This window comes from Arachis hypogaea, chromosome 20 (assembly GCF_003086295.3).
Source record: "Arachis hypogaea cultivar Tifrunner chromosome 20, arahy.Tifrunner.gnm2.J5K5, whole genome shotgun sequence".
Classification (NCBI taxonomy): domain Eukaryota; kingdom Viridiplantae; phylum Streptophyta; class Magnoliopsida; order Fabales; family Fabaceae; genus Arachis; species Arachis hypogaea.
Genome location: NC_092055.1, coordinates 108,195,267 through 108,267,355, shown reverse-complemented (window position 1 = coordinate 108,267,355; position 72,089 = coordinate 108,195,267). Strand labels below are relative to the sequence as shown.

At 37.4% G+C, this 72,089-nt stretch overlaps 3 protein-coding genes and 1 pseudogene across 3 annotated transcripts; 2 read left to right on the top strand and 2 right to left on the bottom strand.

The window, feature by feature from the left end:
- Positions 1-5,593: 5,593 nt before the first annotated feature.
- Positions 5,594-6,793, bottom strand: LOC112786121 (uncharacterized). Its single transcript, XM_025829537.1, has one exon. The coding sequence runs from the start codon at positions 6,791-6,793 to the stop codon at positions 5,594-5,596; it is 1,200 nt and encodes a 399-aa protein (XP_025685322.1).
- A 7,437-nt stretch (positions 6,794-14,230) lies between these two features.
- On the top strand, positions 14,231-14,901 carry LOC140183142 (uncharacterized). The gene is made up of 2 exons (XM_072231163.1): positions 14,231-14,578; positions 14,782-14,901. The coding sequence occupies exons 1-2, from the start codon at positions 14,231-14,233 to the stop codon at positions 14,899-14,901; spliced, it is 468 nt and encodes a 155-aa protein (XP_072087264.1).
- Positions 14,902-51,668: 36,767 nt separating this feature from the next.
- LOC112786120 (G-box-binding factor 1-like) lies at positions 51,669-53,055 on the bottom strand (annotated as a pseudogene).
- A 1,566-nt stretch (positions 53,056-54,621) lies between these two features.
- Positions 54,622-58,211, top strand: LOC112786119 (uncharacterized). The gene is made up of 4 exons (XM_025829535.1): positions 54,622-56,876; positions 56,965-57,273; positions 57,365-57,470; positions 57,558-58,211. The coding sequence occupies exons 1-4, from the start codon at positions 54,622-54,624 to the stop codon at positions 58,209-58,211; spliced, it is 3,324 nt and encodes a 1,107-aa protein (XP_025685320.1).
- The last annotated feature ends 13,878 nt before the right edge of the window (positions 58,212-72,089 follow it).

Genomic DNA, 72,089 nt, shown 5'->3' with positions numbered 1-72,089 from the left:
AAAAAAATGTCTGAAAAGTTTTTCCTAGACCGCAATCATGAAAGCAGTTACCTACGCGGTATAAATGATCATCCCGTTCCAAGCATAGGTTCATTAAGTCTATGCTGAACCGATCAGATACTTTATACAGAACTAGGACTCAATATACCAATCACGGCCTCAAGCCCATCCAATCCAACACGGCCCCCAGCCCAAACAACTAGATCAGCAACCAACTCTTCACAAACCAATCAATTCAAACACAATCACAATTAATGTGGTTCAAGCACAATCAAGAGCAATTACAACAAGTATAACAGTTAGCAGTTAACATAAGTATTCACATAGGCAAACCAAATACAATATGCACACCCAAAAAATATCACATAGATGCAAATGATGAATGCCTGTCCTACTGGCTGTGATATCACATTGTCGGTTCAATTGCCAACCCGACACATTCCCATGGGAATGTTGCCTTTCGATCATGTATAAATGGGAACTCTCTGGGATAACGTGCCCGCCACACGGTCCAGGATGTCAGTGCCTGCACACTCTTGTGATCCGAAAAGATGTGAGCGGGATACTTTGCCTCCGACCTCACATCTACACGTAAGCGGGATTAACCACCGTCCTTACGCGGGCGCCGCAACCTCGACAAGCGGGATTAACCACCGTCCTTGCCAGGCGCAAACGACTTATCAACAATCTCGTCAATTATCAAATCTCTCAGCATAAGCGGGATGAACCCGGCCCTTACGCCTACCAAACAATAACTCATCAATCTTGATGATATCTACAATCAATCAGGCTCAAAATCTTAATTCAAAATCATTCTTGGCCCATTTACTTTTAAGTAACAAACATAGTCAATTCACAGCTAGCCAAGAATCACTTTTCAAAATGGAGCCACTTTCCACATCTTTCCAATACTTCCAAAGATCTCAAAACCATGCCAAGTTCAAAATCTCTTTGAAAGACTCAAAATCATTCTTTTTTAAATCAAGATTTGGTCGTAAGATTTCTCAGCGGACTCTCAAGACTTCAGGGGAGAATAACTTAACTCATTTCTTAAATTCCTTGAAAACCTCCGAAACTTTAACTTCTTGAGTTGAATAGATAGAATAGGGTTTAAACCCAAAACCAAATCGTGTTTCCAATTATTCCGCACCAATTTCAAAACCAACCAAACTTAAGCCAAAACCAAATCATTTTTAAACCAAAAACCAATTTTAGTTTCATTCTTAAATCTGTTTCCAAGGGCTCGGGAAGTATTTCAATTTTAATAAATCAAGATTCCAGAAAATACTTCAAGCTCTTCCTAAATGTCGTAAAGTAAAATAGATTAATTGAAAACCACGTTTATTTTAAACCCATTAAAACCCCCTCCAAAATCTGTTTACGTAAATCAATTTCCAAAACATAAAAATTTCATATTTAAATTGATTTTTAAGGCATAATTCCTTTCTTAATAATTACATCCAAGATATAGAGATTTTCCTACTAAGGCAAATTCAAACATAATTTATTTCTCAAATATTTAAGTCAAATCATAATTCATTCTTTTCCAAAATAACAATTCCAATCAAAATCTCAGGTTTTCTAGAAATTTCGGCAGCATCTCCCCTAAAACTTGGACTTTGCCACCCTTTTTGGGTCCCAACAAAACTAATCATCAATCGTTTCTGACAGGTTCAAGACTAAATCAGTTTCCAATAAAACAAAACTCAACTTTCAAATTATCAAAAATCATTCAAATCAACCAATCCAGAAATCTCCAATTTATCAAAATCAGACATTGTTACAATCAAACAAGCACCCATATTCATTCAAGATAAAACCAGACAATTCATAAGACTCACATAACCACCAGAAATACATTATGTACAGCATATCTATTTATAACAACTTCCACTTTAAAATGAATCAGTTTGTATAAAAAGCCCCTACCTCGATACGTTGAAATCACAACCCAAACTCGCTAACTAACTCCTTTCGTATTGACCCGAATCGACTGCAGTCAAAACCTCAGCTCCAACCCGCTTTCTCAGCGACCACAACCACTCTAATCGCCACATATAATAGCCGAGATTAACTCTCATAACAACGAATGCTACAACACCTCAACGTATAATGGAGCAGTAACTAAAGGGCTTTCAGATCGAGACGCTTACCGAACGAAGAAGGAACGACTGAACCGAAATAGCGGCGGTCTCCGAACCGGCTTGGCAGCAGCCCCAGCAGCCACCTCAAGCAGTAGCAGCTACTGGATTCCAACAACAACAACGATAGTGGCGTTCCCGGCGGCAGCAGCGGCGGCATGGAGCTCCGGTGACGCAGCAGTAGCGCGAGCATGACGACGGCAAGGCCAGTAGCTCTGCGGCGGTTCTCCCTCTTGCGTCCTCTGTTTATGACTCCAACGACGAATCTGATGGCGGACCTGAAGGCAAGGTGAGCTCCCTCTCTTCTTCGCGAACGGCGACTTACAGCAGGGATGGTGGATGGCGGCGGTGCGAGCAGCGGGACGCGGCGACGACCTCCTTCCCGCGGTGGCTCCCTCACGAGTTCTCTCTCTCTCTCTCTCTCTGCCCGATCTCCCTCTCTCGTTGGTGTTGGGTGGCAACGGCGGAACAGGTTCCACGGCAAGGACGGCGGCAACGCCAAGGACGTCGCGAAGACGACGACGGACGCGCGCCATTGGCGACTTCTTCTCCTCTCCTTCCTCGGCTTTTTCTCTCTCTTCCCTCCTGGTGGTGACATGACGGCGTGGGGACGGCGGCAGCTGAGCGTGGCGCAATGGTGGTGCGAGCTGGACGCGGCTGGGGTGGTGCGACTCTCTCCACCGGCGCCCTCCCTCTTCTCGGATCCCCCTCTCTTCTCTCCTCCTCCCTGCTTCCGTCTCCCCTTTCTTCTTTTCTTTTCTTCTTTCTTTCTGTTAACCGTGGGTAATGGGGCTAGGGTTTGGTTGGGGAGTGTGTGTGAGAGAGTGTTGTGTTGTGGTAGAATTAGGGTTTCAATTTGGGGATTTTGGGTTTAATTAGAGTAAGGTAATTTTAATAAAATTTGAACATAGAGTATTAATTTGAAAAACCAATTTAATCTCTAAAATTACTTTAAAATATTATTTGTGGTATAAAAATACTAATTGATTCTCATTCAATTTCTCTAATTGAAAATGCATAGTAATATAATTAATTTTCTTTGTCCTTAAAACTTATAGTATTGAATTATGAAAATATAAAGTATTTAAATTAAGTCGTATATAAAACTCTTATTATTTAACAACTACTAAATTTATAATTTAAATATAGATAATAAATCCATAATTATAGAGTTTGGATAAAAATCCTTAATTTATTTCAAATCCAATTAATCAAAACAGCCTTAATTATTTTCAATAAAATAATTTCTAAAATTAAAACTATAAATAAATATATAATTTGAAATTAGTTTCAAAATAAGACTTTTCAAAAGTCTTGGGTCTTACATCCTGCCCGGAGGATTTTGGAGGCCAAACTTCGAGCTCCTGTGTGGGTTCCGCATATTCCCTCATGAGCTTCGGATAATGCTATTTCGGCCTCATTTTTGTTGAGGCATTTCAGAAGTGGTCGGGGGTATCCTCGGCGATATAGAGAGCCATTTATTATAGTGAAAAAGGATGCTTGTCATCGAAACCGTTTTGTATTCTCGATATTGTCCGGCGTGTTCCCTTTTTGCAAGTAATGTATAAATGGGGTTTGCCAATCTGGTTCCTATGTAACACTCACAACATCGGTTAGAGTAACACTTGGAGTTGTTATTGTGGACTGGTGTAATATAGATAAGTCGGCTTGTGTGCTGCCGAGCTTAGACAAAATGTCTGTCCTGTGATTCTGTTCTCGTGGTATATGATTTATTTCGAATTCAGTAAATTTTGAACATAAATTCTTTACGAGCTTTAGGTATTTAGAAAGTAAGGGATCTTTTACCTGGAATGAATCATTTACCTGTTGTACTACCAGAAGTGAATCGCAATATACCTTGATGTTGGTAATTTGGAGATTTAAACAAAGTCGGAGTCCAGCGATAAGGGCTTCGTATTCTGATTGGTTGTTGCTGGCTTTGAAAGATAGATGTATTGAATGTTCTAGGATAAAGCCATCGCTGCCTTCAAGTCGAATGCCTGCGCCACACCCTTGAATGTTAGAGGAACCATCGACGTATAATGTCCATTTTATTTTGTGGTCGTCTTTTGTAGGCATTGTTAATTCTGCTACAAAGTTGGCAAGGAATTGGGACTTGATCGGTCCTCTGGCTTGGTATCTGATATCAAACTCGGACAATTCGATCGACCACTTTACAAGCCTGCCAGCAATTTCTGGTTTGTGTAACACCTGGCGTAATGGGTGGTCTGTTCGAACATAGATGACATGGCTCTGAAAATAAAGTCGGAGTCATCTAGCCGAGAATAGCAGTGCTAAGGCCAACTTTTCAATCCTCGGATAGTTGACTTCAGTGTTTTGTAGTGTTTTTTTGACGAAGTATATTGGATGTTGAGCTTTGTCCTTTTTTGTAATAAGAACAGAGCTTATCGCCCAGTCAGTAACTGATAAGTATAAGTATAAATCTTCCCCTTGTAATGGTTTTTGTAAAATCGGCGGTTGTGAGAGAGTTGTTTTTAGGTTAGCAAAAGCTCGCTCACAATCATCGTTCCAGTGAAAAACATTTTTCTTTTTAAGGGTTTGGAAAAAAGGAATAGATTTTAGGGCCAAGCATGGGACAAATCTGGATAGGGCAGCAAGTCTGCTTGTTAATCGTTGGACTTCTTTTAATATCCTCGGGCTTGACATTTCTAATACAGCTCGACATTTGTCAGGGTTGGCTTCAATACCCTTACTTGTTAATAAAAAGCCTCGGAACTTGCCACCTTGAATAGCGAAGGCGCACTTTTCTGGATTCAAACGCATGTTGTATGATCGTATCTGGCCGAAGATCTCAGTTAGCTCATCGATGTGGTTGTGTCCGACCTTGGTTTTGGCGACCATATCATCAACGTAAACTTCTATGTTGCAGCCGATCTGTTTAGTAAAGACTTTATCCATAAGACGCTGATAAGACGCTGATATGTCGCTCATGCATTCTTTAGTCCAAAAGGCATAACTTTATAACAATAGTTACTAAATTCAGTGATAAATGCCGTTTTATTTTGGTCAGAAGGGTGCATAAGGATCTAATTATAGCCCGAATATGCATCCATGAAACTTAAGGTGGCATAACCAGAGGCGTTGTCCACCAGAGAATCAATGGATGGTAGGGGATAAGAATCCTTCGGGAATGCCTTGTTTAAGTCAGTAAAGTCAACGCACATGCGCCACTTACCATTCTGCTTCCTTACCATGACGACATTGGCGAGCCAAGTAGTAAATCTGATCTCTAGGATGAAGTCGGCATTAATCAGTTTTTGAGTTTCTTCTAATGAAGCTCGTTTCTTTTCTTTGCCGAGGTTTCTTTTCTTCTGTTGAATTGGTCGAACGGAAGGGTTGATGGCCAGTTTGTGGCTGATAATTTGCGGGTTGATGCCAGGCATATCGGAAGGCATCCAGGCAAATAAATCAGCATTTGCTTGTAGGAATTCTTATATCGTAGCTAGTTCTTCTTTGTTTATTGCTGTTCCTACAAAGGTGTATTTGTTAGGGTCTTTATTGAAATGTAATTTTTGTAACTCGCCTGTTGGTGTAGGTCGTTCTAGGAAGTCAGCTCTAGGATCCAGATCGGCAAACTCCGCGCTATTGTCTACGACGAGGACATTGTTGATTTGAGGTTGTGTTGTCCCATTTTTGAACTTCATTCCGATGTTGTAGCACTGCCGTGCTTTTTTATGATCACCATGGATGGTAACAATGTGTTCATCCTGTACAGGAAACTTGACACAGAGGTGAACTGTGGATACGATTGCGCCGAACTTGTTTAAGAAAGGTCGGCCAAGTATAAGGTTGTATGGGCTAAAGCAATTAACTACTAAATATTGAATATCACATGTTTTGAATAGAGTATTCTCACTCAGTGTGGTTTTCAACCACACAGATCCGAGTATTGGGACTCGCTCGCCCGAGAAACCGACAAGGTCTCCCCCGGTTGGTTGCAGCCTGTTATCGCTTAGCTTCATTTTCTGAAATGTAGAGTAAAACAGGACGTCAGTGTTGCTTCCCGGATCTAAGAGTACCTTCTTTACTAATAGGTATCCCAGTTGAATTGTGTTAACCACGGGGTCATCCAAATTTTGAATATTAGAGTTGAAATCCTCCCACGTGAACGTCATCTTGAAGAATTGAGGTGTTAGTTGGTGCTCGTGCTGTGCTCCTTCGACCGAGTATACTGCTCGAAAAGATCTTTTCCTAGCTGAACTTGATGAGCCCCCACTGGCACCTCCACTTGAAATACAATTAATGATACCTCGTGGTTGTTCATATTGAGTCGAGGATGGCTTGTCTTTTCCTCGGTTTGGTTGTTCGGATGAAGCATTGCCCCCAGAGGTTGGAGTACGTCTCTGAATGTGTCCTCCAATATATTTGTTAAGGTGACCTTGCCGAGCCAAACGTTCCAGAAGGTCTTTGGCGACCACACATTTGTCAGTTGTGTGGCCGTGCTTTTGATGGAAGGCGCAGTACTTGGATTTGTCGACATTTTTTGTATCTTGATACGTGCCTGCCTTTCTTGGTGGTCTGATCAACTTTGAGTTCAGAATCTCTTTAATTATGTCCTCCCGCTTGGCGTTAAACTGTGTGTAAGAGTCAAAGCGAGGGGTTAGTTTAAAATTTTTCTTACTATTAGGCATTTTTTCTTCGTCTCTCTAGTTCGTCTTGTCGGACTTCCGAGCTTGTCTAAGCTCCTCAATATCAATTTGGCCCTTGGCTTTCTCTCGGAATTTGGCCAATGTTCTTGGCTTGGATACTGCGATCGTCTCTTGGAACTTCCCAGGTTGGAGTCCGCTTTTGATTGCATGAAGGTGGAGTTCAGGGTGGAGGTCAGGTATGCTTATGGCGACCTTCGTGAAACGAGTCATATAGTCTTTCAAGCTCTCATTTTGTCCCTGCTTAATTGTATTCAGATAATCTAAGTCATGCAGATAAATTGCAGATCCAGCGAAGTGATCCTCGAATAGCTTGGCCAGCTGTTGGAATCGTGAAATTGAACCTACAGGCAAAGCACAAAGCCAATCAAGTGCAGAACCGTCTAAATAATTAGAAAAACAACGACACAAAACGGTATCAGATGCACTGTTGACGATCATTATTGATCGGAACTTCTTGATGAACTTTTTTGGGTCTCCGACTCCGTCGTAAGGCGTGAGGGTCAGTGGCAAAGTGAATCTTCGTGGTAATTCGAAATTCATCACTTCTGGTGTAAAGGGTCCCACAAGCTCATCCAGTTCCTCATCCTCGTCCTCAGGCCGGGCGTGCTCGACTCGAACGGTTTTAGACACATGAGTGGGGTCAGAATGATGTTCGGCATCCTCTGGTTGAAGCGGATTAGCATTGTTATTTTCAATCCGGCCATTGTTCAATTCGGTGATCTGGTCGGCGATTCTCTGATTTTCTTCTGCCATTCGTTGATTGGCCTGTTGTAGCTCAGCCACCATCCGGAGGAGCTCGGACAAGGTAGGAGGTAATACGTCAGCCATAGGTACAGGCGGGGGGATTGAGACCAAAAGAGGAAAAAATTTATCTCTTCGGCCCCACGGTGGGCGCCAATTGTTCTTGCCTGTAGAATAGATTGGCTCCTTGTGATGGATATCTGCCGAGCTATCTCCTTAAGAGGCCGAGCTGTTTACTCGCTGACTCCGAGCTTTTCCTTTGGACTTGTGAATACGTGGACGGTGAAAAAAGAGGGGGGGGGGGAGTGTACCTGCAAAGGCACTCCAATGCTTAAGTCAGTACAATGTGTAATTCGGATCTGTTTGAAAAGATACTCTTACCTTGCTTTTATATGGTCGGTGCTTTTATCGGTTACGATTTTCCTTCAACGTCGGTTTTGGAGAGGATTAATAACGTATATTGTTATAATGCCATATTAATCGGCGGTTTTGATCCATAACGTTAGTTTGCCGAGTTATAATTCATAAAGGCCGTGTTTGTAACGCAGATTACCGAGTTATTATCGTGTGATGCCGAGTTATATATGTGTAACGGCCATATCAGTTATTATTATTGTTATAATAATAATAATAATAATATATTTTTTCTATAGATCTAGATTCAACTCATCAATCGAAGTCTAATCGTATCACTTAGTTTTTTGAGAATTCCTAACATATAGAGTCTAAAAAGTTAGTTTACTAAAAGTCTTGATTATTGCAAAAACAAAAACAAAATAGAGATTGAAAATGGCAAACAGTTTTAAACAGTGATAGATCCATAAATTTTAATATGTAAGGACCAAATTCAAATGAATTTTTTAATAATCTTTTTTATTATATTTTTGTCATTACATACAAGTTATTGAGATATAATATGTATTTTAAAAAGAAATATCTAAAATATACAATATCATATACCAAAAAATATAATAATATAAATCATAATTAATATTCTATATAATAACACAATATTAAAAATGTTAATATTACTAAAAAAGCAAACAAATTTTTTAAAAATGGATATAGAGATGCGTATATAGAAATTAAATTGGTTAAATAAAAAATATTAGTGAATTAAACAAATTAAACAAATTAACACATAAACATAATAAAAAATAATACTTATGAAGTCACTAAATTACATAATATTTTTTATTCCCTTAAATACATGTCTCAATGTCTCATACATAGGTTTAATTTTTTAAAATTTTAGGAGGAGGTCGATGCTACTTTTTACCCCCTTTATGTTCGTCCCTGACTTTTAAAGATGGAAATGCATATAATTTGAATTACATATATATTGAATTACTTACTATCAATATCTCTAAAATGTCCACCCTTAATTCCTTTGTACGTATTTTTTATTTTTACTTTTGATTTTGTTTTGTTTTATTTTTTTCTTTTCAGTTTTTGATTTAGTTTTATTTATTTATTTATTGTTTTGGGTTATAACATCTTAGGAAAATTGGATGGATTCAAAAATTGAAAAATTATAAAATGAGACTTTTTTAAAAATTAATGTAACTTGAAAAAATGGGTTTATCATGATTCAAGAATTTGGTTTAATTAATTAAGGTTAGAGAAATAGTTAGTAATATGACCAGTAAACATCGGTTACGAGTTATAGCTCGGAAACGCATAATCCTCAATTATAACCGACTTTTCTTAAAGGACAACATTAATCTCTAATTGATAACGTCAAATATGAAATTAATCCTCTCCTCAGGCGTTACAACCTCGTCCACACAGGTATAAAGGGACAAGGAAACAACCAAAGGTAGGATCATCTTTTCATGAAAGAAGAATATTCATATACATATATCCCTTTGCTAACTTAAGCATCGGAGTGCCTTTACAGGTACTCAACCCCGCCGTTCCGGTCAACCGACGTATACTACATTTTGCTGGGAAGGATCGCCGACCTTCGTCAAGAGCTGAGTTATACCTCAACTCACTCAGGCAAGAACAGATTGGCGCTAGAGGAAGGGCCTCGTTTGAGATATTTCCTTTCGCGAGCCTTTGATTTCCTAACACTTGACGATGGCCGATGCCCCTCCCCCCACCCCGTCCGAGCTTCTTCGGATGGTAACTGAGCTCCAGCAAGCAAATCAACGTATGGCTGAAGCAAATCAGCACATGACAGAAGAAAACCAAAGAATGCAACAACAAATTCAACAATTGGTTAATGCTCTCCTGGAACATAACAATGATCGTCGCGAGCGACAAGAGAATGATGAACGACAGTCCCAACCGACTCATGTCTCGGAGACGCCTCAGGAGGACGATGCCGATCATCAGAACGAGGAGGCTACACCCAAGGATGAGAATGATGAGCGCGACAATTCAGCAGGACCTTTTACGGCTAACATCATGAATTTCCAACTGCCCAGATAATTCACATTCTATTTCCCGCTTCCAGGAGCTAGCAAAGCAGTTTGAAGACCATTTCACAGCGTCAGCAATTTACCTGCATGATTCCGATTATCTGACTACCATTAAGCAGGATCCGCAAGAAAGTTTGAAGGATTATATTACCCGTTTCACAAAGATCGCCATGCGAATTCCTGATCTACATCCAGAGGTACACTTGCATGCCATTAAAAGCGGCCTCCGACCTGGCAAATTCCAGGAAGCTATTGCAGTAGCCAAGCCAAAGACTCTGGCTGAGTTTAGGGAGAAGGCCAAGGGACAGATAGACATCGAAGAGCTCCGTCAAGCACGACGAGCAGAAAAGTCAGCCTTCGCGAAAGATGATGATAAAACTCGGGAGAGCAAGAAAAGTTTCAAGCCCGTGCCATGCTATGAGTCCTACACACATTTCAACACCAAAAGAGACGACACTATCAAGGAAATATTAAATTCCAAGTTAATCAAGCCACCCCGTAAGGCCGGCAGTTACCCTGAGCCAAAAAATGTTGATAAATCGAAATACTGCACCTTTCACCAAAAGCATGGCCATACTACAGATAAATGTGTGATTGCTAAGGATCTCCTGGAGCGCTTAGCACGGCAAGGACACCTTGATAAATTCATTGCAGGACACATGCAGAAACGCCAAATTCCAAACTCCGACCAACCTGCAACCGCTTCATCATCCAAAGAAAAAGACAAAACCCTGGCTCAACCCAGAGGGGTGATTAACTATATTTCAGGAGGTTACGCCAGTGGAGGAGAGACAAACTCGGGGAGAAAGCGCACATACAGAGCTATGTTGGCAGTTGGACATTCTTCCAGCAATCCTCAACCAACCCCGGACGTTCCCGAGATGACTTTCGGCTGTGCTGATTTCAAATCCAACCACGTCAACTATGACAATCCCGTGGTGATCTCGATTCAATTAGGAGACCTTATAGTTCAGAAAGTATTACTTGATCCAGGAAGCAGCGCCGACGTACTATTCTTCGCCACATTCCAGAAAATGAAGCTCAGCACTCATATCCTACAAACTTACTCGGGAGATCTAGTCGGATTTTCAGGAGAACGAGTCCCTGTGCTAGGATCAGTGTGGTTACAAACCACACTCGGTGAGCAACCCCTAACTAAGACCCAAGATATACAATATCTTGTGGTCGATTGCTTTAGTCCTTATAATCTTATATTGGAAAGACCTTTTTTAAATAGATTTGCTGCTATTGTTTCAACTTTTCATCTTTGTATCAAGTTTCCTGTACAAGACAATATAGTTGCAACTGTTCATGGTGATCTACATGAAGCTCAGCAATGCTACAATACCAGCCTAAAGCCGATTAAAAGAAGCACTCAGGCGCGTGTCGATTCAATACAATCTGGACGACCAATGCTAAACGAGCTTGATCCACGAGCCGACTTTGAAGATTGCCCTATGCCAAATGAAGATTTGACAAAGGTCATCCTCAATGAGGATCCAACCAAGTTCACATTCATCGGAACATCCATCAACAATGAGGAAAAACAAAAGCTGATCAATTGCTTGTGCCAGAACGCTGACCTATTTGCTTGGACTTCGGGGGATATGCCAGGAATAGACCCATCAGTGATCACACACAAGTTAGCAATCAATCCAACAGCTCGGGCGGTCTCCCAAAAGAAAAGAAACCTCGGAACCGAGAAACAATTAACATCCGTGGCCAAGGTTAAAAAGCTCATCGACGCCGACTTTATCAGAGAACTCCGCTTCACAACGTGGTTGGCCAACATCGTAATGGTAAAAAAGAATAACGATAAATGGCGCATGTGCGTCGACTTCACTGATTTAAATAAGGCCTCCCCTAAAGATGCTTATCCTTTGCCGAGTATTGATACTTTAGTTGACAATTCTTGTGGCTATGGCACCTTGAGTTTCATGGATACATACTCTGGTTACAATCAGATCCTTATGCATCCATCAGACCAAGAAAAAATAGCATTTATAACTGAATATGGTAGCTACTGTTATAATGTTATGCCTTTCGGATTAAAGAATGCAGGTGCAACTTACCAACGACTCATGAACAAGATCTTCGCGGAACAAATCGGCCGAAACATCGAGCTATATGTCGACGACATGGTCGTCAAAACGAAGCTCGGCCACCCTCATGTACAAGACCTCGATGAGATATTTGCACAAATCAGGAAATATAACATGAGGCTGAACCCCGAGAAGTGTGCTTTCGGCGTCCACGGCGGAAAATTCCTTGGATTCATCCTGACAAGCCGAGGTATTGAGGCAAATCTAGAGAAGTGCCAAGCAATACTTAGCATGCAAAGTCCGACGACTATAAAAGAAGTGCAACGTTTAACAGGCAGATTGGCCGCTTTGTCCAGATTCCTCCCATGCTTAGCATCTAAATCACACAGCTTTTTTCAATGTCTGAAGAAAGACAAAAAAGTCTTTACTTGGAATGAAGATTGTGAAATAGCATTCGCCGATTTAAAGCAACTCCTTTCAAAACCACCTATTTTACAGAAACCCAAGCTCGGCCAACCACTATATTTGTATTTATCTATCACTGATGTAGCGATTAGCTCTGTTCTCACTACAGAAGAAGACAAGCAGCAACGGCCTGTCTATTTCGTGAGCAAGTCATTACAGAATGCGGAACTTTGTTATCCAAGGCTCGAAAAGCTCGCCTTGGCCCTAGTCTTCTCTGCAAGATGACTCCGACCTTATTTTCAAAGCCACACAATCATCGTCAGAACCGATCACCCACTTCGTCAGATACTCAGTAAACCTGAACTGGCAGGCTAACTAATTAAGTGGTCCATCAAACTTTCCGAATTTGACATCTTATATCAACCACGAGGTCCCATCAAACCACAATGGTTAGCCGATTTCGTAGCTGAATTAGCAAGCTCACATCCAGAACGGGAAATCCAGACGTGGACCTTGTTTGTTGATGGTGCCTCAAACCCTCAAGGGTCCGGAGCTGGCATGCTACTGGAAAGCTCGGACGGCATAGCTCTGGAACACTCCCTCCGTTTCTCCTTCAAAGCCAGTAATAACCAAGCGGAGTACGAAGCCCTCATAGCCGGGCTCAGGTTAGCAGCCGATTTATATATTACCAATTTAACAATATATTGTGACTCTTTATTAGTTGTTCAACAAGTGAATAAAAGTTTCCAAACAAAAGATCAGATTTTACTAAAATATCTAGATGTTGTTCAACAACTACTAGCAGACTTCCCAGAAGTTAAAATCCACCACATACCTAGAGAACAAAACCATAGAGCAGATGTTTTGTCAAAATTAGCAACCACGCAAGCACACACTGCCACACTGTTGCAATCAACTCTAGATAAACCAAGCATTGATTTCTGAATAAAGACAGTTGGCAAAATTCTTATATTCAGTACCTCCGCCATGGATCTATTCCCGATGAAATTCAATATAAGAAAAAATTTAAAAGACAAGCATCTTTCTTTACATTGCTAAATAATGTTTTATATAGGCGAGGTTATTCTCGACCTCTCTTAAAGTGTTTGGACAGGGCTGAAGCCGACCTTGTTGTATCCGAAGCCCATTAAGGCATATGTGGAATACACTCTGGAGCTCGAAGCTTAGCACAGAAGGTTCTACGAGCCGGGTTTTACTGGCCCACGTTGTGGGAAGACAGCAGAAAAAAGGTCAAGACCTGCGACAAGTGCCAGAAGCACGCACCGATCATTAACCTACCTGCCGAGCACCTTCACCATTCAGTGGTAAGCTGGCCTTTTGATAGGTGGGGCATTGACATCCTCGGCCCTTTCGCCACTGCCTCAAGACAGGTAAAATATTTGGTAGTTGCCATCGACTACTTTTCTAAGTGGATCGAGGTACAACCTTTGGCAAAAATAACATCATCACAAATGATTAATTTCGTGTGGAAACATATCATCTGTAGATTTGGCATACCACAGCACATTATTACTGACAATGGTCGACAATTTACCGACCATAATTTCAAAGAATTTTTGCAGAATTTAAAAATCAGGTAACACTTCTCTTCAGTAGAACACCCACAATCAAACGGGTTGGCAGAGGCAGCAAACAAGGTCCTCTTACAAGCGTTAAGAAAAAAACTCGATAACGCAAAAAGGGCGTGGGCCGAGCTCATTCCTGAAGTGCTATGGGCATATAATACTACAGCACATTCAACAACAAAGGAAACTCCATTTCGTCTAGTATATGGCTCGGAGGCGATGATCCCCATAGAAGTCTCACAAAGCTCCCTGCGAACGCAAGCTACAAATCACGACCAAGCTTGGTCGGCCGAGCTTGACCTGGCTGAAGAAATACGAGATATAGCAGCTGTTCGACACCGAGCATTACAGCATCAACTTGCCCGACGACACGCAAGAAAAGTAGTTCCTAGAGGATTCCACATCGGCGACTTAGTACTAAGGAAAACAGAACAAGCTCGCCGACCTTCCACCCACGGAAAGCTCGCAGCAACTTGGGATGGTCCATACCGAATATGTGAAGTTGTAGGGAAAGGCGCCTACAAGTTAGAGCGTTTAGATGGAAACAAAATCTCCAGCACATGGAATGTACACTCACTAAAACAATATTACAGTTAAGGACAACAGCACGCTAGTACTCTTTTTCCTATCTTGAGATTTTTCCCAAAAGAGGTTTTTGCTCAAGAAGGTTTTAACGAGGCTAGCTTACCGACATATAAAATGTCAAGGTACTATTTATAAGTAATACCCAATATTTTTTACGAATTTTTATTCTTTTTTTCATGTTAAAGGTTGTTACCGAACTATCAGACCACAACGACCTTTTACGAAAGGGTTGCCAACCACATAACCAAGTCGCATTATTCAATCACGAATGCACAACATTTAAGCACTACCGAATGCTTAAATAACAGTATAATCAAGATATCCTCATAAGGATAAGACAGAATCATAACAACCATTCAGCAATAACAACCAAAGTTTCCAGTACATAACATACAGAAATAACAGTTTCTATTCCAAAAAGTCAGAACCCTCTGCAAAACACAGCCCAAAATGATGAACAGACCAACAAAAAAAAACTAATCAGGTAAGTTGTCATCGCCTTCCTCGGCAGCTTCCTCATCATCAACAAGCTCGCCATTACGAAATATTTTTCCAGGATCCATAGCAGAGAAATCCCCCTCAGGTACAAGAAATTTTGCCTGGTTAACAGCTCACTGAAACCCCTCTGCAAACGCATCCAGAATGTCACCTTCTTTCGCATTCTCCATTTCTTTCATTTTAGAGGTCAATTCAATAACTCGGTTACTTAAACTGACGAGTTCATCTTCCTTCTTCGCCAACAATTCCACTATCTTTTCCCGACCTTCTTTTTCAACCTTTAATTCACTTTCAACTTCAGCAAATTTCTCTTCCAGATCAGATAAGGCCTTTTCCTTCAATAGAAGCTCCTCTTTTAGAGCAACAGCTGCAGAAGCATCATGTGAGAACTTTTTGTGTTTCTTCTCTTGACTACGACCAATACTGGCAAGCCGAAAACCCAGTACCTGCCATTTAAAAGGCAATGCGTGAGTCACTATATTATTTTTTGTATAAATCAACAAGACTGGAAAACAAAACTCACCTGCAGAAATTGATCGACTCCTATGTCCCCGACCTCCTCCACCAAAGAAACATCGGTGGATGATTGAACAACTTCATCAGCAACGACATTAAACGGAAACTTCAGACACCAAACAGAAGAGCTCTCTCCTTCATTATCAAAAGCATGCAATTTTTCTTGTTTCAAGGTAAAACTCGACAAATCTTCTAGTAGTAACATTTCTTCCTTACTTCCTCCACCATCCAATTCAACCAAATCTGTTTTCCTCTTCTTAAACACAATTCTCTTTTTCTTCGGAGGTTGGTTAACCTCGGCCCCACCATCAACCTTTTCGAGGTTCGAAGAGGAACCTTCAAAATTCTTCGCCTTAAACTGAGATCTTAAGCTTGAAGCCGATACTCCAGGATACTTCCCAGCTACAAAAAAAAAAAAAAAACAAAACATAAGTAGCACATATAGTTAGCAGAACAAACATATCTCATATGAATAAGCCTACATTCACAAAATTCCTCACCTAGATAGTCCAACACAGCCGATCTGTTATCCTCCCACGGGAGTAAGTCAGATACAGACACTAAACCACCCTTATCAACCATTTCAATCAGGAAAGACATTATGCATTCATTTCGACCAGTGATAAGCTCGGGGCCTAGTATATGATTTGGTTGACAACACCAATACATGGGAAATTTCTCCCCCAAGTTTTCATCAAGATAAAACGGAAACTCCTCATCTACAGATTTTACCTTTAAAAACATTTCTTTAAAATCTTTAAATGATGACTTATAGAGTTTAAAACAGAAAAACCTGGAGTGCTATTCAGATTTATCCACAACCCTTTCCAGACCCCTTGGCTTGAAATAGTGAAAAGAATAACTCTAAGTCTGTTTCAACTTCAAGAAACTCCATCAAAATTTCAAAGCATTTGATAAATGCCCAACTGTTAGGATGGATTTGGGAAGGGGCACAGTTCATCTGTGTCATCACATCGCACTCAAAACTGGAAAATGGAAGCTTAACACGCAACTCCTCCAACACACAACTATACATATAAAAACTCTCAAAATCTTTCCTCCTATGGTAGACTCGATCGGACCGGTTGCATGGCAACAATTCCAGACGAAACCCTGGTTTCACTATTCTGGATAGAACCATTCTGCTCACACTATCTACATCTAAGAATAGCGAAGCCCGTATCTGAACATCACTGTCCACCCAGTCATAAGACTCACTATCTTCAACCTTGGGTAATGATTTTTTCTTTCTCTCACTCATTTTTGTAAACAAAATCAAGAAAAGTAGTTCTGATAGTAAGAAAGGAAGGAAAATTCACTAACCTCTAGTACTCATTCTCCTTAAAAGCTTCTGTTGATATCTCCTACTGCAACGAAAGAAAAATACCAAGTTTCCTTCCCATCCATTTAATCAAACCTTTCAGTTCCGTAAGTAAATATCCACCGTTAACATCCACCCACTCTCAATGGTAGATGCAATGCCTTGGAAATAGTGCACTGTTATTAACACAATAAATAAACCGTGCCATGAAAAACCACAAACATTAATTCCCACTAACTTTCCATCTCCTATACCCTTTCATATAAAACAGATATACTTAAATGAACCACGTTAAGCTGGGGGCTCCATATGCCGAACTATAACTCGTTAATGACCATTTAAAAGCTTAACCTGTCTCTTTTAAGTCAGGACAAGCTTGGAGGCTGTGATATGACCAGTAAACATCGGTTACGAGTTATAGCTCGGAAACACATAATCCTCAATTATAACCGACCTTTCTTAAAGGACAGCATTAATCTCTAATTGATAACGTCAGATATGAAATTAATCCTCTCCTCAGGCGTTACAACCTCGTCCACACAGGTATAAAGGGACAAGGAAACAACCAAAGGTAGGATCATCTTTTCATGAAAGAAGAATATTCATATACATATATCCCTTTGCTAACTTAAGCATCGGAGTGCCTTTGCAGGTACTTAACCCCCCGTTCCGGTCAACTGACGTATACTACATTTTGCTGGGAAGGATCACCGACCTTCGTCAAGAGCCGAGTTATACCTCAACTCACTCAGGCAAGAACAGTTAGTATTAACCATAATAACACAATTTCTCTAATAATAATTGAGCAAGTCATAAAAGATATCCAACCCTCTACTTATAAAAAAATTATTAAAATTCACCTAATTTTAATTATACTTTTAGATATAGTAAAAATTGTATAACCACAATAATCATATATAGTCAAAATAGAATGCACCTAATAGAGATATTAGTGAAAGAAAACCTAGAATTGATGAGGTTAGTTAGGATGTTAGTTAAACCTTTCCTAATCAGCTAAGTAGTTGCAACAGAAACGTAGACAGCAAAGAATTCAATAGGCATAATGGATGGGATATATGTATAGAAATACATAGTAGTGTAGAAATAACCAAGTTAGATCAATAATACTTGGTCCGGGGCTAAAACTCAGTCGAACTACTAATTAATTCGGACACGTCGGACCTTAGTCACAAGGTCACTTATCTAAAGTAAAAGAATCTCGGAAGCTCACCAGTAAAACAAGAGAAGCTCTCCAAGATAACCGCAACGTATGTTCAAAGGTGGTCTGATATATGCTCGGGCGTGCATAACATGACAGAAGCCGAGATCTATATAATGCGAAGAGCATTCATGATCAAAGCACGGTGGAAGAAAACAAGAGATCCATTTTTTATTTAATTTAAGTTAATTTTTGTGTTTAGAATATTGTATTGACTTGAGTGTTGGAATGCCTTTTGCTGGTATCCACCGCGGGTGACCGAAAAAGATATACCTGGATTGAGTTCTTAAAAGGACAGATCTAGCGTCGTCTGTGAGAAAGAGATATTCTAACCCACTAAATTTAGCTCTCTTAATTTTACGCTTTCTTTTTACAGGGCGGCTGTTGGTATGACTGACAACAGAACCTCGCAGCTTTTAGTCCAGAACGCAAAGCTCCAGGCCTAAGTTCAAAGAATGGCCGACCTGTTAGTCCAAAGCCAAAATAGGAGGCACAATGTATAGGATCCCAAGAATGCTAGCTCAAATGATGTACGATCTCAAGATACAGACCCTCAAGAGGTCACCCTTTCGAAGGAAAAGCTGACAATATCCAATCCCTTTTCAAAGGACATTGTGAAATTCCAGATGCCAAAGAACTTTGTGTTACCTACAACACTCAAGTCGTATAAAGGGTTTGGAGACCCTCGCATCTATATCACCAAGTTTTAGTCAATGATGTTTTTTAACGTGCTTCTAACCCTATACTTTGCCGATCTTTTCCGACTTTTTTAGATGGTGCTACCTTACTTTGGTTTTTCAAGTTGTCTGCAGGTTTAATCTCTTACTTTAAGGAATTGGTGAGATCGTTCATTGATTAATTTGCCGCCTCTAAAATATACGTACATGGATTGGACTACCTTAGCACTATTAAACAAGGGCAACATGAGAGCCTCAAGGACTACATGACATGATTCGCTAAGGTAACTATGGAGATCTTAGACCTTAGCCCTGACGTACACCTACACGCGCTCAAAAGCGGCCTCCGTCCCAAGAAAGTTTCAAGAGACTATAGCCGTGACCAAGCCAAAAACATTGGCAAAATTTCGAGAAAAGGCATCGGGGCAAAATGGAGATTGAAAATGGAGATTGAAGAACTTCGTGAAGTTTGGCATATGGAAAAATAACAGCCTTGTCGAGATGAAAAAAGGCAGCCGAGATCTCAGAACAATACGGACCTCAAAAAGCCTTTCAAGCCAACTCCAAAATTCGATGCATACACCTAATTCAATACCAAAAGGGAGGATATCATCAAGGAGATACTCAATGCCAAGATCATCAAACCTCCGAGCAAAGCCGAAACATATCAAGACCAGAAGTATGTAGACAAGTCCAAACATTGCGCTTTCCACTAGAAGTTCGGCGGGAGTGGATCTTCTCCAGTGGAAAAAAAACTGGATGATATCCAGTGGAAGATCTCACCCTTCATTGCATTCTCTCTCTCATTTATTGCTGGTCCCACTTGTAGAATTGAAGGTGGGAGATTACACTTTATTCTCTCCAGTGACAAAAAAAATGGAGAGGATCCATTTCCAAGTTCGGCCACACCACCGATGAGTGCATCATCGCGAAGGACCTTTTGGAAAGGCTAGCTCGCCAGGGACTCTTAGATAAGTACGTCAGTGGTCGTCTCCACAAAGAGATGATCCCATCACAACAATTGTCCAATGATCATCCAGCTACAATAGGTAGGGACAAGGAAAAGTGAAAAAGTCCTAATCATCCCACACAAACACGTGGGGTCATAAACTACATATCAGGAGGGTTTGCCAGAGGAGGGACGTCAAGCTCGGCCAGAAAAAAGAGTTACAGAGTAATGTTGGCAGTGGATGGAACTATACCCGCACAGTCGATGTATCAAGAAACTCCTGCAATAACCTTCACCAAATCTGACTTTCAACCCGAAAATACCAATTTGGATGATCCATTAGTTATATCTATGCAGGTTAGAGAACTTGTAGTAAAAAAAAGTGTTGCTTGACCCAGGAAGCAGTGCAGATGTACTATTTTATTCCACGTTCCAGAAGATGAACCTCAATGAGAAGGTAATGCAGTCCTCTTTAGAAAAACTGGTAGCATTCTTTGGAGAGTGGGTGCCTGTCCTCAATTATGTACGGCTGAGAACAACTATGGGAGACCATCCAAATTAAAAAATGGTAGACATTTAATATCTCGTTGTTAACTATTTTAGTCCTTATAATATTATTCTTGGTAGACCATCTTTGAACTCATTTGGAGCCATAGTCTCTACTATGCATTTGTGTGTTAAGTTCCATGTGTAGGATAACCTCATTGCGACAGTATACAGTGACCATAAAGAGGCCTGCCAGTGTTACAATGCGAGTTTGAAGCAACAATCGGAGAAGCCCATCAAACAAGAACACATTCAAGCAGTCTACAATGCAGAAGACTTACCATTACTATCAAATATGGAATCTTCAAGCCGATTTCCATGAACGACCACTTCTAATGGATGATCTAGAGAGGGTATCTTTAATTGACAATGTTAATCGTTTCACATACATTGGTCATGCTTTGTCTGCAGATGAATGATGCTAGTTGATCAACTTACTATGAGACAATGCTGACCTATTCGCATGGACCCCTGCGGAGATGCCCGGAATTAATCTGAATATCATTTGCCATAAGTTAGCAATCAACCCTTCTACCTGACCAGTTACCCAAAAGAAGCATAACTTAGGAACTGAGAAAAGGTTGGCATCCCTGGAGGAAACCAGAAAACTGCTCACAACCGGGTTCATCCGAGAGATACGATTCACAACTTGGCTATCTAATGTGGTAATGGTAAGAAAACATTCAGGTAAATGACGCATGTGCGTTGATTTTACTAATCTTAATAAAGCATGCCCCAAGGATGCATAGCCTCTTCCCTGCATTGATAACTTAGTAGATAATGCATCTGGCTTTGGTAGTATGAGCTTCATAGATGCATACTCTGGTTATAACCAAATCTAAATACATCCAAAAGATCAAGATAAAATAGCCTTTATCACCGAGTTTAGTAATTTTTGTTACAAGGTAATGCCATTTGGACTTAAGAATGCAGGTGCAACTTATCAACGGTTGATGAATAAAATCATCCAACAACAGCTCTACAGAAACATAAAAGTTTACATAGATAACATGGTAGAAAAGACTCCACAAGAGGGTTCTCACTGTTTAGAATTAACCGAGATCTTTGATCAACTTAGAATATACAATATGCGCCTCAACCCAGAAAAGTGTGCTTTCGGGGTATAGGGCAAAAAATTCCTAGGGTTTATGTTAACTTCCCGAGGAATTGAAGCCAATCCAAAAAAATATCAAGCTATATTGCAAATGAAAAGGCCCAAAAATATCAAAGAAGTATAGAAGTTGACTGGTTGTTTAGCCGTGTTATCACGATTTTTACTGACCATTGCACATTGTTTATATCACTTCTTCCGAACCTTAGAAAAGAAAAGGAAGTTCAAGTGGAATCCAGATTGTGAGGTTGCATTCCAAGAATTAAAGGAGATCATATCCAAACCACCCATTTTGCACAAGCCAGAGGCCAGTAAACCTCTATATGTATATCTTTCTGTTTCTAATTATGCAATTAGCTATGTTCTTGTCATTGAAACAGGAAGAGCACAATTCCCAGTGTACTTTGTGAGCAAAATACTGCAGCTAGCCAAGTTGCGATATCCAAAGCTTGAACAATTAGCTTTATCACTCATAACAATAGCAGGCATGCTTCAACATTACTTTCAGAGCCATCTTATCATTGTTCGCACTGAGCAACAATTACGACATATACTAACCAGACTAGAGGTGGCTAGAAGGCTCATTAAGTGGTCTATCGAGTTGTCCAAATTTGACATTCAATACCAACCAAGGACTGCTTTAAAATCTCAGATGTTCGCCAACTTCATTGCAGAGTTCACCGTTCCAAACGAACAACCAAGGAGTTTGAGCCTACATGTTAATGGAGCATTCAACAATGAAGGAAGTAGAGCAGGTATCCTTCTCGAGGACAAGACAAACATCACCATCGAACAATCCTTACAGTTCTCATTCACAACAACTAAGAATCAGGCTGAGTATGAAGCTCTCTTGGATCGCTTACATCTAGCAAAAGCATATTCATCACTTAAAGGTCTATTGCGACTCCTTACTAGTCGTCCCGCAAATAAATGGTGTTTTTTAGGTACGAGATCCTCTCCTTGAGCAGTACTGGCTCATGGCTAAGGATCTCATTATACATTTTACTTCATTTGAAATCACACACATATCTCGATAATTTAACAGTCGAGCTGACACTTTATCTAAGTTAGCCACTACACGAAAACACACTAACATGCCCATTTTATCACAATACACGCTGGATAAGCCCAGTGTGAGTCTTATACATGTCTTAAGTATGAAACAGGACATAGATTGACGGACTCCATTCATAAAGTACATCAAGGAGGGTACCTTACCGAGCAATGACAGCAACCACAAGGCTTTTAAAAGGAAGGCCATCTTGATGCGTGACAGAAGTTAACCAATTAAGAGATTTTAAATAAGAGAACAGCGTTGCACGTATAGCTCTTAACCAGCTAAGATCTGCCTCACCAATTTAAAAAGGGTTGTCACAAAATTTAGAAATAAAAATACTGGAGTATGAGTCCCAGGTCGTCTCCCAACGAGTTGCAGGAAAGAGTGCTAATTTATTAATCAGAAAATTTTCAGAAAGTTTAAGTTGGATAATGAGTAATTAAAAGTAATTGTAAATTAAAGTAATTAACTAAGAATTATTATTAATATTAAAAGGTCTTGACTGGGGGAATAATTAATTGGAAGTTCTATCCTTGTTGGAATCTTCTCAAGTGTAGTGTAAAGAGGTTGTTGTTTTCACTTGGTTAACCCTTACTGAATAAGGGAAAGTATAGTGATTGAACTAACTCTTACCCATAATTCCTAGTCCTCTCCCTTGGGGAGGTCTAGTGTTAGTAGGTACAGAATTGGCTTACAACGTCCAATGTAATTAAGCACTTGAGCATTCCAACTCAAGTGTCTCCTCTTAATTAACCCCCATGTCAAGTAGAATTTCTACTCCATTGACATGGATTTTATAATCATAAAAATATAAGAAGACATAATTGAATAAAATAAAATAGAGGGATTTAAAATTAATTAAAAATAAAAATAACTCTATATATTAATAAACTCAAAATGTAACATACTTAATTGAATAGAGTCAATAATCAACTGAAAAGAGTAAAGGATAAAGGAAACAAACTAAAGTAATGTCTTCATGGAGGTAATGGCTCTTCAACATCCACAATCCAAAACAAACGCATAAACTATCAATGTAACACTAATCTAGATTCAGATCTAAAACTAAAGTAATCCTAATGTGATGAATCTGAATGTGTGTGGATACGTATTGAGTCTCTGCATGTTCCCTAGCTTTAGTCTGAGTTTCTGGGCCGAAAACTGGGTCAAAACGTGGCCCGAAATTGCCCCCAATGTATTCTGTTATTTCTACAGATCACGCTGGTCACGCGTACACGTCGTCCATGCATTCGCGTCATTCGGCAATTTTTCTTGTCACGCGTTTGCGTCGTCCACGCGTTCGCGTCATTTATGCAGACTCCACTCCACGCGTTTGCGTCGCTGCGATTTCTTCATTTCACGCGCTTGCGTGGGCCATGCGCTCGCGTCATTGTTCACTGGTCATCTCCTTGGTTTCTTGTGTTCCTTCCATTTTTGCAAGCTTTCTCTCCATTCTCCAAGCCATTCCTGCCCTATGAAGTCTGAAACACTTAACACATGGATCACGGCATCGAGTGGTATAAAGGAGAGTTAAAATGTACTAATTAAAGGTTTCTAGGAAGCAAGTTTTCAACCATAAACAATACTAGGAAGGAATTATAAAATTCATGCAATCTATATGAATAAGTAGGTAAAGACTTGATAAAACCACTCAATTAAACACAATATAAATCATAAAATAATAGTTTATCAACCTCCCCACACTTAAACATTAGCATGTCCTCATGCTTAACTTAAGGAGATAAAATAAATGAGTAGGGAAATGTAAGACTCATGCAATGCAATGCAACCTATATATATGAATGCAACTATATGATTCTTGTCTACTTAGTTAAAAATAAAAAAGCTCTTCAAGACAAACATAAATCAAATTCCACTAATTCAATTTATATAGTAAAAACAGGTAACATTATAAGAAGATAGCTTATAAAAGTAGGGAACGTAGAATTAAGCATTGAACCCTCACTGATGGTGTATATGTACTCTAGTCTCTCAAGTGTATAGGGTAAGCACTCTATTCTTCTCTAATCATGCTTTCTAAATTTTGTTCTTCACCTAACCAATCAACAATATTTAATGTACTAATGCAAACATCATGAGGTCTTTTCAAGGTTGTAATGGGGCTAAGGTAAGGGTAAGGGTATATATATGGCTAAGTGAGCTAGAATATGAATCTTTGACTAACCTAAGCCTTCACCTAACATATATATACTCTCTATAATTCTAATTCATGTCTAGCTACCCATAATTTTCACTTTTACATTACATACTCATGCATTAACTTTTTCTTTTAATTTTCTTATCACATATGCATTGGAGCTTAACTTAATTTAGAATTGGGGTAGTTTTGTCCCCTTATTTAATTAAATAAATATTTTTTGAATTTTTTAAATTAAAAATAAACATAGCTTATTAATGCACATGGATTTTTAATTTTTCTAGTTTTACATGAGTAGGTACCCAAATTCCCATTATTTTATCATGACACATTCCCTTATTAACCCATGTTCCCACAATTTCTATCTTAAACTAACCAAAGATTCAGTTGGGATATTTAATTGTTTTTTCGCTTAAGGCTAGTAATGTGGTAAAATATAGAACAAATGGGATTAAAAAGGCTTAAAGTGGCTAACAAAGGTAATTGAAGGGTAGGTTTATTTGGGATAAGTGAGCTAAACAAGTAATGGCATCAATCATATACATGCATATAGATACATTAAACATTGGACATATAGGATAAAACAAAATAAAGATTACAATCATAGAGAAGTGAACACACAAGAATAAAATATTTATGGTTAAATAATATAACCATGTAATTAGGTTCAAAATCCCACGGGTTGTGTGTTCTTAGCTTTTTAACTATGTTCCAGTTACAACTTCAAACAAGTTTAACACAAAAGATTTATTTTAAATTAGTAAAATTTTTCAAAAATAGGGTCTTAAAAAGAAACTTATTATTTTTCAATCAAGTAGAACATGCATGCAATTAACCTATTACTATGCAATTTATCCTATTCTGAATAAAAGAAAAACTAACTAAATATCCTATTTATTGGTGTTTTAAGGAAAAGAAATTACCTCTGGAAGTCAGGTACTGACCGACCTCCCCACACTTAAAGCTTTGCACCGTCCTCGGTCCCATTTGTCAGGAACAAAGGGGGGCTGGTAGCAGCATCTCCATCATCGGGACCGTCATGGCTCCCTGTGCTGGTAAATGAGGTAGAGTCTGGGGTGTCTGGGTCTTCTCTAGGTGGGTGGTTACCAACAAGTAGCTCCTTGAGGTATGTAAATCTGCGCTTGTTACGGCGCTCTCTTTGCTTTCCTTTCCGTTCAATCCGTTCTAGCCTTTCAAGTATCTGATTGAGCAGTTGGTTTATAGAAGGTGCTTGTGGTATGGAAGAAGAAGGAATATCTTCTGCTGGTTCCGTGCTCCGGTTGATAGTTGCTGCTGGAGGTCTGATATACTTCTCGTTAGGGACGTATTGATCATCTTGTGGAATCATGGCCTTGGTGTCCCCAGCTCTGTAGGAGACTCCGGCTGCTGAGACTAGATCTGAAACCAAGGTGGGAAAAGATAAGTTGTCCGCAATTTGTACGTGTCCCATAGCATGCCGAATGTGTCTTGGTAAATTGAGGTGCTGGTCTGTAAGGATACACCAGGTCCACGGTAACCTCAAAGTGGTTACTAGTCAAAATGATGGATCATTGGATAAACTCCAACTAACCTCGGGCTACTAGCTTCAGATCATGTCGCCCCAACTGATATGGATGTCCCTCTGAATTCAGCCTCCTCATCTAGAATACATCATCGGATGATACCATCTAAGCATCTCTTGAAAAAATAAGGCTCCTCCCATAAGAAATACTTGGCATCACTGAGCAACATCTTCACCTATTGTTTACTATATTCCTTTGGGATGAACCTCATAGCCTTGTAATTTGCAATATCTACAAACTATGGGCTCTTTGTATAGCAAAGAGTTGCTCATCAGAAAAGGTCTCATTCACCAGAATGGGTTGTTATTCACCATCTTCAGGCTCAATCCTAGAGAGGTGGTCAGCCACTTGATTCTGTGACCTTTTCCTGTCTCTAATCTCAATATCAAACTCTTGAAGAAGGAGCACCCACCTGATCAATCTTGGTTTAGCATCCTATTTGGTTAGAAGGTACTTAAGAGCAATATGGTTAGTATAAACAATAACCTTATAACCAATCAAATAGGACCTAAACTTATCAAAAGCAAAAACTATAGCTAATTGTTCTTTTTCTGTAGTTGTGTAATTCTATTGCACATCATTTAGCACACGGCTAACATAATAAATAACGTGCACAAGCTTGTCTTATCTCTACCCTAAGACAGCTCCTATAGCATGATCATTGGCACCACACATAAATTCAAACGGTAAATCCCAGTTAGGAAGAGCTATGATGGGTGCAGAGATAAGATGAGTTTTCAGAGTCTCAAAAGCATGCAGACAATTATCATCAAAGCAAAAAGGAATGTTCGCAACCAAGAGGTTGCTCAGAGGTTTAGAAATTTTAGAAAAATCATTTATAAACCTTCTATAAAATCTTGCATATCCTAAGAAACTCCGGATTGCCTTTACATTGGTGGGTGATGATAATTTTTCAATTACCTCCACCTTAGTTTTATCAACCTCTATTCCTTTCCTTGAATTTGGTGTCCAAGAACAATACCTTCAGTTACCATAAAATGGTATTTTTTCCAATTCAAAATAAGGTCTGTTTCTTGGCACTGCTTCAAAACTAAGGAAAGGTGTCTCAGGCAAGAATCAAAAGAATTACCAAATACAGAAAAATTATCCATAAATACCTCAATAAAATTTTCAACCATGTGAGAAAATATGGAAATCATACACCTTAGAAAAGTTTCTGGGGGCATTTTACAGTCCAAACGGCATTCTTCAGTAAGCAAATACACTAAAGGAACAAGTGAAAGCCAACTTCTCTTGATCTTGAGGGTCCACTGCAATCTAATTATATCCAGAATAACTATCTAAAAAATAATAAAATGCATGTCCAGCTAACCTCTCAAGAATTTGATCAACAAAAGGCAAGGGTAAGTGGTCCTTCCGAGTTGCAGTGTTGAGCCTCATGTAGTCAATGCATATACGCCACCTGGTGATGATCTGTGTAGAAATTAGCTCATTCTTCTCATTCTTGACCACTATCACGCCTCCTTTCTTGGGAACCACCTGCACGAGACTCACCCATGGACTGTCAGAAATTGGGTAAATTATCTCGGCTTCTCAGAGCTTCATAACCTCTTTCTAAACTACCTCTTTTATAGTTGGATTTAGCCGCCTCTGTGGTTGCACTACTGGTTTAGCATCCTCCTCAAGTAGAATCTTGTGCATACACATAGCCATACTTATCCCTTTCAGGTCACTAATAATCCATCCAAGAGCTATTTTGTGGCTTCTAAGCACCTTTATCAATGCCTCCTCTTCATCAAGACTCAAAGAGGAGCTAATGATCAATAGATAGGAATCTTGCTCATCTAGAAAAGCATACATCAGAGAGGGAGGCAAGGGCTTCGACTCAAGCTTAGGTGGCCCTTTCTCCTTGCTAGGCGTGTTTGGTTCCCCCTCTTGTGGTGGTGAATCATCAATCTCTAGCAAACCATCCTCTTAAGGGGGTTTCAAAATACTATCAAGCTCTTCCACTTCAAAGACCTCTTGAATCAATGGCTCAATAAGGTCGACTCTCATACATCCCTCAGAATCACTAGGATGTTACAAGGCCTCAAGCATATTAAGAACAACCTCTTCATTATTGACTCTCAGAGTCAACTTACCCTTTTGCCCATAAATAAGGGCTCTTCCTGTAGCTAGAAAAGGTCTTTCCAACATAATGAAAGCATTCACATCTTCTTCTATATCCAGTATCACAAAATCAATAGGAAAAATGAATGGTCCTACTTTTACTAGTAATATCTCCAATGGTGCAAAGAATTAAAAAGCTTCCCAGATCTTGCATCTTCTTTGGGAAATCCTTCTGGATAATTGCACTCCATTTCTTGGTGAGCACCACGGTTTTACTCTCTTTCCAATTCCTCTTGTTGGACAACAATTTCTTCATGAATTTAGAATAGAGAGGCATTTACTCCAAAACCTCAGAAAAGAGAATGTTGATCTGAAGATTTCTGAAGACTTCTAGGAATCTTAAAAATTGCTTGTCTTTGGATGCCTTCTGAAGCCTCTAAGGATATGGCATTATGGGCTTGTACTCAGGCACTAGAGATTTCACTTTATATTGCTCAACATCAACCGAAAAAGGGTTGCTTAGGTGCCTCTCAGGGCTCTTGAGCTTTTTCTGGAGCTTTTTTTTTCAACCGGCTCCTCACTAACTTGTGCTTCTGAACTTGCTATCTTACCACTTCTCAGATATATGGTCTTGTACTCTTCCTTTGGGTTAGGAACTGTATCACTAGGGAAGGTGTGAGGAGGCCTCTCAGCTACTTGCTTGCTCAACTGACCTAATTGAACTTCCAAGTTTCTAATCGAAGCTTTGGTTTTCTACATGAAACTATTTGTGTTCTTGGAGAGTTCTACAACTAGAGATTCCAAGTCAGAAGGTTTTTGAGAAGGAGAGGACGCATGGTATTGTTGAGGAGACTGAAATTGATGGTTATTGTTGTTGAAATTATTCTGATTGAAATTAACCTGAGCAGAGTTATTGTTGTTGAAGTTTGGTTGGCTCTGTGGTTGATTTTTCCATCCAAAATTTGGGTGATTCCTCCACCCCAGATTGTAAGTCTTGGAAAAAGGATCATTATTAGGGGATCTTGAGGAAATGCTCCATGTAATTAACCTGTTCAAAGGGAAATTGACCATAATCATAACTCTCACCTTGAAGAAATTCACTATCCATGTCATAAGAAACATCTTGGGTATTAATAGCTGAAACTTGTAATCCACCCAAGTGTTGAGTAATGGCATTTATCTGTTGAGACATGGCTTTATTCTGAGCAAGAATAGTGTCCAAAGCATCTAGTTCTATGACTCCTTTCCTTATGACAGTCCTCTCAGAAGAGTATAAATACTGGTTGTTAGCAACTATCTCAATTAATTCTAGAGCCTCTTCAGTGGGCTTCTTCGTGTGAAGGGATCTTACTGAAAAATTATCCAAAGAAGTCCTAGCAGTTTGAGTAATCCCATCATAAAAGATCTACAACTCTATCCAGTCCAGAAATATGTCGGGAGGGGACTTTCTGAGCATAACCTTGTACCTCTCCTAAGCATCATAGAGAGATTCACCCTTTTGTTTCCTGAAGGTCTGAACATCAGTCCTTAGCTTGGTCAGCCTTTGAGGTGGAAATAATTTAGTCAAAAATCTGCTAATCACATTGTCCTATGTAACTAGGCCTTTGATAAACCCAAATTTTGTGGTTTATCTTGTGTAGAAATTAGGAGATTTTATCAATATTTTTCACACTTATTTATATAAATTGCATGGTTTTGTGTTTCCTTCCTAATTTTGCTTCATGGTTTAAAACATGCTTCTTTAACCCTAAAAACAACAATTTTTAATCCTCTTCTATTACCATTCGATGCTGTGATTTGTTAAGTGGATTCAGGATCTACAGGGCAAGACTGGTCTAGAAGATGGAAAGGAAGTATGCACAGGTGGAAAGGACATGAAGAATGGAGCTTTGGAAAATTGGTGGCGACGCACACGCGTGGCTGACGCACACGTGTGGCCGTGTGTAACTGGGACTGGCGCGCATAGGCTGGCGCACTCGCGTGGTGATGCGAAATCTCACCGACGCGCACGCGTGGCCGACGCACACGCGTGACGCCTAGCACGTGACCTTATTAATGAAATCGTGACTGGAAATTTCTGCAAGGCTCCAGGCCCAATTTGAGTTGAATTCTGTATGGAAAAGACCCAAGGAACCAAGGGGGAAAGGGGGGACTCACTCATTCACACCATACAGATAATTTTAGCTAATTTTTTGTTCTTGTTTTCTAGAGAGAGAAACTCTCACTTCTCTCTAGATTTAGTTTGTTTTGATCTTTCTTTGTTGAATTTCTGAATTAGGTCTTGTTAATTCTAGTTTCAATCACTTAATTTGAGTTCTCTAGTTATAATTTTATTTAGATCTTGTGTTGAATTTGTGTTTTCTTGTCATTTCTCCTTTTCTTTCCATTTTATGAACTTTGTTGATTTTGAATTTCTCTTAGTGCAATGATGTTTTCTATGATTGATAGTGTTATTTGAGTTGTTTTCTATTGATAATTGTTTATGGGTACTTGTAATTTTCAATTGATTTTGCAATTTAAACATGTCTTTAGTTAGTGCATACCATGTGTTTGATGAAATATTTCCTTTGATTATGGAGTAGTTTTCTATACTCTTGGCCTAGGCTAAGGGAATTGGGAGACCTTGAGTCATTGGGTCTAATTGATTTGGTGATTTGAGAACCCTTAGTGGTCATTTTGATACCCTTTGACGCTAATCTACTACTAAGCCAATTAGTAGATAGATTAGGACTTATGAGTTGAAATTGACCAAGCCATTTGACATACTTCACTTGTAGCAGTAGACTTAATGGGCTTGGTTCCTCATAATTATCAATATATGGTTATTAGACAAGGATGGTGATCCCAATTCCTATGCCTAGCCAAGAGTTCCTTCTTATAAATTCATATTTGAAACCCAAAAATTCCAATTGCTTGATTCTTGTTATAGTTAGTTTAGTTGTTCATTTAGTCTTAGAATAGAAGTAGCTTTATATGTTACCTTGTTAGATTAAATTTACTTATACCTTGCTTTAATTGCTTGATTTAGTTTCTTGTACTTTAAGATTTCTTGCATGTTAAGTTTAGTAGTTTAAATTCTTGTTTATGACTCCCAACCCCGAAATTCTAACCAATATTGATGCACACGTTTGCCCATTCTCTTGAGGACGACCCGAGATTAATACTCTCGGTTACTTTTTATTGGGGTTGACTTTGTGACAACCATATCAAAATTTGATCAAGAGAATTATTTGTCGGCCTAGGACTATACAATGACAATGATTTGATTTTTGAGAAATTCTAGGCCGACGATAATTCCCCCCTCTATCAAATTTTTGGCACCGTTGCCAGGGAATGGTTGCAACGTGTGCTTTGATATTGGTTATGTGAATATGTGAATATTGTAAATAGTTTACTTGCTTTAATTAGTTTGTTTTTTAGTTTAGATTTTCTCTAATGCATGAGCTATGACTTCTAAGTTGAATGATTTAGTCTCAACCGAATCCTAGCTTAACCGAATTTGACCCTGAAATTGAAAGAACCTTACTACATACTCAGCAAGCTAGGCGTCGGTTGGATTACACGGCTTGTGCTTCGGCCTCTCTTGAGAAACCTTTCGAAATACTAGACGGAACCGAGAGTGATCTAGAGTCCATATTCAACGAAGGAACTTCCTATCCTTCTATTGGCACTACTGATATATCCTTACATACTACAGGTGAAAAATGAATGGCAGAGCCACGTAGGATTACCTTGCACGAACAAGGAGCACCGGATCTCATTCTTCAACCGTTGCAATCTAGGTATCCGAATCTTGATTTTAATTTTGAGCTGAAGAATAGTCTAATTAACTTGCTTCCTAAGTACCATGGACTACCTGGCCAAGACCCCATTAGGCATTTGAGAGACTTTCAAGTAGCTTGTTCTACGGCTTGAAGGCATGGTGCCGATGAGATTGCTATCATGGTTTTTGCTTTTCCTTTCTCTCTTGAGGGACAAGCAAAAGAATGGTTCTACTCCCAACCTGATGAAGTGGTGACTGAATGAGACCTATTGAGAAGAGAGTTCTTAGATAATTTCTTTCCTCCAGAGAAGATCGACTACATCCGGAAGGAAATTTTCGATATAATGCAAAGAGACTAAGAGACACTCTATAAATATTGGACTCGAGTTACGAGGTTGTTAGAATCTTGTCCACATCATGGGTTAGACACTCATTTTCTCATTAGCTATTTCACTGGAGGTCTTTGTACATCGGATAAGAGATTGCTTACCACCTTTAGTGGTGGTTCTCTTTCTAAGAACAAGATGGCGGCGAAAGCATGGAGTTTGATCAATGATGTCGCCGAAGCTACCCAACATGTGAGAGTGAGGAATAATCCTCCCAAGAGTGTGGTGGAAGCACCTCCTTCCGAATCAGCTTTGACTAAAGTGCTTGGAGAAATGACCACTCTCCTCAAGGAGATTCACCAAAGACAAAAGGCATCTCAATCAATCCAAGCCATCCAAACCCCACCTCAAATCCTCCAACTTGAAGTTCCTCCTAGAGTGTGTGGTTTATGCTCTATTACCATACATTACACCGACTAATGCCATCAAGTCTAAGAGGATTACACTCTTGCGGTAGCCAACAACTACAACAACTGTCCACCCTATCAATCTCAAGGTCAAAGCAATTATTCCCATGGTAATAGCTCCAATCAAGGGTGGAGGGACAATGCTCAAGAAAACAACCACAATCAAAGATGGAACCAAGGTAACTCATCTTCTCAATACCACAACAACCACCAATCTTTTTCCCAATACCATAACAATAACCACCAAGCCAACCAAAACCACCATAATCAATCATACCAACACTTACAACAAAACCAAAACAACCACCCTAGATACCAAGCACCTCACCAAAGACAATAACCCAACCAACCTTCCTCTTCCACAACCCAAGGTGATGACTCTCACCGTACACTCTACCAAGAGCAAGAGAGGCTTAGGGTTATGATAGAGAAAAATTAAGAGAACACTAAGAATCTCAATGCATAATTTAGTAACATGAGTGCTCAAATGTCCAATATAGCCGAAATGCTCTCAAGGATGTCCCTACCTTCCACTAATAATATCAACACCAATCAAGCCTCAAGTTTTTCTAGCCTTCCATCCCAACCCCTTCCTAACTTAAAGGGCGGTCTCAACATCATCACTCTATGGTCGGGGACTACATTGGAAGAAATACCTCCTAGGCCCATGGAAGACATCCATGAGGAGGAAGTGGTTGTTGAAGTTCAACATGAGAAAGATGAGGGAGACACAAAGCAAGAGGAAGAAGAAGTGAGCCTTAAGGAGCCCAAGAGGAAGGCCATAGTGGATGAATCCATTCCTATTCCATCCCCTTCCATGGTAAAGAAGGCCAAGAAAACTCCAGAGTTTGATCTAAACATGCTTCAAGTATTCAAGAAGGTTGAGGTAACCATTCCACTTCTTGATGCCATTCAATGAATTTCGAAGTATGCTAAGTTTTTAAAGGACTTGTGCACCCACAAAGATAGGATTGGTGAGTTGGAAACATTGTCCTCGGGTAGTTCCATCTCCTCATTGATGAAATCCATTTCGGAAAAGTGTAGTGACCCCGGACCATGTTTAGTATCTTGTTGGATTGGTGGAGTTGCCTTTTATGATTGCATGTGTGATTTAGGGGCTTGTGTGAGTATCATGCCACTCTCTATATTTGCAAGGTTGAATTTAGCTCCATTGAAAAGGTCAGCCGTCAAATTTGTCTTAGCCAACAAGAGTGTGATCACCGTAGTAGGGATAGCGGAAGATGTGCTTGTGACAATCAAGGATTTAGTGTTTCCGGTTGATTTCTATATCTTTGAAATGCCTCCGACGGATAATGGAAGTTCTTCCTCCGTTTTGCTTGGTAGACCTTTCTTGAAGACCTGTAAATTTAAATTGGATGCCTTTACCGGCACATACTCTTTTGAGGTAGGTGACAAGACCATCAAGTTTAACTTGGAAGAGGCCATAAGACATCCACCTGAAGAGCACTCTGTTCTCCGATGTGATGTAATTGATGAGGTAGTAGTGGAGATACAAAGAGAAGATCACAACAGGTTGTACTATCCTGTTATTGAAGGGAAGGATAAACATAAGGATAAACAAGAGAAAGCCGATGAGGATGAGCTTCATGATCATGGTGAAAAAGAACCTCAACTTGAAGTTTAAACTGAATTGAAGCCTCTACCTTCTCACTTGAAATATGCATTCCTTGAAATATGCATTCCTTAAGTTGTGTGTCTTTTTGTGTTTTTCTCTTTCATCATAAAATTCAAAAAAAAATATCTTTTCTTCATTCTACTCATAATTTTTGAAAAATTAGCATTAAATTAATCATCAAATTTAAAAATCATATCTTTTTCAAATCATATCTTTTCCAATCAAATCCTTTCAATCATATCTTTTTCAAAACTTTCTAACAATTTTTTATCTCTCTCTCTTCATTTTTCGAAAATCTTCACCCATTTTTATTTATTTTTTTTAATTTATTTTATTTTTGAAATAAATAAACAAATAAATAAAAATATTTTTTTCTCTATTTTACATCATCTCCCTTTCTCCATCATGGATCTAAGTGGAAATGAACAGCCAGAAGGACTCTGGGGTCATATGCTAACCCCACTACTACTTCATATGGGAGTAGTATCAGTATACCCTCCATTGGAGTCAGTAGCTTTGAGTTGAATCCTCAGCTCATTATCATGGTGTAGCAAAGTTGCTAGTATTTTGGTCTTCCACAAGAAGAACCTACAGAGTTTCTGGCACAATTTTTACAAATTGCTGACACAATCTATGATAAGAAAGTAGATCAGGATGTTTACAGACTATTACTGTTTCTATTTGCTGTAAAAGACCAAGCTAAGAGGTGGTTAAATAACCAACCTAAGGCTAGCATAAGGACATGGAAACAGCTGTCAGAAAAATTCCTGAATCAATATTTCCCTCCAAAAAGGATGACACAGCTAAGGCTGGACATCCAAGGCTTTAAACAAGGAGATAATGAATCTCTTTATGATGCCTGGGAGAGATACAGAGAGATGCTAAGAAAATGCCCCTCTGAAATGTTTTCAGAGTGGGTTCAGTTAGACATTTTCTATTATGGACTTATAGAAAGAGCTCAGATTTCTCTAGATTACTCAGCTGGTGGATCTATCCACATGAGAAAGATAATTGAAGAAGCTCAAGAGCTCATTGATACAATTGCCAGAAATCAGCATCTGTACCTAAGCAGTGAACCTTCCATGAAAGAAGAGGCTAGAACAGTGACTGCTGAACTGAGTCCTGCAGAACAAGCTACTGAATTCAATCAGCAATTGGATTTTCTAACAAAATAGTTAGCCGAATTCAAGGAGATACTACAAGAGACAAGAATGGCTAATATAAATATGGAAGTACAATTAAAGCAAACAAAGCAGCAGCTGTCAAAACAAATAATAGAAGAGTGCCAAGCAGTTCAATTGAGAAGTGGGAAAACATTAGATGCCCCACCTCAAGGTAGCAGGAAGCCAAGAAATGAGCAAACTACCCAAAATCCATCTGAGGACAGTAAGAGCCCAGAGAGGAATAATTCTGGCAATCAAACGCCAGAAATCGGGTGGAAAGCTGGCGTTGAACACCCAAACCATGCTCAGTCCTGGCGTTCAATGCCAGAAACAAGCAAGGAATTGGCGTTGAACGCCCAAAAGAAGCACAGTTCTGGCGTTCAGACGCCAGGAACAGGTGAGGAGTTGGCGTCCAACACTCTAGCTTCTAACCCTGGCATTCAAATGCGAGTGAGGGATCAGACATACACAAGTGCTGATAACAACCCCTCTAAAAAAGCTTCTCCAACCACCTCTATAAGAAATAAACCTGCAGCAACTAAGGTTGAGGAATATAAAGCCAAGATACCTTATCCTCAAAAACTCCGCCAAGAGGAGAAGGATAAGCAATTTGCTCGCTTTGCAGATTATCTCAGGACTCTTGAAATAAAGATTCCGTTTGCAGAGGCACTTGAGCAAATACCTTCTTATGCCAAGTTCATGAAAGAGATCTTGAATCATAAGAAGGATTGGAGAGAAACTGAAAGAATTCTCCTCACTGAAGAATGCAGTGCAGTCATTCTGAAAAGCTTTCTTGAAAAGCTTAAAGACCCTGGGAGCTTTCTGATACCATGCATATTAGAAGGTAATTGCACCAAGACAGCTTTATGTGATCTTGGGACAAGCATCAACCTAATACCTGCATCCACCATTAGAAAGCTTGGTTTAACTGAAGAAGTTAAACCAACCTGGATATGTCTCCAACTTGCTGATGGCTCCATTAAACACCCATCAGGCATGATTGAGGACATGATTGTTAGGATTGGGCCACTCGCCTTTCCCACTGACTTTGTAGTGCTGGAAATGGAGGAGCACAAGAGTGCTACTCTCATCCTAGGAAGACCTTTCCTAACAACTAGACGAACTCTCATTGATATCCAAAAGGGGGAAGTCACCCTGAGAGTCAATGAGGATGAGTTTAAGTTGAATGCTATCAATGCCATGCAGCATCCAGACACACCAAAAGACTGCATGAAAGTTGATCTTATTGACTCTTTGGTAGAGGAGATCAACATGGCTGAGAGTCTCGAATCAGAGTTGGAAGATATCTTTAAAGATGTTCAGCCTGATCTTGAGGATTCAGAGGAATTGAAAGGGCCTCTGAAATTTCCTCAGGAAGAGGAAAAACCTCCTAAACCCGAGCTCTAACCATTACTACCATCCCTAAAATATGCATTTCTGGGAGAACGTGACACTTTTCCAGTGATCATAAGCTCTGCTTTAAATCCACAGGAAGAGGAAGCACTAATTCAAGTGCTAAGGACACACAAGACACCTCTTGGGTGGTCCATAGGTGACCTTAAGGGCATAAGCCTAGCTAGATGCATGCACAAGATCTTATTGGAGGACAATGCTAAGCCAGTGGTTCAACCACAGAAGCGGCTAAATCCAGCCATGAAGGAAGTGGTGCAGAAAGAGGTCACCAAATTACTGGAGGCTGGGATTATTTATCCTATTTTTGATAGCCCCTGGGTGAGCCCTGTCCAAGTTGTCCCTAAAAAGGGAGGCATGACAGTGGTTCGTAATGAAAAAAATGAACTGGTTCCTACAAGAACAGTTACAGGGTGGCGCATGTGTATTGACTACAGAAGGCTCAATACAGCCACCAGAAAGGATCATTTTCCTTTACCATTCATAGACCAGATGCTAGAAAGACTAGCAGGTCATGATTATTACTGTTTTTTGGATGGCTATTCAGGCTACAACCAAATTACAGTAGATCCCCAGGATTAAGAGAAAACAGCATTCACATATCCATCTGGAGTGTTTGCTTACAGAAGGATGCCATTTGGGCTGTTTAATGCGCCTGCAACCTTTCAGAGATGCATGCTCTCTATTTTCTCTGATATGGTGGAAAAATTTCTAGAAGTCTTCATGGATGACTTCTCAGTATATGGAGACTCATTCAGCTCCTGTCTTGATCACCTGACACTGATTTTGAAAAGATGCCAAGAGACCAACCTGGTTTTAAACTGGAAAAAATGTCACTTTATGGTGACTGAAGGGATTGCCCTTGGACATAAAATTTCAAACAAGGGAATAGAGGTGGATCAAGCTAAAATAGAAGTAATTGAAAAATTACCACCACTTGCCAATGTTAAGGCAATCAGAAGCTTTCTGGGGCATGCAGGATTCTATAGGAGGTTTATAAAGGATTTTTCAAAAATTGCAAAACCTCTAAGCAACCTGCTAGCTGCTGACACACCATTTGTGTTTGACACAGAGTGCCTGCAGGCGTTTGAAACTCTGAAAGCTAAGCTGGTCACAGCACCAGTTATCTCTGCACCAGAATGGACATTACCATTCGAATTAATGTGTGATGCCAGTGATCACGCCATTGGTGCAGTACTGGGGGCAGAGGCATGACAAGCTTCTGCATGTCATTTATTATGCTAGCCGTGTTTTAAATGATGCCCAAAAAAATTACACAACCACAGAAAAGAAATTACTTGCAGTGGTCTATGCCATTGACAAGTTTAGATCATACTTAGTAGGATCAAAAGTGATTGTGTACACTGACCATGCTGCTCTTAAATATCTACTCACAAAGCAGGATTCAAAACCCAGGCTCATAAGATGGGTGTTGCTTCTGCAATAGTTTGATATAGAAATAAGAGACAGAAAAGGAACAGAGAATCAAGTGGCTGATCATCTGTCCCGGATAGAGCCAGTAGAAGGGACGTCCTTCCCCTTTCTTGAAATCTCTGAGACCTTTTCGGATGAGCATTTGTTTGCCATTCAGGAAATACCATGGTTTGCAGACATTGCAAACTATAAAGCTGCAAGGTTCATACCCAAGGAGTACAGCAGGCAACAAAAGAAAAAATTAATTACCGATGCAAAGTACTACTTGTGGGATGAACCCTATCTCTTTAAGAGATGTGCAGACGGCATAATCCGTAGGTGTGTGCCTAAAGAAGAAGCACAAAGGATCTTATGGCATTGCCATGGGTCACAATATGGAGGTCATTTCGGAGGTGAGCAAACAGCCACCAAGGTCCTCCAATGTGGTTTCTACTGGCCTACACTTTACAGAGATTCCCGAGAGTTTATACGTAACTGTGACAGTTGCCAGAGAGCTGGTAATTTGCCTCATGGTTATGCCATACCTCAACAAGGAATCTTGGAGATTGAGCTGTTTGATGTATGGGGTATTGATTTCATGGGGCCTTTCCCACCATCATACTCAAACACTTATATTCTGGTGGCAGTTGACTATGTATCAAAATGGGTAGAGGCCATTGCCACACCCACCAATGATACTAAAACAGTGCTGAAGTTCCTCCAGAAACATATCTTCAGCAGGTTTGGTGTCCCTAGGGTACTAATCAGTGATGGGGGCATTCACTTCCGCAACAAACAGCTTTACTCTGCCATGGTTCGGTATGGGACTCGCCACAAGGTGGCGACTCCATATCATCCACAGACAAATGGACAAGCTGAAGTTTCTAACAGAGAACTAAAAAAAATCCTAGAACGGACTGTAAGTACCCGTAGAAAGAATTGGGCACGAAGCTTGGATGATGCTCTGTGGGCTTACAGAACAGCATTCAAGACTCCTATAGAGACCTCTCCATACCAACTTGTGTATGGTAAGGCTTGTCACCTGCCTGTAGAACTGGAACATAAGGCCTACTGGGCAACCAGATTCCTAAACTTTGATGCCAAATTAGCTGGAGAAAAAAGATTGCTCCAGCTGAATGAGCTAGAGGAATTCAGATTCACTGCTTTCAAAAATGCCAAGCTTTATAAAGAGAAATAAAAAAGGTGGCATGACAGAAAGCTGTCATCCAGAATCTTTGAACCAGGACAAAAGGTTCTGTTGTTTAACTCTAGGCTCAGGCTATTCCCCGGGAAACTGAAATCCCGGTGGAGGGGACCATATGTGATTACAAGTGTATCACCATACAGTTATGTGGAGCTTCAAGATATTGATTCTGATAAGAAGTTTATTGTTAATGGATAGAGAATCAAGCACTATCTTGAAGGCAATGTTGAGCAAGAGTGCTCAAGGCTGAGACTAGATTAAAAGCTCAGCAAGGTCCAGCTAAAGACAATAAAGAAGCGCTTGCTGGGAGGCAACCCAACCATTAGCTAACTTTTTCTGTTATTTGATTCTATTTTTTTATTTTAATTGCATGAGCTTAATATTAACAAGGTAAAGAATCAATTGCATAAGTTCACAGGGCTACAGAAGGATTCAGAGCACAAAACAGGAAAAAGGAGCTCACTGGCAAGAAAACGCCAGTAAAAGGCTATTTTGGGCATTCAACGCCCAAAAGAAGCATCCACTGGGCGTTGAACGCCAGTAAGGATAGCCATATGGGCATTAAACGCCAGAAAGAAGCATCTTCTAGGCGTTGAACGCCAGAAAGAAGCATCTTCTGGGCGTTTAACGCCAGATTGACAGCATCCTGGGAGTTTAGAAAACGGCCCAGTGACAAAGGAGTTCCTGGCGTTCAACGCCAGAAAGAAGCAACAGCTGGGCGTTGAACGCCCAAGAGAAGCAGCATTTGGGCGTTAAACGCCCAAAACATGCAGCATTTGGGCGTTTAACCCAGGATGGTGGGGAGGAGGTAAACTCGTTTTTGTTTCACATTTTTTATTTTAATTTTAATTTTCATGTTTCAATTCATGATTTCTTGCGTAAACATGTTACAAACCCTAATTTCCAAAAACCTTAATTTCTAAAAACCCTACTTTAAAAATATCAAATGTATCTTAATCCATAAACATAAATTCTCTTTCAATCCAATCCAACTCTTTTTCAAATTTTCCAAAACAAATCTATCTCTTTTCCTTCTAAAATCTTTTCAACTCATCAATATCTTTTTCAAATCTTCACATTATCTTTTTTTCAAAATCCAAATTTATCTTTTTCAAATATCTTTCATTTCTTTTCAATCTTAAATCACATCTTTTCATATCATACTTATCTTTTATAAATCATATCTTCTATCTTATCTTTTTAACATTTTCGAAAACCCACCCCTCTCCCTTTTAAAGCCACATTCGGCCTCCCTCCTCCCATCTACCATTCGCCACTAGCTCTCCTTCTATCCCTCTCCTTTCTTTTCTTTTGCTTGAGGACAAGCAAACCTCTAAGTTTGGTGTGTTTATCCGTGATCACTAAACCATACCCACTAAGATCATGGCTCCTAAAGGAAAACAACCCACTCCAAGAGGCAAGAAAGAGAGTATTCCAAAACCACTTTGGAATCAAGGGAAGTTCTTAACCAAAGAATATTCAGACCATTACTACAAAATAATGGGTCTAAGATCAGTGATCCCGAAAGTCAAGTTCGATCTGAAAGAAGATGAATATCCGGAGATCCAAGAGCAGATTCGAAACAGGAACTGGGAAATCCTAGCTAATCCTGAAACAAAAGTGGGAAGAAATATGGTTCAGGAGTTCTACGCTAATCTATGGCAAACAGACAGGCAGAGAATATCTGGAACTGCCCTCTATGACTATCGGACTTTGGTCAGAGGAAAGATTGTTCACATCCACCCTGACAAAATCAGGGAGATCTTTAAGCTACCTCAGCTGAAAGATGACCCAGACTCCTTCAATAGGAGAATGATGAGAACAAACAAGGGCTTGGATAAGATTCTAGAGGATATATGCATCCCTGGAGCCAGTGGACCACCAGCAGCAAGGGTGTCCCAAATCAACTCAAGAGAGAAGATCTCAAACCAGTCGCCAGAGGATGGTTGGACTTCATTGGGCGTTCTATATTGCCCACTAGCAACTGTTCTGAAGTCACCGTTAAAAGAGCAGTGATGATCCATTGCATTATGTTGGGAAAAGAAGTGGAAGTTCATCAACTGATCCCATCTAAATTTTACATACTTGCAAACAAGAACTCCAAAGATGTCAGGTTGGCTTATCCAAGCTTAATCTCTATGCTCTGCAAAGATGCTGGAGTAAGGATGGGAATAACGGAGTACATCTCAGTAGAGCAACCAATCACTAAAACCACAATGGAAAAATAACAAGTGCAGGATGACCCCATCAAGAGGAGAGCACAAGAATTTCTCCCAGAAATCCCTCAATTTGAATATTGGGAACATCTTGAAGCATCTGTTACTAAATTGCAAGAAGCTATGGACCAAATAAAAGAAGAACAGCAAAACCAAAACAGCATGCTTTGCAAACTGCTCAGGGAACAAGAAGAGCAAGGGCGTGACTTAAAGGAACTGAAGCGTCAGAAGTTATCTCTTGAAGGACCAAGCACCCCACAGACTAGAGGAACATCCACATCCCAAATTCAAGGTTGTTGAGTTCTAATCTTAGCCTTAACTCTGTGATAATTGTTCTTATTTAAGTTTTACCTTAGAAGTTATAGTAGTAGTTAGTAGTTATTTTATCTCCAATTAAGCTATAATTTATTTTTCTCATCATCATTAAACATGAATAAAATAGAAGATTTTCTTTAGAATAAGGAGGCAATATTTTTCGAGTTTTAATAAAAGAAATTCTAATTATTTACATGTGGTGACAATGCTTTCTGCCTTCTGAATGAATGCCTGAACAGAGCATATGTCTTTGGAATTTGATGTTCTTGAATGTTAAATATGTTGGCTCTTGAAAGAATGATGAACATGAGACATATTATTGATAATCTGAAAAATCATAAAAATGATTCTTGACGCAAGAAAAAGCAGTGAATACAAAGCTTGCAGAAAAAAAAGTATATGCGAAAAAAAAAAGAGAGAGAAAAAGCAAGAAGAAAAAGCCAATTGCCCTTAAAACCAAAAGGTAAGGGTAATAAAAAGGATCCAAGGCTTTGAGCATCAGTGGATAGGAGGGCCTAAGGGAATCAAATCCTGGTTTAAGCGGCTAAACCAAGCTGTCCCTAACCATGTGCTTGTGGCGTGAAGGTGTCAAGTGAAAACTTGAGACTGAGCGGTTAAAGTCAAGATCCAAAGCAAAAAGAAGAGTTTGCTTAAGAACCCTGGACACCTCTAATTGGGGACTTTAGCAAAGCTGAGTCACAATCTGAAAAGGTTCACCCAATTATGTGTCTGTGGCATTTATGTATCCGGTGGTAATACTGGAAAACAAAGTGCTTAGGGCCACGACCAAGACTCATAAAAGTAGCTGTGTTCAAGAATCAACATACTGAACTAGGAGAATCAATAACACTATCTGAATTCTAAGTTCCTATAGATGCCAATCATTCTGAGCTTCAATGGATAAAGTGAGATGCCAAAACTGTTCGGAAGCAAAAAGCTACTAGTCCCGCTCATTTAATTAGAATTTGAGCAAAAACTCTGAGATATTATTGCTTTGTGACTTATTTGTATTCTATTTTATTTGTCTAGTTGCTTGGGGACAAGCAACAGTTTAAGTTTGGTGTTGTGATGAGCGGATATTTTATACGCTTTTTGGGGTTAATTTCATGTAGTTTTTAGGACGTTTTAGTTAAGTTTTTAGTATACTTTCATTAGTTTCTAGGAAAAATTTATATTTCTGGACTTTACTATGAGTTTGTGTGTTTTTCTGTAATTTCAGGTATTTTCTGGCTGAAATTGAGGGAGTTGAGCAAAAAATCTGATTCGGGCTGAAAAAGGACTGCTGATGCTGTTGGATTCTGACCTCTCTGCACTCGGAATGGATTTTCTGGAGCTAAAAGAGTCCAATTGGCGGGCTTTCAATTGCGTTGGAAAGTAGACATCCAGGGCTTTCCAGCAATATATAATAGTCCATACTTTGCTCAAGGATAGATGACGTAAACTGGCGTTTAACGCCAGTTCCATGTTGCAGTCTGGCGTCCAGCGCCAGAAACAGGTTACAAGTTGGAGTTCAACGCCAGAAACAGGTTACAACCTGGCGTTGAACGCCCAAAACAGCCCAGGCACGTGAGAAGCTTAAGTCTCAGCCCCAGCACACACCAAGCGGGCCCCAGAAGTGGATTTCTGCACTATCTATCATAGAGATTTATTTGGTAACTCATGACATTTTAGATCTGAACTTTGTACTCTTTGATGGCATGAGTCTCTGAACTCCATTGTTGGGGGTGAGGAGCTCTGCTGTGTTTCGATGAATTAAGGCAACTATTTCTGTTTTCTATTCAAACACGCTTGTTTCTATCTAAGATGTTTATTCGCACTTCATTATGATGGATGTGATGATCCGTGACACTCATCATCATCCTCAACCTATGAACGCATGCCTGACAACCACCTCCGTTCTACCTTCGATTGAATGAATATCTTTTGGATTTCTTAATCAGAATCTTCGTGGTATAAGCTAGAATCCATTGGCAGCATTCTTGAGAATCCGAAAAGTCTAAACCTTGTTTGTGGTATTCCGAGTAGGATTCAGGGATTGAATGACTGTGACGAGCTTCAAACTCACAAGGGCTGGGCGTAGTGACAGACGCAAAAGGATCAATGGATCCTATTCCAGCATGAGTGGGAACCGACAGATGATTAGCCGTGCGGTGACAGCACACCTGGACCTTTTTCACTGAAAGGACGGATGGTAGCCATTGACAACGGTGATCCACCAACACACAGCTTGCCATAGGAGGAACCTTGCGTGCGTAAAGAAGAAGACAGGGAGAAAGCAGAGATTCATAAGACAAAGCATCTCCAAAACTCCAACATATTCTCCATTACTGCATAACAAGTATTTAATCCATGCTCTTTTATTCTTCGCAATTCATACTGATAATTATAATTGATTTCCTGACTAAGATTTACAAGATAACCATAGATTGCTTCAAACCAACAATCTCCGTGGGATCGACCCTTACTCACGTAAGGTATTACTTGGACGACCCAGTGCACTTGCTGGTTAGTGGTACGAGTTGTGAAAAGTGTGATTCACAATTCGCACACCACCGGCCAAGGTTGATGTCATTACTAGTTTACCTCACCCCTCTTCTGTGAGGGAGATCCGCTCCTTTTTGGGGCATGCAGGATTTTATAGGCGCTTCATCAAGGATTTTAGCAAGATTGCCCTGCCATTATCCCGCTTGTTACAGAAAGATGTGGAATTTGAGTTTGATGATGTTTGCAAAGGGGCATTTGAGAAGTTGAGGAAAGCCCTCACTATAGCACCCATGGTAAGAGGCCCTGATTGGACACAACTATTTGAGATTATGTGTGACGCCTCCAATTATACTGTAGGTGCCGCGCTTGCACAGTGCGAGAGTAAGCTCCCTTACATTGTTGCTTATTCTTCAAAGAGATTGGATGCGGTACAATCCAATTACACCACTACGGAAAAAGAGCTTCTAACGATTGTTCATGCATTGGATAGATTTAGATCTTATTTGCTAGGCTCCAAAATACTGGTGTATACGGATCATGCAGCCTTAAAATATTTGTTTGACAAAGAATGAATCGAAACCTAGGCTCATACGTTGGATCTTGCTCTTGTAAGAGTTTGACATTGAGATTACGGATCGAAGTGGGTCATAAAATTTGGTTACGGACCATCTGAGCTACCTTGAAAATCTTAAATATGACCCATTTCCGATTGACGACTCATTTCCTTTGGATGGTTTGCATGCTATTTTCAATAGCCTTCCTTGGTTTGCATCTATGGTGAATTACTTGGTTGCCAATATCTTTCCTCCTAACTTTTCAAAACATCAAAGAGATAAGTTGAGGAGTGACTCTAAGTACTACATTTGGGATGACCCTCACCTGTGAAAATGGAAGGTAGACCAAGTGATTCATAGATGTGTCCCGGAGTCCGAATTCCACCCTATTCTTGAATCTTGTCATTCATCCCAGTGTGGTGGTCACTTTGACACACAATGGACAGCTAAAAAGGTTTTGGATTGCGGATTCTGGTGGCCAACATTGTTCAAGGATGTAAATCAATATTGTTTGTCATGTCACTAATGTCAAAAGTGAGGAAATGCATCCCAAAATGAAATGCCTCAACTACCAATGTTGTTTTGTGAAATCTTTGATGTATGGGGTATATACTTTATGGGGCCATTTCCTAACTCAAGTGGATATCTTTACATTCTATTGGCGGTTGATTATGTATCAAAATGGGTGGAAGCGATTCCTACCCGCCTTGATGACACTAATACTGTGGTTTCTTTCATTAGAAACAATATTGTATGCCGCTATGGGTCGCCACGAGCAATCGTGAGTGACCAAGGTACTCACTTTTGCAACAGCAAGATAGAAGCATTACTCAAGTGATATGGGGTACTACACAAGGTTACAACCGCTTACCACCCCCAAACTAATGGCCAAGCGGAGGTGTCCAACCGAGAGATAAAGCGGGTTTTGGAAAAAGTGGTGAACCCACAAAGGAAAGATTAGAGTTCTCGGTTGGGTGACGCATTGTGGGTGTATAGAATGGCCTATAAGACTCCTCTAGGGATGAGTTCCTTCCGGATTGTCTATGGGAAGGCATGCCATCTCCCGGTTAAAATTGAACATAAGGCCTATTGCGCGGTCAAGCAATGCAACATGGACTTCACCAAGGCAGGCATAGCAAGGAAGTTGCAATTAGAAGAACTCAAATGTCTTAGGATGGAGGCCTGTGAGAATGCAAGGATCTATAAGGAGAAGACTAAGGCATTTCATGATCACCATATCCGCAAGAAAGATTTCCAAGAGGGTGATGAAGTTCTTCTATACAACTCGAGACTTAGGTTCTGCTGTCTTCTATAATCAAGGGGCAGTGATCCGATAAACCCCTTGGACCTCCCCTTAGACGCATATCCGGGTGATAAACTCTAACTTTTTGGTTTATCTTCTGCTTAATTTGGGGGATTTTATCACCTTTTCTCACATTTATTCAATGAAATAGCATGGTTTTGCAATTCTCCCTTGATTTGTGCTTAAATGTGAAAATATGCCTTTTAGGCCCTTAAATTGGTGATTTTAACTCACCTTAGTTCCATTCGATGCCTTGATGTATTTGTTGAGTGATTTCAGATTCATAAGGCAAGTATTGGATGGAATAAGTGAGGAGAAAAGCATGCAAAGTGGGAGAACTCATGAAGAAATGAAGGAACCGCAAAGCTGTCAAGCCTGACCTCTTCGCACTCAATTGACCATAACTTGAGTTACAGAGATCCAAATGAGGCAGTTCTAGTTGCGTTGGAAAGCTAACATCTGGGGCTTCGAAATGATATAAGATTTGCTATATTTTCCGCGCGTATAGGGATGTGTACGCGCACTATACGCGTATGTGTCAATGGATCAACATGATTCACTAAAGTGAAATCGTGGCCAGTGATTTGTAGCTCATTTTTGGCCCAATCCAACTTATTTCTGATGCTATTTCATGCAGAATTCAAGCTTGGGTAAAGGAAGAGAAATTTTTTTGGAGTTTTTAGCATCGTGTAGTTTAGTTTCTAGAGAGAGAAACTCCCTCTTCTCTCTAGAATTAGGGTTCCTAGGGTAGTTCCATCTTAGATCTAGGCATGATTTCTTGAATTCATCTTGTTTCCTTTATAATTTATTGCTTCTACTACTCTATTCTTCTTAGTTCTCTTGTCAATTTTACTTTTATCTCTCTTTTATGTTTATGAATTCTCATGTTGGATTTTGTTTACATTTAATGAAATTTAATGTTTGATATTCTTTTAATTGTTGATTTGAGTTGTGAATTTACTTTTCTTGCAATTGGTAGTTGGTAGATTTATTATTCTTGCATTTTTACTTTGCTTTCCTTTTATGCCTTCCAAGTATTTGACAAAATGCTTGGTTAGGCTTTAAAGTAGATTTTGAGCATTCTTGGCTTGGGAAGAGTAATTGGACAATCTTGAGTCATTAATACCCAATTTAGAATGGTGATCTAGAGTTGTTAGTTAATATCATTTTCAATGACTCTAATCTCTTGCTAATTCAAGTAGTGAGTTGATTAAGATTTTTGACTTGAGATTAACTAGTCTTGTTTGACTTTCTCTAATGGAAGATAACTTACACCTTCTTCCAACATTGGGGATGACGAAATAAGATAAATTCTTGTTAAGTATTGTTATGATTAATGACTAGGATAGAAAGCCTATGATCTCAAACCTTGCCATGAATGTCTCTCTTTATTAATTGCTTTCTTTAATGGCTCTCTTTACTTTTCTTATCATTTATTTTATTGCCCCTTTTATCAACCAAACCCCTTGTTCTTCATAGCCAATAATTGACCATTTCATTGCAATTCCTTGTGAGACGACCCGAAGTCTAAATACTTCGGTTAATTCTTATTGGGGTTGTACTTGTGACAACCCAAATTTTTTATTAGAGGATTGTTTGTTGGTGTAGAACTATACTTGAAACGAGAATTCATTCATTTGAGGAAATTCTATACCATCAAAGAATTCACTCATCACCGGGTACACATCAATCCACTCCACAGAAACTAAGCACCTGTCAATACGACTGCACGACTGTCCTCTAAACCATGTATACTTTCGATCATTTAGTGCCAAATCAATCAATTCCATATCATTGATCCATGCTCTAAAATCTTCTGCCAACGCCGACAATCTAGTCGCACCTTTTCTTTCTACCATATGCAAGATTTCATTAAAATCCCCCAAACAACAAAATGGCACCTGGACCAATCCTGCAATATAGCTCAATTCTTCCCAATCATACACCAAACAGATAGCACAATGAAAATTATCTTTTACCACAACCCCTTCTACACACAGTCGTCTGTCTCCTTTGTAGCAATTAGTCATTTTAAAAATTCCCTCATCCCAGATTAACAATAACCCTCCAAAAACCCCAGTTGAACTTACAAACTCCCAACATGCTCTGTCTCTACCTCATATACGAGCTACGTGCAAATTATTCACAAGTTCCTTCTTTGTTTCTACCAAACCCAACATATCCAACATAAACTTACTTTTAAAATTCCTCAACATACCAACTTTTCCTGAACTTCCCAACCCCCTAATATTCCATGAACTTATAATCATTTCATAAAATTAGTACACACCTGTTTACAAGTTTTTGAGCAACTTCTTCCTATTTTGTCTTTCTGCTTTGTCTGTCGTCGCTTCAGAGCAATCACTTCATTCTGCTCCTGCAAGATAGCCATGATATCTTCCTCATCGCTGCATTGAGCACCTGACTCTACAGCTAATTTTCAAGCCTCTTTATTCTCGGCCATTTTCACTACCTAGCTTGGTCTTTGTTCTTCATTGTGATGGTTAGTATCACCCTCCAAGTCAACTGTCAAAGATAAAACTAAAATATATTTAAAACATCAGAGATATTATTATAAAACTAAACTAAATATAAGTGTTACAATATGTTGTGACTATAATACAAAAAAACAACAAAAAAATATTTTTCGAAATTAAAATAACTAGTCTTAAAAAGCACACAATAAAAATATTTGAAAGTAAAAAATTTACTACTAATTCTTTTTTACAGAAAAATAAGAAAAGATTTTCAATTTACAAAAAAAAAATTAATCTTTGATAGAGTTCATATTTAAGAGTCTAATTATATATGAAAAAGAGTTGAAATTTAAATCAACTATATTCTTAAGATTTAATTATTTTATTAGTTAATTTTATCAAATTTATAATTAAGTTACTAAATTTTTTTCTTTTAATTGAATCTTTATATTATTTTACATTTTGTAATTTAGTCCTTTTCGGTATAAGAATGCTAGAGTTAATGAAATATTTTTATACAAATTGAATGTACCCACAATTAAAAACTTAATTAGAACTTTGATCAGAAATTTTTTAGAGAGAATATTCTGTTGATTTTAATATTTTTGACACAAAAAGACTTAATTATAAAATTAAAAATAGTATAGGAACGTGATTGAAAAAAAAATATAGAAATCTAATTACAAATTTAATAAAACTACAAATACTAATAGAATAATTAAACATATTTTTAATATATTTATTATAAGATGATTACCTAAAAAAATTATAGAAATAATATAATTTAAATAATATTTATTTTTTTCCAAATTAAATAAAGACGACTGCATTTACAAAAGAATTAAAAGAATTGTTCACAATTATTATTATTATTGATTAATTAATTAATTAATTAAATAGAATTTATTCACTACAGAAAAAAAGCTATATTGTAGGAGTTTATTAACGGAAGTTTTAAAACAATCCTACAAATTTAATTTTTAAAACAAAAAGTTATCTTTCATTTTGTTAAGAGTTTTATTTACAGCAGTTTTTATTTTGAATAGTAGGATTTTTGAAACTCCCCCAAAACTAAATCAATTCCCCAAACAATTGGCAATGCAAAAAGCTCTTTCTTCCCGCGAAATCCATTTTCCCACCTCGCTAACACCCTTTTCTGTTCCCACTCTCCTGATATAGTAACTGCTTCATTCTTCATTGTTCACATTTCTTCATTGATTGCTGCTGCTATACGCGGTTGTGCCATTGCAACTGCCGTTCATAATCTTGCTGCTATTAGCGTTCCGATTGCTGCTGCTGTTGGCGTTCCAGTTCCTGCTACTATTGGTGTTTGCGTTTGTGTTGCTACTGATGTTCGTGTTCCATTGCTGCTGATGTTCACGTTCTTAGTTGCAGCTGTTCTTCCATAAAAAAGGTATGTATATGAACTAATTAGGGTTTATAAACTATTTATCCCCTTTCTGATTAGTGCTTTGTATGACAATATCATGAATTTATGGCTCTAAATTTAACTTTAATTGTGTTTCTATAATTTTTAATTCCATTTCAGTGGGTAATTGATATTCCAATTTTTTTGTCTTCTATTTGCATGTAATGGGCACATTATTGTTATTATTATTATCATAGTGCATTGATGATTTTTTGTTGGCTTTTGATTGTTGAAAAGGAATGAAAAAAGAAATCTACAAGCATCTTAATCGATTTTCCAGATCGAGCTCCTTAACTATATTTCTGCAAATTTTGCCATTTCACATTTTCACATTTGGCTTTTAGTTTCATATTGTTGATAGTAACACAAAATCAGTTACCACTATTGGTTGAAAATTGTTTCTTATGGTTACCGTTTTATGAATTTCTAATTTTTTCTTAGTAATGACTACTGGTTTTTCTTGTAGTTCATTTCTGTTTTTTTTTTCTTCTGACTTTTGATGTATTATATGTTGCAGGTCATCATTGAGAAATATACAAGGACAGACATCTTTACATTGGACAAGAAAAAGTAAGTTCTACCTATATGTTTAATTTGTTTTTTAAGATTATTTGTGTACAACAATAATGATCAGAAGAAATAAAACCTGTGCACTTTGGATAGCTAATTAATTATTAGCTAGTTTCAAATTTAAAAAAACAGCTATAGAATATATTTATGATAATGTATACTCTTTCAAAAAGTGCTTTTTCTGCATCACTTTCATAATATATATATATATATATATATATATATATATATATATATATATATATATATATATATATATATATATATATATATATAATCCAAATGAGAGGGAGTTTACTAAGAAGAACCAGTTGCCTGAGCCAATAACTATTAATAATACTATAACTATTAATAAGGACGTAACTAGTTTTTCTTTGCAACTTTATTAACATATAAGGACATAACTTGACTCATAGTATAACTATTAATAATACTAGAACAGGGTAAAATTAATACATGAAGTATATATATATAATTGGAATTCTTATAATGTGATTAGTAATGGACATTATTGCTATCACTTAATTAAGACACAATGACATTGGAAAAGCCTTGAACATCATTCAAGAGAAAAAGAAAATAGTTTCAGTCAGAAATGACGTGTATAATACAACATCAGGAGAATTACAATTGAGGTTTAATTAATGGTATAATAAAATTAGTGAACAAAGAAGAAAAATTATACTATATCCTATGCTCAATTAATTAATAGAACCGGCAGTGATAGAATTGCAGCTGCAAGTCTGTCTCTTCTAGCTCTGGGAATTGATCAAACCTCGGGGTTTCCTTATAATGAAGATAACAAAAAGGTGATTTATTCGAGGTTGGCAACTGCTTCTGGTCCACATAACCTTTCCAACTTTTCCTGTTGACTGTTGACAGCAAAAGTATTGTTAGAGGACATAATCTAAGGTTTTAAGACCATAACCTGGTCAATGCTAATTCAGTTCAATAAAATTTGGAGGTGTAATTTACCTTGATGGAATTATTTTCAGCTGTAAGCTTCTCGCATTCTTCTAATACTCTCTGAAGTTCTTCTCTCAGAGTCTGGCTCTCGTTTCCCAGTTCCACCTTCTTTTGCAAGTCCTCGCACTCAGCCTGGTGGATACAACAAATGAAAAACATTGAAGGATGTCAATTTGTAGCATTGGAAACACTGAAATATTATTGATAACCCTTAACCATTGCTTGCATGAAGATAACTGTAAACTACCTGCTTGCGTAGTCTTGACCTCCTAGCTGATTCTCTGTTAGACTGTTTTCTTTTCTGTCTCTTCAGGTCACGTTCGTCCTAAAAAAACCGAAATAGGAAAGGAAAGCTAAGGCTCTGCAAGGTAAAGGAAACAACTAAGAGATGCACAAGATAAAAAGGAAACGTTTTTTAAAACAATGAATATATGGCCTGAAGTTCAAGAAGATAATGTGTAAATCATACTTGTATCCACTGTTCACCAAGTGCAACTTCACGTCCCATTATAGTAGGAGGGTTGACAGCTCCTGGGGCAGGTTGATTGTTTCTCAGTTTTGGAGCATCAGCTTCTGCAGAAGATGCATTCCACAAGTCCATTCCAATATTAAGATTAGTTGCAGCCATTCACACAGCAGCCTTTCCAGAAGATTGAGTTATGGCATTGTTCTGTGCATTGGCTCCTGAAAAAGTTCACAATTAAGACAAAATTGCTTGAGTAACCATGTAAAAATTAAAGATAGGAAAACATGCAGAAGAATGCAACATACCATCAGCAAGCATTTTGTCAAAGCTTCCTTTCTTGTTTGTCAAAGCTTCCCTTCTTGTTAAAAATTTTAAACTAATTTTCAATTATAGCTTATCAAAAGTCATAACAATTATGTTAGATAATGAGTAGTTTCTAATATTAATTATTGGCTCTTGCTTTGTGTGTAGACAACTCCTGAAATTGATCACACATATTGATTGATTGCTACTGCTAATCGCGGTTGTGCCCCTGCTACTCGCATTCGTGTTGCTGCTGCTGTTCGTGTTCGCATTCGGGTTTGGATTTGTGTTGCTGCTGTTCGCGTTCCATTGCTGCTGCTATTGGCGTTCATAGTTGCAGCTGTGCTTCTATGCAAAGGTAACAATTTGATAGCATATAATTGAGCTTAGAAATTTGTTAGTGTTATTGAATTTTCCCAATTTGATATTTGGCTTCTTGAAAGATGAAATTATATTTAGTGATTCCAAGTTCATTTGAAACAGAGAATGCTTCATGCTTCATTAACTTTGACCTTCCTCAGTTCCTAGTTAAAATCTTATGAGAAAATTTGAAGCAAATCTAATCTTCAGGAATTTAAAGCTTTCAATTTTTAAAAATTATGTTTTTTTTTTCCTTTTTCCTCCTCTAGACCTATCATGATGTTCTAGACTGGTAGAAATGATTTTTCTTACACAGATGAGTTTTGCCATGACCTGTGAGATAGAATTTGGTGTTGCAGATTTGATTTGTGGGAATAGATTAGGGAAAATTAGATGCTAAATTTCTTTATAGAATAAAAAAATGTAGAGAGTTAAACTGTGAATATAAAAAATAGAGATAGTCAGTTTTATAGTTGAAGTTAAAATAAAGAGAACATTTTGATTTGTGATAATTGTGCCTTCTGTTGCATTTTGTTATTTAAAATTAAAGTTTTCATTTGTTGATGTTCATACTAAACTATTTTTATCATTTTTTGTTCGAAAATTATTTTTGCAGTATCTGAGTAGTTGATTTGGCATACTTGTTGCTCCTATATCACTGATACATTCGGATCTAATCCACACCATTCAGTTGATTCCTTTTACAAGGTAATTCTCTGCCTCAATAAAGTAATTACATGTTCTTTATTCTGAATAAAATAGTTATAGTTTTGCAATTCTATGTATATCATTTTTGGGATTTTATTTTTGAAATATCTATTCTCCTTTTTATGTTGTAGTGATTTTTTTCTTTTTCTAGTTTTCGATTTATTTAGTTGATTGGCAATGACTGAGCTTCAAAAATATTTTTGAACAACATAAACTTTAACATAAAAGCCACATAATAATATTCACAGGAAAACAAAATGTATAAAATATAACTCATTTTAGAATGGTATTTTTCGAGTCTTGAATCGTTTAAAATATACAATAACTTAATTATAACTTAACTTTTTATAGTTAGAATGCTTGTCATAAAATTTTATAATATTTATTTTATTGAATATTGAATATATCTATGACTAAAAATTTAATTAAAAAACTAACCAAGTATAAAATAATAGCCAATTAATTACATATAAAATAATTATTCAAATCCTTAAAGGTGTTATGAAAAACTATATTTGCTTAGAATTTAGTTTAGAAGATTAAAACTTAAATAGTTGTAACTTGTTAAAATTTTCTATCACTCTACACCAATAAAACGACACCAATACTTAAAGAATAATTTAGTATTTCTGTGTGAAAAATTAAAAAAAATCAATGTGACATAAAATAGCATAAAAAAAGTAAACAACTTATTATAATGATTACGATGACGAGATTTAATGTATTAATTACTTTACAAAAATAAATTATCTATTCCTTCTCTATGTTACAACTTTGTTTATTTTTTGGTTGAATAAATTAGTTACAAATGGATAGAACTTGGATTGAAAAACCTCGAACAACAAAGGAATACATGGATGGCATAATTGGATTCCTTGATTTTGCTTTTGCGAGAGCGGCCATTTCGGATAGAATATGTTGTCCATGTCCACGATGTGCATTTGGAAAATGGCATAAAAGAGACACAGTTCAGGATCACCTGCTCTTAAAGCCATTTCCCAGAAACTATGTGATCTGGAATCGTCATGGTGAGATACAACCTGTTGAGCCAAGTAGTATAGAAGTGCAAGCGCCACCATCTCAAGAGAATCCGCTAAATACATTGCTGCATGATGTATTCGGCCACCATGGGGATGAAGGTATAATGGGATTGAATGATGCAGTTATACCCGATGGAGATGAAGACATCGCAGATGGAAGATTACATGAGGGCTCCTTTGATGATGGTAGTGAGTTCAATGAATTTATAAAAGACGGAAATGAAAAGTTGCACGAAGGCAGTAAATGCACAAAGTTGGAGTTTCTAATCAAATTGTATCACATAAAGGTCTTGTGTAGAATAAGCGATAAGGCCATGACTATGATATTGACTTTGTTGAGAGATACTTTCGATGGAATACAGCTGCCTTCTAGTTTTTATAAGGCCAAGCAAGTAATTTGCAAACTCGGCCTAGAATATACTAAGATTGATGCTTGCCCAAATGACTGTATGTTATATCTAGATGACACTCCAGATAACATACAAGATACATGCAAGTATTGCGGTATATCTAGATGGATCCCTAAGAAAAAAAAGAAAAAGCAAGCTGCAAAAGTTTTGCGATACTTTCCACTGAAGCCAAGGTTGAAAAGGTTATATATGTGTAGCAAGACGGCTGAGCACATGCAATGGCATAATTCTGCACCTGCAAGAGATGGATTACTGAGACATCCAAGGGACGGTGAAGCATGGAAGAATTTTAATGCGATGCACACACTATTTGCCGAAGAGCCACGAAATGTTCGCCTAGGTCTTGCAACTGATGGTTTTAATCCATTCGGAGCCTTGAGTTCTACTAATAGCGTTTGGCCTGTGTTCTTGATTCCATACAATCTTCCACCTTGGATGTGTATGAATCACACTTCTTTCATCTTATCAATGGTTATTCCAGGAAAGAAGTCCCCAGGAAATAAGATAGATGTGTACTTGCAACCCCTTATAAATGAATTGAAAGATTTATGGATTGATGGTGTGGAGACATTTGACTCATCATCCGGAAACACATTTAGAATGCATGCAGCTCTTATGTGGACAATAAGTGATTTTCCTGGGTTAGGTATGCTATCTGGTTGGAACACACACACCGGTTTAGCTTGTCCCACTTGTAACTTTGATTCTTTTCCTTGTTATCTCCGTCATAGTTCTAAATGGTGCTTCATGGGTCATAGACGTTTTTTGGGAAGAAATCATAGATTTAGACTGAATCGTGTTCGTTTTGACGGAAGCACAGAGGAGCGTGGTCCACCTAAGAAGTTATTAGGTTCTGACATTCTTGAACAACAACAGGATGTTGAAACACGAGATCAGCAACGAGAAGAATCTCGTAATGGTGGGAAAAGACCTCGACGAGAAGTTAAGCAGTGGAACAAGCGAAGCATTTTCTTTGATCTTCCGTACTGGAAAACCAATTTGTTGCGTCACAATCTGGACTTTATGCACATTGAGAAGAATGTGTGTGATAACATTTTGTACACTTTGCTTAATGACAAAGCAAAATCAAAGGACAATCTCAAGGCACGGAAAGATTTGAAAGAAATGGGCATAAGGCGTGATCTCTGGCCAAGTGACAATGGATCATATCATTTATCTTTATTTTCACTAACACGTGACACCAAGAAGCTATTTCTTTCGGCATTGAAGAATGTTGTGCTACCAGATGGATACTCAAGTAATATTTCGAGATGTGTGGATGAAGGACAGAAAAAAATTTTTGGATTAAAAAGTCATGACTGTCATATTCTTTTGGAGGAATTGTTACCAATAGCAGTTCGTCATTTGCTGCCAGATCATGTTACCGCAGTATTGGCTGAGTTTGGCTCATTCTTTAAGATCCTTTGTGGGAAAAGCTTAAGTAACTCTGAACTTGACAAGCTCCAACAACGCATAGTGGTCGTCCTTTGCCAGTTGGAAATGTTATTCCCTCCATCATTCTTTACCGTCATGGTTCACTTGACAGTCCATCTAGTAGATGAAGCAAAGCTCGGAGGACCAGTGCATTATCGATACATGTATCCAATTGAGAGGTAAAATATTTTGTATGATGAACTAACGATCGTTAGAATTGCATCTCTAGTCATGTCATTTTTACTTGATTTTTTTATATTATTTTAGGGAGTTAGGCCATCTAAAATCCCATGTGCGGAATAGAGCACAAGCAGAAGCATCTATAGCCGAAGGATATTTAGCTGAGGAATGTCTCACTTTTTGTTCTCGCTATTTTGAAGATATTGAGACAAGGTTCAATAGAGCTAGACGTGTATGTGATGACCCGCTTGACAAGGGATGCTCAGAATCTTGTCTCTTTCCGCCGGTGGGTAAAGCAGGGAGTTCTGGTACAATTTTTACGTTGAATGAAAAGCAAAAGCTACAAGCCCATAGATATGTGTTACTAAATTGTCAAGCCGTCAAGGATTATGTGAAGTAAGTAAAGATAGAGGTTATTTGCAGTAATATATTCAAAATCTATATTCGTGAGTGACGTACTCTGAATCCAAATTAATTCCTAATGCAGTGAATTTAGAGAATACATAAGAAGAAGCTCAAAGGGAAGGAGACCGAACCCCACAGACATAGAGAAGAGAGTATTTAAGGAATTTGTTTCGTGGTTTGAAAAACGAGTAAGTTACTTAATTATTAGAGTTTATGAAATGGAAAAGGTGTTAAAATATAAACGTTTTAACCCTCATAACTTATCCCAATTTCAGATAATGAACCCGGATACCATAGAACAGTTGTCTACTGACATTAAATTTTTAGCACGAGGCCCCTTATCAAATGCAACGAGATATAGTGCTTATAAAATAAATGGTTGCACATTTCGAACTGTTGCTCGTGAAGAAGGTTTGAGGACACAGAATAGTGGAGTATATTTAACCTCTAGCACACCATGTGTTGCAAGTCGAGTGGACAAAAATTTAAGACAAGGTGATGTACCCTATTATGGCAAGTTGGAGGATATAATTGAGGTTAGCTATTATGGGCGATTCACTGTTGTTCTCTTCAAATGTAAATGGGCTGATTCCACTCGACATAGAGGATATAGAAGAGATCAATGGCATTTTCATTGTGTTAACTTTGAAAGACCAATTCATACCGGTGAACATGAAGAAGATGAGCCTTATATTCTAGCGTCACAAGCATCAATGGTATATTATGTAGATGATGTCGTTAACAAAGGATGGAGTATTGTTGTTCATTTAAAACCAAGAGATTTGTATGAAATGGGTGATGAAATTGAAGAGGCTGCAGATGAGGACGAGCCACATCAAGAGCAAGCTCTTGATCAATATTTTGGTAACAGTGATGAATACATTCAATTGGCAACAAACCACTTGATCGATGACGTAGTTGACTCATAATGAGAAATCTAAGGTTAAAGCTTATTTATATATTTGTTAATTTTAAGGTTATGGTTAATCCGTTGGCTTGTTCATAAATTTTATCTCTGGCCTAATTTTGTGTGAAATATAACATGCTTTTTGAGTTATTTTCTCTAACTATTTGTTGTTAAATTCATTTACAGCAATGGCGAAGTGTAAACGGTTTACTAATCCCCTGAGATCAGCTCCTCTACCTGAAAATGGTTTTGATCAGTCTAACGACGAGGTATTTCACAATTCACCTACGGATATCTCACCACCTAATCATGATTCACCACCTAATCTTGATTCAGCAATACAAAGCAATCCGGATAGTAATATGGATCATTCACTGCCTAACCAAGGATCCCAAGAACATATTAGGCCCTTTGGTGGACGTCAATCTTCTGAATATTGGACCGTGGAGACAGTAGGTATGGTGCATAATAAACTTAATTTCTCAAGCTGAGTTGCTAAATAAGTGCTTTCTATATAAATGCAAATTTTTATATTTTAATCTTTATATATAATATATTTTTTGTGGAATCTCTTGTATGAAAGTAGAAAAGTGATGCATTGATAGCTGAACATGCACTATGCCAATTTTTACAGGTCCAATGCTGATTATTTAGCTTTCTATGTGGCTATGGTTGAATAATATTAAATTTTACTTATTTTGAGGCATATGATAAAGACTTCAATTGTACGGAAATGTTGCCCAAAATATTTTTAATAAAAATCTTATAATTTTCACCCAACTCCCGAGGCATAAAATGAAAATACGCAATAGTACTACTCCTATAATATTACTAGATGACAAAGTGATATCCATATGCATGGTTCTGGCTTTTGTGAAATCACATTATTTATCATCAAATCATCATGATATTTTCCCTTTCAAATTTCTTTTCTTTTTGTCCAAACTGTTATTTATTTATCTTCTCCTTGTAGTAATAATGAAAACTCCGTAGAAAAATAATGAGTGTTTGTCTGGTCAATATTGCAAATTGTTCTCTGTCTCTCTCTCTCTTTCTCAATTAGATGTCCATTTAATTAACTTGTTCTCTCTCTCAATTAGATGTCTATTTAATTAACTTGTTCGTTAGTTACTTTATAATTTAAATAATATAATGATCATATCCAATAATTAAGGTGGCTAAATTGCATTCTTAATTAAGTGATATCTCAATCCAATTTGGCCATTCGTAAGTAAGACTAACTTAATACAAGATTGTATTCCACTGCTAAATCTTTTATGTTTTTCGGTCCACACTATATATATGTACTTACCATTTCGATACACCGAAGGAGAAGGAGCGCCATTTCGATATCAGGATGTAATTCCCATTTTGCTCCTTTTTCCTCTATAATATAGTTTATCATCGCTGCCACCCACAGAGTCGTTTTGTTTCCTTTTGTGGAATGCGAATGTAGTGTTGCTCTACTACCTAGTGGGATCAATCGTCAGTGGCTCAATTTGTTTCATTGATCTGCAATTTTGAATTTGGATTCTGAATGTTTGTTTCTTTTCTTTTCATAGTATTCTTCTTTCTGTGATTATATCTAGATGCACCGTGCTTTCTAACATTCTTGTCTCTTTTAAAACTGGTGGTGTACATAGATCAGATTTCTTGTTTTCTTATTTATCAAGTTTTGCCTTTATTCTTTATTAATTGAGATTTTGATTGAGGGTTTTCTAGATTCTGATGAGTTGCATTTGTCGTTGTCCATGGCTCCATTTTTTCCTTGATGTAAAGATGATTTTTTTAAATAATTTATTTATGTATTTTTATTCAGTGATATATAGTTTTCAATTTGTTTATTTTTAGTATCAAATCCACAGTTGAACAGTGGTGCCCATATGATTTACACGAGTTGTTGATAAATTTGAATATTTTCATTTTTTCTTAAGGTGTACTTGTATGAACTGCGAAATATTCTTGATTCTTGGAGAGTTCGTTTTTATTTTTTTTAGGGGTACCTAACAAATGTTCTGTTGCAAACTTAGTCTTCTTTTACTCAAGTGATCTGTTTCTTTTTTTATCCTAGTGTCTAGGAGTGAAATTTTATTCTGGGATTTGTGTTGTCCTTTGTGTTACATGTGAATTCTTCATAATTGTTTAAAATTTAAAAGCTTTTAATTGTAAAATGTTTAAAAATTTAATTTTTAAAAGTAAATATGTACTTACATATAATTAATTTTATATGCAAATACTTTGTGTTTAAATTTTTAATTTAGTTTAAAACTTTGGAAATAAAGGCACAGATGGAACTATTAAGACTAGAAGGCTAAAAGTTAAAGAAATGGATAACTTATCTAGAGATGAGCAAGTTGTTGTGAACTTTGAAGATCAACAAGCTATTGGAGAAGCCCAAGGTTTGCTTGCTGGATATCTAGGAACATTGGCAGTTGATTGTAAGTTATTTCCAATCAATTTCTCAAAGTGGTCAGGACCTTTAGGCATACCTCGATCTAGATTTGAAGAGTGTTTTAGTAACTTGCTGAAGGTATATATTTGAAATATTTAGTTTTACTAAGTTCCTATTAAAATTTTCTATTGTTAATGATATCTTGTTATTTATGTATGATTCTTTTTTATAGCCAAAATTTCATTTCAAAATTTCTGAGGGCATTGCAAAGCGATATTGCAAATTGAGCCTTGCAAAAAAGTGGTCACAACATAGAATTAAGTTATGGAAAGAGTTCTATGATCCATGCATGAGTAGACAAGCACTCATTGATAATGTCCCAGTCGGCATCGACAGAGATCAATGGGCATCCTTTGTTCAGTATCGGTTTCTACCTTCTACAATGGTAACATGCTAAAATTTTCAAAATATAATATTAATACGTAATCACTTTTCTAATCTTCATTTTTCTTTTTTTATAGGAGATGTGTAGGAGAAATAAGGAAGCTCGCAAGAAGCAAACAATTCCCCATACTGGTGGCTCGAAACCCATCTCAAGGAAAAGACATGAAATAGTATGAACCATCAATCATTTTTTGTTTTTACTAAATTATGATATGCTCTTTAACTTTTTTTATATATTCTTTTGTATAGTTTTTAGAAACTGGTCGAAAAATTAGCCGTGGAGAAATGTACATAGAAACTCATAAGAAGAGAGATGGGTCGTTTGTGACTGATGAAGCAAGGGATATAGCAGTAAGTTGTATTTTTTGGTCTATTTTAGTACAAAGTGTTACTTCAAAATCTGCCAAACCTTAATGTTATTGTGTTATATTTTTGTTGCTTAAATCTCAAATGCAGGAACAAATTGAAGTACTTATGACTCAAAATGACAAAGATGAATCTGGACCATCTACAAATGATGCTATTGGCAAAGTGTTTGGGGAGGAGCATTCTGGTAGGGTGCGATGCATGGGAATGGGAGCAACACCTACTAATACTTTCAGAAATGGCAATCATCCTAGCCAGTTAGCTAATTCTTCAACTTCAATGTCATCTACTACCAATTACTCCCAAGCTGATTTTAAGCGTTTGGAGTCTAAATTTGATGGGACATTAGCTGCATTCAAGGCTTATTTTCTTGCTAAAGAAGGAAGAATTCCTGTTGAACTTACTAGTATATTTGACCATGAAACTCAGGTAAATTGCCATCTCTTGTCAAATCTATGTTGGACTAATTTTTTTTAAAAATTATGATAAATGATAACCGTTATATTATGCTAATGTTATAGCATGGTATTAGTCTCGTATATTCTAACTTTTACATGCCTACTCTTACTAATTTGTTGTTCAAATTTTTCACACAAGAAAAGGTTAATACCTTTTTAACATTTTTTGTCTTTGAATTATCGTTATAGTGTCATAGATGTGGCAATTTTTATGTTGACATTTCTATTTTTATTTTATTTTAGGCTAATGATGTTGAGAACGAAACTATTACACCGACAACAGGAAGAACATCATCAGGAGGAAGCAATGAAAATCATGAAGACATTGTTTAGTATTGCTTTAAGGATTGATTAGTTGTTTATTGTTGCACCTTTGTTAGGGTATTATGTTGCATTTTTTTATTAAACAAACTTATTCAAGTAGAGAACTCATTAGTGGTAGTTGTGAGTTTATATTATTTTAGCTTATTTAATTTTTAGGATTAGATATATAAAGACAGTGATGATTCAGATATTATGCATTTTATTATAATATAAAAAAGTTATTATTTATCTTAATGGGTTATATTTAGATTTATAATTTAAAGAATTTTATTCTTATTAAATTTTGCATTCTAATAAATATTATATAAAATAATAAAAAACTATATATATCATAGTGAAAATATTTTAGCATTACATTTCAAATTGTGGGAGTTAACAACAACAAAAAAAAAACCTTTGTTTTAAGTTTACCATATTTGCGGGGGTTTAAAACCCCCACAACATGAATAAAAAATGCTGCAACAAAAACTGTTGGAAGTCTTCGGAAACTGACGCGATTTAGTTGAAACCCCCGCAAACAGCGGGGGGCAAAAACCCCCGCAATTTGGATCTCAAAATTGCGTCGGTTCTGATAAAACCCCCGTAAAATATTGCAGCACACGTAACTGCAGGAGTTTATTAAACCGCTGTAACGCAATTTGCGGGGGTTAAAAACCGCCGCAAATTAGAAAAAAAACCCCCGCAAATTAGCGTGTTTTTTGTAGTAATTCAAGATTAACCAATAATAATAACAATAATGACGACCACAACAACAATTATAGTAACAATTATAATAGCAATAGTTAATGGCAATAATAGAATAATAATGATGATGATGAAAAATTATAAATAAATCAATGGAAAAAAAGTTTATAAAAAAAAAATTCAGTTCGACAAATGTATGTGCTTTCATATTTTTAAATTTAACAAATAAACCAAAAGTAATGTAATTTTTTTATACGATATTATATTAAGAAAGGGAGAGAATTAGATAAAAATTAAAGAGAATTTAATAGAAATTCTTAAAATTAGAGTTTAAGAAAAAAAATTAAAATTTTTAATTATATTAAATATATTTATATTATTATATTATATTTTTATTTATATTATAATTTTTTAGGTAAAAATTTTTGTGTAATTAATTTCACGTAAAGTTGATAATTAAAAATCGTTAAATAATTTAATTAATTTAACTAAATTTTTAACTAATAATTTTTAGTTATTAATTTTATGTAAAATTAACTTCACCTTATTTTTATCAAGCTTTTAATTAAACTATAAATTCAACATTAATTTTAATAATTTTTTAAAAATAAAAATATTAAGTGTTAGTGCGTTTACACATGTCTTTTTTAATTGGATCTCTTTTTTTTTTACTATGTATACTAATCCTCTGACATATGTCTTTAACTTAAACCCAAAAAGAATAAATAAATAAATAAAGAAGATCATAGAGTAGCAACCTTTAAAGCCAAAACATTTGACAACTTATTTTTATTGTTTTCATCAATAAGAAGGATATTTTAAAAATTTAACTCTCACTAAACACCAAAAATAATAAGGACAACTTATTCGTATATGACATACGGTATTTCATTAAAGTAGTGTGGAATACTGGATAACTTTCCTATAATTTATTATATAACATTTTTCTTCAGTAATTCTTAGTAATCAACTAATCATTCATTGAATATACAGGGAGTGTAGTGTGGGCTCTATCGAAATTATAATTAATTCTCACTAATCATTCTCAAATGATTTATATGGCATATATAGTCTGGTCCTAGGGCATCTAAATTTTTTCCTAATTTAACCCTTGATTTGGGGTGATGAGGAAAACAGCATTATCACATAATATAACAATATTAGTTAAACAGATTTTGAACAAGTTGATGCATTATTCGGGAAGTAGGGGCAATCATTCAAAAGAGGCGATCCCCTAAGTCAGATTTTACTTTTATCGTATTAGGTTTGTCATTTTATAACGCCGTCGTTGTTGTTGTTATTGTTTCTTTATATATGGTTTGTTTCGATGCTCTCAATTAGAAGATTAGATACATAGGAAAATTGAATGATAACGGTGGAAGGTGAAAGGCAAGTAGGCATTAATGGATGGAGGGAGAAAAGGCGACAGGGGTGAGACTAGGTTCACTTTCAGATAAGTGTGTTTATTTTTTCTTCATAAGGAAGAGAAGAGTAAGACAATGGACATAGTTGCTATACATCACATGGGAGCGATGACGATGATGTTCTTCTTTTCTTGGTAGGCCATGCATTGTCGACTAAAAATTGCGCATCAACAAAACATGATTTACAGGAATGAATATGACAGAGAGGGAGGGTGGATGCTCTCTCTTAATCAGATATGATATATATAAAAGATATCCAGAGAATGAATCAAGAAGGAGATAGGGGACCCAGTGCAAGTCGCCGATTAATTATTATTTAATAATAATACTAACTTTTTATTATTTCCATATTAACATTTTCTTTGGCCAAACTATTATCTCAAAGAAAGCCAAAAACTTTTTTATTATTATTATTATTATTATTATTATTATTATTAAATCAGTCATCAAACCGATAAAAATAGAGATTTGATAGTATAAAAATTCAACTGAGCGTCAATTAGAATTGAATCGAATATAATAAAATATTATCATATATAAAATCTATTATTTAAAATCTTGTATTTTATTATTTTAAACTGATTAATTATTAAAAAAATCGAGTTAGTTTGACTGACTTACTCATTTTGTTTTATCAGTTTGCTAACAATATTTTTACCTTGAATCAAATTGGTTTAGTGATTAGTTTTAAGTTAATCTAATTAAATTGGATGATTCAATTGTGACCATAGTATAAGTGAGCCTAACATGGTAAAGAAAAAGAGGAAGTAATTATTCATATATTTTTTTATTGAAGATTATAAAATAAAAAGTTACTGAATTAAAGTAATAAATGGTCATATCTTAGTTATGGAAGCTGGGGAAATTGAGAGCTAAGACATGGGGTCCTAAAACTGATCTTTAAATAGGTAAGAAATAGAAATGGCGAAACATTAAGGTGATGGAACGCTTAGAAGCCCATAGTTTAAATGTTTTCTATTGGTTGGTTGTATAAGGATTTTGAAGATGGTCATATACAACAAATTAGTGAGACTACTAAAATCTAAGGTTGCGAGAATCGGATCGATCGTTAAACCAGTCAAATAATTAGTCTAATAATTTAATGGTTTAATAGTTTAATCGAAGTTAAACTATGATTGAACCGATTTAATTAAATATACAATAAAATTATATTCAAACGGCATACTAAAACAGATTCCAGCCAAATATCTGGAATGAGTTTTTGTTAAAACTAAACTAATGATTGTCATGACATGCTAAATAACTTTGTCGAAACTAAACAGATATCATACATGGTCTTCGAGCAGAGACTCCTCAAGAAAAGCTATGATGATCATAATTGCAGCAAAGCCACCCGATACAAAAGAGATGAATTTTGTAATGATAGATATGATAGGTGAAGGAAATTGCTTGATATATTCAGACCAAATAGGATCGTCCAATTCCTATAGAATCTATCACTAAAATACTCCTAGGCGATAGGGCTAAGCGGAGTAACGACTTCAGCATGGCCAGCTCTCATAGTGTGACGGATGGTGTATACAAGGCCCGGGAACGAATTCACCGCCGTATGGCTGACTGGCGATTACTAGCGATTCCGGCTTCTCAGACCTTGATATTTTTGCCCCCTCAAAAAAAGATATCGGAACTTTTTAACATACATTTACTAAAAGATTTATTTGTTACTAATGGAATTTATGAAAGGTTAAATGGTTTGGCAATTCCTCACATTGGGTCGAAAGGCGTAGTCGATGGACAACAGGTGAATATTCTTGTACTATCCCTTGTTGGTCCCGAAATTTAGACAAAAATGGAATTTTTACCACCAGATTAGGTGCTACATACATAGTCGGTTCTCATCCTTCAGAGACTACGATTATAATAGGAGCATCCGTCGATAAAATGATCACCCTAAGATGATCATCTCGTGGCTATTGAGAATGAATCAAATCAGACGCATGCAAGACACTACTGCCATAAATAAAATCATATATTCAAACTTTAAAATACAAAACAAAATCATAAGTTGAAATAAAATAATATATTCAAACTTTAAAACGCAAAACACAGCAACAAAAAAAAATAAACAAGTAAAAGAGAAGAAACCAGTACCTGGCAAACAGATCGATGGAGTCGCGGCGGTGAACAGGAAGGAGAGGTGGATCTCAGATCTGGCCGCCATGATAACACTGGATCTCAGATTGGGGGAGCTGTAAACTTACTGGCTACTGCAACTAATTAGAAGCTCGAATCAGGGGCTAGAGGTGCCGACACCGACGCCGATGCCGATGCCGACGCAGGTACCCAATAATGGTGGAGAATGAGGGTACGAAGCAGAGAAGAGATGCAATATGCAGTGCAGAGATGGAGACACAAAGCAAAGTAAAGCAAAGAGCTAGAGAGTCAAAGATCCATAGTTGAAGGCGTGAACCAGAGTAAAGGAAGGAGAAGTAGGCAAACGGCGGAGAAGGCGACGAATGGTGGACGACAGAGGCACAACGCATTAAAGCAGTGAGAGTTGAGACAGGGGAACGGTGCAGAAAGTGAGAGTTGAGTGAGTGGCTTCGGTGGGTTAGGTTAGGTTAGTGGGTGAGTTAGGTTCCGAGCTCAAAACGACGCGTTTTAGGGCATGTTAAAAAATCAGGGCTTAAATAAACTTGACTGGTTCGTCCGGTTCGTCGGTTTTTTTGCCAATTTTTTGTAAGACGGTTCTGAAGATCAACCGAATCGGCCAGATGACCGATTTCCAAAACTTTGCTAAAATCTCACAAGTAACGGTGGCAAATTGTAGTCCGACCCATTTAATTTGATAAAAGAGAAGTTAGAAAGTTAACTCCACCTTAAAAAGAAAGCACACATAATCTATCCCACTTAACTAATGGGCATTGGTGGGGTTGAGGATATTAATAAAGAAGTTAAATATTCTGTTAGTGATGTGGTTAAAAGTGATAACCAGATAGTTGGGCTTGCTATTATGTTTGTTAATTTGTATCTATACATAATAGAAGCCTACAGTTCTCTTTTGACGCTATTATTCATCTTAGTTTTTAATACAAAGTCTAATATTTAGTTTCTCTCTATATCCATTTTTGCTTTCTTGGTTTCTTCTTTTGTTAAGATCCTTTGTCTCTCTAGTTTAATGCTTCTTCAATGTCTGCTATAAAAGCTATCTATAATTGGTTCAGGATATCATGAGCTTTGATTCTCTAAGATCCATGGCTTCATCAACTACTACAATTACAAGCAATCCTAGCAACAACACCAATTATGCACCACCACAAACAATTGTCTACAATCAATTACCATTTAATTCATTGACATGTAAACTCTGTAAAAAAAATCACTAAACATGAGAGCAACAAGTTAAACTCTCATCTCTATACAGACCGAATTCCACAACAATCTGATAATGCAAATGAACAACAACAAGAAAACACATCAACTTACACCTATAAGCAATGGCGCCAAAATGATTACAATCTCATGGCTCTATGTGGCCCCATGGATATATATTAATTTCCAAAAAAAAAAAATAAAGATCGATGATTTCATGTGTCTATTCTTATGAAATATGGACCAACATTGATGAGTATTTCTCTAAATTAAGTAACTTAAGAACCAATTGAAGATGGTTAAGAAGAAAGGTCTTATAGTATCAGATTACATCTTCAAAGCCAAATAACTTGCTTATTCTCTTATTAAAGGCCGAAATGAAAGCTTTCAAATGTTGCTCACCTAAAGCTTTTTCTTTCCTTGAAATTGAGACGATGGTTGAAAAGTTTAGGAGACCTAATAGTTTAATAGCACAAGAAAATTTTACTCACTTTAGTTTCTTTCAAGGTCGTGGAGGTAGATTCTTTCCAGGTTCACAAAGGCCACAATGCCAAGGGTGTAAGGTCATTTGGGAGACATTTTGTGGATTTGCTATCGTTAGTTTGATCAAGAACTTTCTCCTCCTTCACAGTCTTAGAGAGTTTTAGAGCACCAACTCCATCCATTGCATCTTCTTCTAAATCCTTTACTACAACATCTAGACCAACTTCTTTAAATACCAACATCTTCATTTTACACTTTTTCTGCTTACATGGCTGTCCCAAATTCAATGTGTATTCAGATACAGGAACAACACATCATATCACTCCAAATCAATCAAATCTTCTTACCTCTTTAGAGTACAATGGGCTAGATCAAGTGGCTATATGTAATAGTCCAAGTATGAAAATTTATCATGTTGGTAATTCAATTCTGTATGATTTTAATTCAAAACGGTGGTTTAATTTACAACAATGAATATATTCTTCCAAAATCACCAAAAATTATTTCGATAAATTATTTCATGTTGGAATAAATTATTTCAATAACCCAGATCATCCATATTGAATCACCAAAAATATCATAATGCGGAAGCGTACCTTTACTATTAGAAATTAGAAATTAGACGGAAGAATTGTCTCAGTCTTGTGGTTCTTTTGATCTTCCTCAACCAAAGCCTTCTGCATCCCTAGGCGGCTGAATTGTGACTCTTTTGATAGGGAAAGAGCAACAAAGGCGGCTTTGGTATGTTGGGGACCGAATGATGCGAGCGGAAATTGGCGAGTTAAGAATGATTATAAAATATGCGTTGCAAGTATAGTTCTCAACCAACCAGAAATCCGCTTATCAATTTAGAAGGGTGTCACAGAAATTAAAATTAAAATACTGGAAGTATGAATCCCAGGTCGTCTCCCAACAAGTTGCTGAAAAGTGTGCTATTTTATTAATCAGATATTTTCAAAAAGGTTTGAGTTGAATGGCAGAAAATTAAATTAGAAAATTTATATAAATTTAAATAAAAGCCTTGAGTGGGAGTTGATTAGCTGGAAGCCCTATTCTTGTTGCAGTACTCTCAAGATTAATTGATAATTGGGGGTTATTCTGTGTAGTTGTCCCTTACTAAGTAAGGGAAAGTTAAACAAGTTGGAATGTTGTTCTATCCACAAGTTCCAATCCGCTCTTGGAAGGAATGATGTTAGTGACTAGAGAGCAATCCAACAATAAACCCAATTACAATCTTTCTCTTGAGCATCCTAACTCAAGGGTTCCTTTCAATCAACTCCCCATCAAGTTAGGGAACTACTCGCTCATTGTAAATGAAGAATTCATAACATAAGAAAGGGAATTAAAGAAAGACATGATAAATAATAATCAAAAGATTAATTAAAAATAAAAGTAATTCTTGTATTAATAAATGCTAAAATAATCCAATAGTAAAATTAAGTAAATTAAGGAACATGGAAGAGTAAGAGACAAGTAAAGAAAACGAACTAGAATGTCGAAGTCTTGATGAGGCAATAACTCTTCTCAATATCCCAATGCAAAACAATGAACATAACAAATCCTAAAAACTATGAATGTATAGAGAGAAAACCTAGAGGAGAGGAAAAACTAGATCTAAAAACTAAAACTATGCGGAATGAATGTTGTTCTTGGTTTCTGCATGTTCTCTGGCTCTAGTTTGCTTTTCTGGGGCGAAAACTAGGTTAAAATAAGGCCCGAAATCGCCCCCAGCGATTCTGCAGATTATGCAGATCGCGCATGTCACGCGGTCGCGTCATCCATGCGGCCGCGTCATTCGGCTTTCTGCTTTGCCACGCGGTCGTGTCATCCATGCGGCCGCGTCACTCGTGCTATTCCATGCCGCGCAGTTGCGTCATCCATGCGGCCGCGTCACTGTGATTTCATCTTCTTTGCGCAGTCGCGTCATCCGTGCGGCCGCGTCGCTTCTCGCTGGTCATCTCCTCAATTTCTTATGTTCCTTCCATTTTTGCAAGCTTCCTTTCCAATCTCTGACTCATTCATGCCCTATAAAGCCTGAAACACTAAACACACAGATCACGGCATCGAATGGAATAAAAGAGAAATAAAATACATAATTAAAAGTCTCTAGGAAGCAAGTTTTCAATCATGCAATAACTTAGGAAGGAATTACAAATGCATGCTTATTTAATGAATAAGTGGGTAAAGATCATGATAAAACCACACAATTAAACACAATATAAACCATAAAATAGTAGTTTATCAACCTCCCCATACTTAAACATTAGCATGTCCTCATGCTTAGTTGAAGGAGATAAAATGAATGAGTAAGAACATGTAAAACCTATGAAATGCAATGCAACCTATATATATGAATGCAACTATATGATTCTTGTCCACTTGATCTAAAGTAAATAAGCTCTTCAAAATAATTACAAATCAAATTCCACTAACTCAATTCTTATACAGTAAGAACAGATAAAAATGCAAGAAGATAGCTCATGAAAGCAGGGAACATAGAAATTCAAGCATGGAACCCTCACTGATGATGTATGTACACTCTAGTCTCTCTAGTGTATAGGGTCATCACTCTATCCTTCTTTAATCATGCTCTCTAATTTTTGTTCTTCTCCTAACCAATCAACAACATTTAATATACCAATGCAAACATCTTGAGATCTTTTCAAGGTTGTAATGGGGCCAAGGTAAGGGTAAGGATATATATATATGGCTAAGTAAACTTATAAATTGAATCTTTAATTAACCCAAGCTTTAACATAACCTATATATATATTCTATATAACTTTAGAATTCATACCTAGCTACCCAGAAATTTCCTTTCACATTCCATACTCATGTTTCAATCTTTTATTTTGATTTTATCATACATGCATTGACCCTTGAATTCTTAAATTAACATTGGGGTAATTTTGTCCCCTTATTTATTTGTTGAATATTTTTTGTCTTTTTTTTTTCATAAGCGTAGAAACATAAAAATAACATAGCTTATCAATGCACATAGATTTTTAATTTTTATAGTTTCACATGAGTAGATATCCAAATTCCCATAATATTATCATGACTCATTCCCTTATTATCCTTTGTTCCCACAATTTCTCATACTTGATTGACTCACACAATTTTATCTTAAGCTAACCAAAGATTCAATTTGGGATATATAATTGTTTTTCCGCTTAAGGCTAGTAATGTGGTAAAATGTAGAACAAATAGGATTTAAAGGCTCAAAGTAGCTAACAAAGGTAATTGGAAGGGTAGGCTTTATTTGGATAAGTGAGCTAAACAAATAATGGCCTCAATCATATGCAAACATATAAATATAATAAACATTGGACATATAGGATGAAACAAAATATAGATTATAATCATAGAGAAGTAAACACACAAGAATAAAATAATTATGGTTAAATAATGTAACCATTCATAAAGGCTCAAATCTCACAGGTTGTGTGTTCTTTAGCTCAAAAATCATGTTCCAAATACAACTTCAAGCAAATTTAACATAAAAGTTTTAATTAAAATTAGTGGAATTTTGTTCCAAAGATAAGGTCTTAGAAGAAACTTATTGTCTTTTCAATCAAGCAGAACATGCATGCAACTAACCTATTACTATGCAATTTATCCTATTCTATAAAAGAAAAATCTAACTAAATATCCTAATTTATTGGTGCTAGGGAAGAGAAATTACCTCCGGAAGTCAGGTACTGACCGACCTCCCCGCACTTAAGGCTTTGCACGGTCCTCGGTGCCATCTGTCAAGAACAAAGGTGGGCTGGTAGCAGTATCTCCACAGTCGGGACCATCATGGCTCCCTGTGCTGGTAAAAGAAGTGGATTTTGGGGTGTCTGAGTCCTTGAATTTTCCCATGATCAGCTCCTTGAGGTATGTGAATCGGCGCTTGTTACGGTGTTCTCTCATCTTAGCTTTCTATTCCTGCTGATCCAACTTTTCAAGTATCTGGTGGAGCAGTTGGGCTGTTGTAGGTGCTTGTGGTG

Coding starts and splice junctions, on each gene's coding strand:
- LOC112786121 (XM_025829537.1), bottom strand. CDS start 6,793: ATGCCTAATAGTAAGAAAAATTTTAAACTAACCCCTCGCTTTGACTCT.
- LOC112786119 (XM_025829535.1), top strand. CDS start 54,622: ATGGATAGAACTTGGATTGAAAAACCTCGAACAACAAAGGAATACATG. Junction 56,877..56,964: donor TACATGTATCCAATTGAGAG/GTAAAATATTTT, acceptor ATATTATTTTAG/GGAGTTAGGCCATCTAAAAT. Junction 57,471..57,557: donor TTTCGTGGTTTGAAAAACGA/GTAAGTTACTTA, acceptor TCCCAATTTCAG/ATAATGAACCCGGATACCAT.
- LOC140183142 (XM_072231163.1), top strand. CDS start 14,231: ATGATCCCCATAGAAGTCTCACAAAGCTCCCTGCGAACGCAAGCTACA. Junction 14,579..14,781: donor AAATCTCCAGCACATGGAAT/GTACACTCACTA, acceptor TTCATGTTAAAG/GTTGTTACCGAACTATCAGA.